At 39.2% G+C, this 72,089-nt stretch overlaps 4 protein-coding genes across 4 annotated transcripts; 3 read left to right on the top strand and 1 right to left on the bottom strand.

Annotated features, from left to right (window-relative positions):
• Positions 1-13,617: 13,617 nt before the first annotated feature.
• On the bottom strand, positions 13,618-15,457 carry LOC104219289 (peroxidase 3). The gene is made up of 4 exons (XM_009769945.2): positions 15,191-15,457; positions 14,872-15,069; positions 14,338-14,500; positions 13,618-14,242 (listed from the first exon to the last, which is right to left on the bottom strand). The coding sequence occupies exons 1-4, from the start codon at positions 15,398-15,400 to the stop codon at positions 13,824-13,826; spliced, it is 990 nt and encodes a 329-aa protein (XP_009768247.1). The 5' UTR covers positions 15,401-15,457; the 3' UTR covers positions 13,618-13,823.
• A 15,577-nt stretch (positions 15,458-31,034) lies between these two features.
• Positions 31,035-31,805, top strand: LOC104219294 (polyubiquitin). Its single transcript, XM_009769953.1, has one exon. It carries the CDS (start codon positions 31,035-31,037, stop codon positions 31,803-31,805), a length of 771 nt encoding a protein of 256 aa, XP_009768255.1.
• A 1,139-nt stretch (positions 31,806-32,944) lies between these two features.
• LOC104219288 (transcription factor CPC-like) lies at positions 32,945-34,465 on the top strand. Its single transcript, XM_009769944.2, has 3 exons — positions 32,945-33,111; positions 33,706-33,793; positions 33,894-34,465. Exons 1-3 carry the CDS (start codon positions 33,060-33,062, stop codon positions 34,030-34,032), a joined length of 279 nt encoding a protein of 92 aa, XP_009768246.1. The 5' UTR covers positions 32,945-33,059; the 3' UTR covers positions 34,033-34,465.
• A 1,560-nt stretch (positions 34,466-36,025) lies between these two features.
• LOC138872915 (uncharacterized) lies at positions 36,026-36,784 on the top strand. The gene has a single exon (XM_070151335.1). It carries the CDS (start codon positions 36,026-36,028, stop codon positions 36,782-36,784), a length of 759 nt encoding a protein of 252 aa, XP_070007436.1.
• Positions 36,785-72,089: the final 35,305 nt, after the last annotated feature.

The raw sequence follows: 72,089 nt of genomic DNA, 5'->3' as shown, positions 1-72,089 counted from the left end.
GTGTTGAGTTTGATACGGCTGTAAATCATGATGTTGAGTTTGATAATTTGATACGGCGTAAAGCCAAGGTGTTTAGTTTCATACGACTGTGAGTTATGATGTTGAATTTGATAGTTCGATACGTCTGTGAGCTATGATATTGAGTTTGATATGGCTGTGAGCCATGATGTTGGGGCATTGTGTATTCCTTTGTACATCACCTGAGCATTGTATATGCTTCTTGATATATTTGGGGCATTGTGTATGCTTCAGCTAGCATTGTGTATACTCTATTACATATTTGAGGCATTGTGGTGTCGTTGTGGACTCGTAGATATGTTGGTTAGTTTCTTTCATTGCAATTATAACAAGTCCTTAGTGTGTACTCTTGTTGGTTAATTCTTATTAACTCTGTTGATACATATATATTGAGTTATTGTATAATTATCGTATTTATTATATCGTTCTTGTTGTAGTGTGTTTGTATTTTCTAAATTCTAATATTGATTCCAGAGGCATTTAAAGTGGTGGTTCGAGGATCTTAATGAGTTATATTTAAGTATAACTCACTCCTTATCTGCATCTCTATGCAAATACCATTGCTGGAGATAGAGCTAGTGCGTGACGAGTTTGCTCGAGTGGATCCTAGTGCTGAGTTGAGCCACCGCATTGTTCGTGGAGGCTTTCGTTTCAACTTTATCCAGTTCATGTTAGTCAATATTTTTTTTTTGGGGGGGGGGTTTCATACCCGTAAGTTAAACTCATATTACTTTGTTAGATGTTTCATGGTCTTAGTGTGGGATTTGGGCTAGAGTTTTATTGTTTGAGTGACTGTTGGTTTTTCTGTCAATTGACTAAGGTATTGGGTGATAATTATTTTTCTTTAAATATCAATAATATTTTTAGCCTGCACTTAATTTTTCTTCCAGTGTTTATGAAATGGTTAAATATTTGAGAAAGAGGTTCGCCTAAAAGATGATGTTAGCTGGGTGTCAATCATGTTTAGGGATAGTTTGGGACGTGGCATTATCTACATGACAGTTCTATAGAAATTATGTGCATGGCCAAATTAGTCATGAATCCGGAGTGAAGGATCTAATCACCTAACACATTGATACATCAACATTTGAAGAAAATAATTCTTTGCATTGTCAAACTTTATCATTTATTAGCACTAAGAGCTAGTCTTCTCGTTTTTTTTTCTTTTTTTCTCTTCCATGGTCAGTGTACTTTAGTATGGACATAATGATCATTTGTGTATGCTTCTCACTACAAAATGTAACTCTTAATTTTCTCACGTTTTCTGATTTAGGTAAATGGTATACGTACTATAATCACAACCCTGATTATGTGAATTTGCTTGTCAATTGTCAAGTTATTAAGTTCAATGTACTTCTTGTTTTTGGCATTTGTCATTTAATTTGCCAAAGTTATATATATCCTGCAACTTTTATACTTCCCTCGTAAAGAAAAATGGGGTTGTCAGGTTTATGATCTCAAAGACTTGTCTCTTGAAACTTTCCAAAGTTAATGAGAACATTATGTGTATCATACCATTTACTTCCTAAAATTGTAAATGTAGCTATTCAAGTTAATAAAAATAATTTTTCCAATACATTGAAATATTCTAGAACTTTGATATTTAACTTTATAGAGTAAGTAAACTATTAGTACATACACCTACTATTAGTAAGTAAATAAACTTTATAAAGTAAGGGTATAAAACTCATATTGCTACTTACTTTCAGGTCTCCTGTTGCTCTCATCTTCTCAAAATTAATCCAGATTCCTAGTCATAGCTTCTCTATTAAAAAGAGAGAAAAATCATCAAGCATTGTTGGTTGTCTAGTTGTTGAGCATGTTTAATTTGATTGTTTTGTACACGTTACAACATTGTCATATAAGAACAAGGTTTTTATTGAGAAATTGTACCTTGCTAATTTTAAATAACATCTTACGTTACGTACGTTAAAAGGACACCAGACGTGTTTTGATAAGAATATTAACTCTTCGTACTATGTTTTGTTATAAGCATGGTTTAAAGCCTTACATAAGCCAATAGAAGAAAGTTGGTAGTACTTATGTATAACACTCTAGGTGAATCTTACATGACAAAATACGAAAGAGATGCTGGATATATAAGTAAACATATCTTAGACCCTAGTGACATGTTTTAAAGCCGTGCAGATCTAGGCCCAAAGCGGATAATATCACTAGTGGGTTGGGCTGTTACATATGGTATCAGAGCTACTCCGCATGCAACCTTGAACTGCTAAGGGAGGTATATTTGGCATCCTAGATGAATCCTACATTGACAAGATACGGGAGAGATGGTGGATATATAAGTAAATATACCTTAGACCCTAGTGACGCGTTTTAAAGACGTGCGGACCTAGGTCCAAAGCAAAAATATCACTACCGGGTCAAGAATATTAGAATATCACGGACTACTTAATAATAGAGTAAACAGGCTGTTAGTTCCGGTATTTTATTAAGTACTAGTTTTTACCATACACTATGGGCTCAACTTTCTGTGGTGACCCGAAAGTTCATCTTATATTTTAGAATACGATTTTGCATTTTTAAGCCTTAACTCTCATATTTACCCTCCTCAATTTGCGTGCATAGTCCGTACGTGTTTCCGGAAAGCTTTTATGTTAAAAATTGATGAAAATAAATTTTTTTGCCTAAAACTTTATTTGAGTTGACTTCGATCAATATTTTTGGTAAACGGATCCGGATTTTAACGGTTCCAGTGGGTCTGTATCGTGATTTGGGACTTGGGCGTATGCCCGAAATCGTAATCGGAAGTCCCTAGCTTGAGATATCGGATTTTGTCGAAATTTGAAAGTTAAAGGCTTAATAAAATGGAAATGTTTGACCAAGGTTTGACTTTTGGGATATCGGGTCCATATTTTAATTTCGAAATCCAATATAGGTCCAGTACCATATTTATGACTTGTCTATGAAATTTGGTGAGAAACGGAGTTGGTTTGACGTGATTCGGACGTCCGATTGAGAAATTAGAAGTTTCATAGTTTTTCTTGAAAATTTCATTTGATTTGGTGCTAAATTCGTAGTTTTAGGTGTTATTTTGGTGTTTTGATCGAGCAAACAAGTTCGTATGATATTTTATGACTTGTGTGCATGTTTGGTTGGGACCTCCGAGGGCTCGTGTGAGTTTCAGATAAGCTACATAGTTAAAATTGACTTGGGAAAAATTGCTGGTGTATCTGATCTTGTTGCAGGCCTCTGATCTTGCGAGATCAGGTATCACATTTGCGACCTCTGAGGGGTTCGCCTTTACGAAATATCCTTTGCATTTGCGAAGCAAGTGTGGGCAGGGATTCTTCACATTTGCGACGACATGGGTCGCATTTGCGATCCTCAGGTTCCGCATTTGCGAACACTTTGTTTTAATTTGTGAAAGCAGCAGAAGTGTGGGAGTTTTGCATTTGCGAAGCTTTTCTCTCATTTGCGGGCTTCGCATTTGCGAAGTCCAGGTTGCATTTGCGACATCTGCAGCTGGATAAATATGATCTAGATGAGATTTTTCTCCCATTCTTTTTTTCAAAAGCTAAAACCTTAGAGGCGATTTTCCAAAGAACTTTTCTTCCCCAAATTATTGGTAAGTAATTCTAAACTAGTTTCTTTTATTCTTTCACTATATTTTATAAGATTTCAACCTAAAATCTAAGCTTTTCATGGTTGAATTGGGGTGTTTTGGGTAAAAACTATGGATTTGATAAATTGGGGATTTAGACATCAAATTGAGGTCGGATTCCAAAATAAATTACATAACTGGTCCCGGGGGTGAATAGGTAATCGGGTTTTAGTCTGAATTTCAGGTTTGGATCAAGCGGGCTCGGGTGTTGACTTTTGTTGACTTTTTCAATAATGGCCTAAATTGAATTCTTTGTAATTGTGCGTAGTTCCTAAGGCTTAATTTGAATCTTAGTCTGTAATATGCTAGATTCTACTGGTTCAGAGGCTTGTTTGAGAGGAAAGACTGTGGTTAAGCATTGAGTTTGGCCGTTGAAGCGAGGTAATTGTCGCGGTTAACTTTGTCTTGAGGGATTATGTCTTATTTGCCTATTTGCTACGCGTTTGAATGTTGGGTACAACGTATATTTGAGGTAACGAGTACCTACGCATTGTTGTCGGGTCATAGCATGTGAGTGGGTCTTATTCTTGCAATTGTTGTTTTGCGTGATCATATCATCCATGCTTAGACTAGTTAATCATTATGTTGATCGTTCTTATTATGTTTACGGACTTTGGTATTGATTGAGTATTGATTCAAAGTTGAGGTTGGTATTGTGGAACCAAACATTGAAGTAAGACTTGTTCTTGTTATTTCCATCTCTCTGTTTTTATTGCTCATTGTTTTGGTGATGGAGAGTGTTAATGCACGTCATGTGATGTCGTGCCATGTTTCATGAGTGTTAATGCATGAAGGGTGATGTCGTGCCACGTTATGAGAGAATTAATGCACGAAGGGTGATGCTGTGCCATTTTTATTGAATCATATGGTGAGGTTGAGAGTAAAAGCACGAAGGATGATGTCATGCATTTTCCTTTACTGTGTTTACTTGTTCCCATCTGTTCAAGGTATATTGGTTGATTAAGTTCTTATTACTATTGTGATTCTTTATCTTGTGGTCCCCTCAGCATGTCCCTCCCTCAATATTTCTTGTCTAGCTTTTACTTGTCGTTATCTTTGTACATATACTGTTAAATTGCACAGGTTAATTATAGGTGTCTTGTCTTAGCCTCGTCACTACTTCACCTGAGGTTAGACTCGACACTTACGAGTACATGGGGTCGGTTGTACTGATACTGCACTCTGTACTTTATGTGCAGATTTTGGTATTGTTCTCAGTTGATTGAGAGGTATAACAGCTCGGATCGGACCGCCGGAGACTCAAGATAGATCTGTCGGTGTTCACAGACCTTAAAGTCCCCGTCTATCTCTTTTGTTTTACTGTTTCTTTCGTTCAAATAGTTGTATTTCTTTCAGACTTTTAATTGTAGTAAATCCTGGAATGTTCGTAAATTGTGACTCTAGATCCGTGTAGTAGTACATATATTGAGACTGTTATAAATTTCCGTATTCATCTTAACTCGTTATAGCTTATCTGTTGTTAATTATTAAAATGTAAGAATTGACTTAATGATTCTCTAACGTTGGCTTACCTAGCAAGTGAAAGGTTAGGCACCATCATGGTCCCGACGGTAAGAATTTCGAGTCGTGACAAGTTGGTATCAGAGCAGTAGGTTGCCTAGGTCTCACAATTCACGAGCATGCTCAGTAGATCTAGAGGATCGGTACATAGATGTCTGTACTTATCTTCCAGAGGCTATGAAGTTTAGGAACAAATATCACTTTTATTCTTCTCTATCGTGCGATTTTGTTCTCTTATTGCTAATTGAACTCTTCTATTCTTAATCTCTCAAAGATGGCGAGAAAACGTACCGCATCTTCAGCCGAGCAATATCCAGAGCCCTAGTGGCAGCTCTTACAAGGGACAAAGGTCAAGGCCGAGGCCATAGCAGAGGCCGAGTCAGGGCTCAGCCCAGAGGCCGAGTAGCAGCACCAGTGGCGGAGCCTCAGGTGGAGTTTGATGAGGAGGCTCTAGCCCAGACTGTTCCAGCAGGACCAGCTCAGGTCCTAGAGGGGTTCATCGCCATCCTAGTGCTTCAGGATGCTTTGGTCCATTTGGTGGACCTCATGGAGAGTGTGGCACAGGCCGACATATTCCCTATGGCACTAGCTGTCTCTCAGGCTGGGGGAGGAGCACAGACTCCCACTACTCACACTCTGAAGCAGGTGGCTCCCCAGTTTTAAACTTCAGCAGCTTAGCCTGTTGGGGTAGTTCAGCCGGGTGTTGCGGCATAGATCAGTGATGGATCATCTATGTCCTCCGAGGCTTAAGGAGATTGGATAGGTTTACTAAGCTTTTCCAGTTCACTTCAGCGGTGCATCTTCAGAGGACCCCCAAGACTATTTGGACAGCTTTCACGAGGTGTTACAAAACATGGGCATAGTGGAGACCCATGGGGTCGACTTTGCTACATTTCAGTTGTCGAGTTCTACCAAGAAATGGTGGAGAGATTATGTATTGATCAGGTCAGCTGGATCGCATGCTCTCACTTGGGAACAGTTCTCTCAGCTATTTCTCGAGAAGTTCCTTCATGTCATGTTGAGAGAGGACTATCGGAGGCAGTTCAAGTGTCTTCAGCAGGGCTCTATACCTGTCACTCAGTATGAGACCCGATTTGTGGATTTGGCCCGTCATCTATTCTTATGCTTCCTATCTAGAGAGAGAGGGAGAGAGAGAGAGTATGGAGGTTTTATTGAGGTACTTGCTTATCCTATCAGATTGTAGATGGCTAAGGAGACTGGGAGTAAGATTTCTTTTCAGACGGCTGCCAATCTTGCCAAGCGAGTTGAGATGGTTCTAACTCAGGGGAGTGGTCAGGGATCTGACAAGAGACCTCATCATTCTGGTGAATTCACTGGTGACTCATCTGGAGGCAGGGGTGCTTTTGGTAGAGGCCATCCTCCTAGGCCATTTTATTCTGCACTCCAAGAATCCCACGGTTCTTCAGGTGGCAGTGGCCCTCATATGCATTATTCTGATCAGTTAGCCTACAATAACTCCTATTAGTGCACTTTCGCTCCAGAGTTTTCAGGGTGGTTACTCAGGTCGATAGGGTCAGTTCAGGGTCAGCAGCCACAACAACCAAGGTCTTGTTATACTTGTGATGATCTGAGGCACATTGCCAGATTATGCCCTCCAGCATCGAGCAGTTCTCAGCATCAGGGTTCTTGTTCCATGGTTCCGGCACCATATGCTTCACCGCCCGCTCAACCAGCTAGAGGTATAGGTCAGCTAGAGGTAGAGGTCGGGGCATTAGAAGTGGAGGTCAGGCTGCTAGAGGTTGAGACCAGCTAGCAAGGGCCCGTCCTTGAGATATAGTTCAGAGTGGTGGGGCCCAGCCCCGATGCTATGCCTTTCCAGCCAGGCCTGAGGCTGAGTCATCTGACGCGGTTATCACAAGTATGGTTTCAGTTTGCAGTAGAGATGCCTCAGTACTATTTGATCCGGGTTCTACTTATTCCTACATGTCATCCTATTTTGCTTCATATTTGGTTATGCCTCGTGATTCTTTGAGTTCCCCTGTGTATGTGTCCACCTTTGTGGGAGATTTTATTATTGTAGATCATGTTTATCGTTCGTGTGTGGTTACTATTGGGAGTCTTGAGACTCGTGTAGATCTCCTACTTCTCGATATGGTCAATTCTGATGTCATTTTGGGGATGGTGTTGTCAGCTTATCATACTATATTGGATTGTCGTGCCAAGAGAGTAGTGACCTTAGCCTTGTCGGGGTTGCCTCGATTGGAGTGGAGAGGGACTCTTGGCCATTCTACCAGCAGGGTTATCTCTTATGTGAAGGCTCGACATATGGTCGAGAAGTGGTGTCTAGCTTATTTGGCTTATGTTCGCAATTCCAATGCATAGGTCCCTTCTATGGATTCGGTACCGGTTGTTCGTAAGTTCCTAAAGGTATTTCCTGCAAACTTGTCGGGAATACCACCCGATAGAGATATCGACTTCTGTATCGATTTGGCTCCAGGCACTCAACCCATTTCAATTCCGCCATGCCGTATGGCCCCGCCAGAGTTGAAGGAGCAGTTGCAAGATTTGCTTGATAAAGGCTTTATTAGACCTAGTGTCTTGCCCTAGGGCGCGCCCGTGTTGTTTGTTAAGAAGAAGGATGGATCGATGAGGTTATGCATAGATTATCGGCAGTTGAACAAAGTCACCATCTTGTATCATCCCGGGAAGGCCAACATGGTGGTCGATGCTTTGAATAGAAAGTCAGTGAGTATGGGCAGACTTGCGTACATTCCAATTGGTAAGAGACCGCTTGCATTAGATGTTCAGGCCTTGGCCAATCAGTTCGTGAGGTTGGATGTTTCTGAGCCCAGTCGTGTTCTAGCTTGTACAGTTGCTCAGTCTTTATTGTTTGAGCGCATCAAGGAGCGGCAGTATAATGACCCTTATTTGCTTGTCCTTAGGGACACAGTGTGGCACGGTGATGCCAAACATGTTACGGTTGGAGATGATGGAGTTTTGAAGATGCAGGGTCGTGTTTGTGTACCTAATATGGATGGACTTAGTGAGTTTATTCTAGAGGAGGCCTACAGTTTCCGGTATTCTATTCATCCCGGCGCCGCCAAGATGTATCAAGATTTGCGACAACATTATTGGTGGAGGAGAATGAAGAAGGATATAGTGGCATATGTGGCTCAGTGTCTAAATTGTCAGCAAGTAAAGTACGAGCATCAGAGACCTGGTGGTTTGCTTCAGAAGAGTGGAAGTGGGAGCGTATCACTATAGATTTCGTTACTGGACTCCCACGGACTTAGAGGAAGTTTGATGCAGTTTGGGTCATTGTGGACAGACTGACCAAGTCAACGCATTTCATTCCTGTGGCAGTTACCTATTCTTCAGAGCAATTGGTAGAGATTTATATCCGCGAGATCGTCCGTCTTCATGGTGTGCCCGTGTCTATCATTTCTGATCGAGGTACGCAGTTCACCTCGTATTTCTATAGGGTAGTACAACGTGAGTTAGGCACATAGGTTGAGCTGAGCACAACATTTCATCCTCAGATGGACGAACAGTCCGATCGTACTATTCAGATATTGGAGGATATGTTTCACGCTTGTGTTATAAACTTCGGGGGTTCGTGGGATCTGGAGTTTGCCTACAACAACAACTATCAATAGATCATCCAGATGTCTCCCTATGAGGAATTATATGGTAGATGGTGTGGATCGCCGGTTGGATGGTTCGAGTCGTGGGAGGCTCGGTTATTGGGTACAAATTCGGTACATGATGCTTTGGATAAGGTTAAAATAATTCAGGATAGACTTTGCACATCTCAGTCCAGGAAGAAGAGTTATGCCTACTGTAAGCTTCGAGATGTTGTATTCATGGTCGAAGAGAGAGTGTTGCTCCGTATGTCACCCATGAGGGGTGTAATGAGGTTTGGAAAGATGCGCAAGTTGAGCCCTAAATACATCAGACCTTTCGAGATTCTTCAGAAAGTGGGTGAAGTGGCTTACATGCTCGTATTGCCACCTAGTTTTTCAGTAGTTCATCCGATATTCCACGTGTCTATGCTCCGAAAGTATCACGACGATCCGTGCCACGTGTTAGATTTCAGCTCTTTCCAATTGGATAAGGATTTGACCTATGAGGAGGAGCCGGTGGCTATTCTAGCTCGACAGGTTCGTCAGTTGAGATAGAAGAGTTATCCTTTCGTTCGAGTGTAGTGGAGGGGTCAGCCCGTCGAGGCAGCTACTTGGGAGTCTGAGTCGGACATGCGAAGTAGATATCCCCACCTTTTCACTAGCCCTGCCCAGGTAGGGATGTTCATAAAAATTCGAAAAACCGAACCAAACCAAAACCAAAACCAAACCAGCCAACCAAAAAAAGCCGATACTTTTTAGGTTTTGTTTGATTTTGGTTTTGAATTTTAAAAACCGATCAAATTTGGTTTGGTTTTGGTTTTAATAAAAAAATAACCAAAAAAACCAAACCAAACCGACTATAAAAGTAGCTATTTAAATTTATTATTACACCTATATATATATATATATGTATTTTTATATAAAATTTCTAAAATTTTATGGTACATATTAGTCATTTGTATTTTTAATCTAGTTCTTTGCTATAATAATCTACTTCTTTGCCTTTACATTCTAGCTTTATTGGTAGTTTTCTTTTGCTAAGTACAAGAATTTCTTTCATGCTAAAAATAATCGATTTTTAATTGAGTACTTAAATTCTTTATCACTATTTGATTCAATTATAATCAATATATCTTGGTAAATAATAGATTTCTCAAAGAACAATTGATTTGATAGTATTACGTTGAAAATATAGTGGCCGGAATGTATGTTTGGTAGTGTATGTCTCATATTTAAGAAAAAAAATATGATAAATAACCGAAAAAATCGAAAAACCAACAAAAACCGAATCGATAAAAAATTGATTTAATTGGTTTGGTTTGGTTCCAATATTTGAAAAACTGACTTACTTGGTTTGGTTTATTTTTAGGGAAAAACCGACCCAAACCGAACCATGAACACCCTTAAGACCAGGTACTTTTCCATGTCCGTTCGAGGACAAATGGTTGTTTTAGAGGTGGAGAATGTGAGGATCCGAAAGGTCATTTTATGTTTTAGAACTTAATTCTACGCTTTTAAGCCTTATAAATCTCATTTTATCCTCCTCGATTTGCATGCACAATCCGGGCGTATTTTCGAAAAGCTTTTATGTTAAAAGTTGATGAAAATAAGAATTTTTGCCTAAAACTTCATTTGAGTTGACTCTGGTCAATATTTTTGATAAACAGATCCGGATTCGTATTTTGACAGTCCTGGTGGATCCGTATCATAATTTGGGACTTGGGCGTATACCCGGAATCGAAATCAAAAGTCCCTAGCCCGAGATATCAGACTTTGTCAAAATTCGAAAGTTAAAGGCTTAGTGAAATAGAAATATTTGACCAAGGTTTGACTTTTGGGATATCGGGTCCGTATTTTAGTTCCGAAACTCGGTATAGTTCCAATACCATATTTATGACTTTTCTGTGAAATTTGGTGAGAAACAGAGTTGGTTTGACGTGATTCGGACGTCCGGTTGAGAAATTAGAGGTTTCAAAGTTTTTCTTGAAAATTTCATTTGATTTAGTGCTAAATTCGTAGTTTTAGGTGTTATTTTGGTGTTTTGATCGAGCGAGCATATTCGTATGATATTTTAGGACTTGTGTGCATGTTTGGTTGGGAGCCCCGAGGGCTCAGGTGAGTTTTAGATAGGCTACAAAGTGAAAATTGACTTGGAAAAATTGCTGGTGTATCTGATCTTATTGCAGGTCTTTGATCTCGCATTTGTGAGATCAGGCATCACATTTGCGACCTTTGAGGGGTTCGCATTTGCGATCTTCTCATCGCAAATGCGAAGAGAAGCTAGTCCACACAGGTTTCGCATTTGCGAAATATCCTTCGCATTTGCAAAGTAAGTGTGGGCAGGGATTCTTCACATTTGCGACGACATGGGTCGTATTTGCGATCCTCAGGTTTCGCATTTGCGAACACTTTATTCACTTTGCGAAGGAAACAAAAGTGTTGGAGTTTCGCATTTGCGACATCTGCAACCGGGTAAATATGACCTAGACGTGATTTTTCTCCTATTCTTCAAATTTTCAAAACCTAAAACCTTAGAGACGATTTTCCAAAGAACTTCTCTTCCCCAAATCATTAGTAAGTGATTCTAAACTAGTTTCTTTCATTCTTTAACTATATTTTACAAGATTTCAACCTAAAATCTAATATTTTCATGGTAGAATTGAGGGTTGTTGGGTAGAAACTAGGGATTTGATAAATTGGGGATTTAGACCTCAAATTGAGGTCGGATTCAAAAATAAATTACATAATCGAGGGTAAATGGGTAATCGGGTTTTGGTCCGAATTTTGGGTTTGGACCAAGCTGGCTCGGATATTGACTTTTGTTGACTTTTTCAATAATGGCCTAAATTAAATTCTTTGCAATCGTGGGCAGTTCCTAAGGCTTAATTTGAATTGTTTGGTTGGTAATAAGCTAGATTCTACTGGTTCGGAGGCTCGTTTGAGAGGAAAAGCTGTGATTGAGCATTGAGTTTGACCGTTGGAGCGAGGTAAGTGTCGTGGTTGACCTTGGCTTGAGGGATTAGGTCTTATTTGCATATTTGCTACGTGTTTGAATGTTGGGTACAACGTATAGGTGATGTGACGAGTACCTATGCATTGTTGTTGGGTTATAGCATGCAAGTGGGTCTTATTCTTGCAATTGTTGCTTTCTGTGATCATATCATCCATGCTTATGCTAGTTAATCATTATGTTGACGTTCTTATCATGTTTACGGATTTTGGTATTAATTGAGTATTGATTCAAAGTTGAGGTTGGTATTGTGGAACCAAATGTTAAAGTAAGACTTGTTCTTGTTATTTCAATCTCTCTGTTGTTATTGTTCATTGTTTTGGTGAGGAAGAGTGTTAATGCACGAAGGGTGATGCCGTGCCATATTTCGTGAGTGTTAATGCACGAAGGGTGGTGGCGTGTCATGTTATGAGAGAATTAATGCACGAAGGATGATGCCGTGCCATTTTTATTGAATCATATGGTGAGGTTGAGAGTAAAAACACGAAGGATGATGTCATGCATTTTCCTTTACTGTGTTTACTTGTTCCCATCTGTTCAAGGTATATTGGTTGATTAAGTTCTTATTACTGCTGTGATTCTTTTTCTTGTGGTCCCCTCAGCATGTTCCCCTCTCGATATTTCTTGTTTGGCTTTTACTTCCGTTATCTTTGCACATATACTGTTAAATTGCACAGGTTAATTGTTGGTGTCTTATCTTAGCCTCGTCACTACTTCGCCGAGGTTAGACTCGACACTTACCAGTACATGGAATGGGTTATACTGATACTGCACTTTGCACTTCCTATGCAGATTTTGGTATTGGTCCCAGTTGATCGAGAGGGGCGTAGCAGCTCGGATCGGACCACCGAAGACTCAAGGTAGATCTGTCGGCGTTCACTGACCTTGAAGTCCCCGTCTATCTCTTCTGTTTTACTATTTCTTTCATTCAAACAGTTGTATTTCTTTCAGACTTTTACTTGTAGTAAATCCTAGAATGTTCGTGAATTGTAACTTCAAATCCGGGTAGTGGTACATATATTGAGACTGTTATAAATTTCCGCATTCACTTTAACTCGTTATAGCTTATCTGCTGTTAATTACTGAAATGTATAAGAATTGGCTTAATGATTCTCTAACGTTGGCTTGCCTAGCAAGTGAAATGTTAGGCGCCATCGCTGTCCCGACAGTGGAAATTCCGGGTTGTGACACTATATCATTATTCTTGTTATTGTCATTAATTTTTCTTTTTAAGAATTAACATTAGTGAAAACTTTATCATGATACTGGAATTAATTAAGAATAAATCTGCAAAGTTGCTAAACATTAGAGTCATTCAGGAGATATGAGTTACTGCTGTTTACTTTCTGGATCCATTAATTTAAAGGTTTTGGTAATGAGCTCGGTTTTGTTTTTTTGGTCGTAATTCATAGGCGAGGAAATATAATTAGTGACCATTTTATCTCCAGACCACTTTGTGTTTCAGTCTTTTTCAGATTAGGTCAGTTCTGCTGGATTAATTTTAGGAGTCTGTGTTTCGAAAGAACAATAACTTAGTAGATAATGTTGCCAGGTATTTTAATTTTTCCGTTTTCATATATATACAAATTACAAGCATCTTCAGTGTTTCCAGGACAAGTCTAAGCAAGGAAAAGAACACGTAGCCATTGCTTATTTTGATATTTTCTTACTTAATTTGCAAAAAAAAACAGTATATATACATGAATATTTTGGCAACTTGTGAGAATCTTAAGAAGAACAAATTAAAATACTGTACTGGAGTACTAATTCACAGGAATTTTAACTTTTGGTTCCTTTATTTTAATGTTAACAATTTGAAGGTTAAAGAGATATATACATGTTATAAAGACAATACCCCAGCCAGGAAAGATTCCCACTTTTTCAATTTCATTACTATTTTTATTGCTAGAACACCAGCAAGTTGCAAAATTAGGATAAAGTAAATATAGAAGTACATGAATAATGATACATATTACACCAAACTATTCACTCAGAGGAAATTAACAAACAAATACATTCACAAAATCATTAATTTAAACTTGAAATAATAAAGAAAAGTGAACTTTTAACTATTCACAAATGCACATTGCTTCCTGATTTCACCAGCACTGCCTGTTTTAACTTCAACTCTCCCCATTTTCTCCATTGCCTTAGCAAATTCAGCGTAGAATTCTTTGAGTGATCCCTCGACAAGCTGTTCGATAAATGACTTCGTTGTGGTACGTTTTGTTAAAGCTGCATCAGATTGGAATAAACCTCTCCTTTTGAGCAGAAGCTTATAGTAGCTAAGATCAAATGTCTTGAAACTACCTGGATCCATCTCAACGATAGTGGTATTATCGTTGATTGATTTGCATTTTCTGGACTTGAGATTATCCGCGTATTCGCTGTCTAGAGATGGATCTTGTGTACCAAGAATCCCTGTGAAATTGTATAGACGCTCCGAAAATGAGGAGCAGTGAGAAACTCCAATGGTGTGTGCACCTATAAATAAAAACAAGTTATACATGTTATTGCGGGTAATTTAACCTGATAATGATGTAAGAATATTATATAGTGCACAGAACTTAAACTCATACTAGATAGTAAGACCAAGTCGTTCAAATCAAGACCCTTTTTCCCAAAAGATTGTTGTAGCCTAGTGAAGTTACTAGTTGGAGCTGGGATATCAGCATTGGCTTCTGAAACATTTGATATTCTTCCATCTCTTCTACCAGTTGGCACATTCCAAGAAGGACCTCCCTATTATGCCAAGTGACAATAACAACAACAACAAGAAAAGAAGATAGTTAATACGTATAGAAAATGGTTCAAGAAGAGAGTACAACCAAAGGTGGATCCAGGATTTAAAGTATATGGGTTCCTGTCGTAATCTTGAATTAATATACAATACTAACTGGGTTCACAATTAGATATTTATAAATATTTAATGGATTTTTTAATAGAAATACAGGGTCTACGCAAAAGTTATTGGGTTGCCGGAACTCAGTAACTGCACTCTAGATCCGCCACGGAGTACAACGACAACAACAGACCCCAGTATGTTTTCACAGGTGAGGTCTGTGGGTTCAAGAAGAGAGTATTTTGTTAATTTCTTCAAGTTTTGGACTTACTGTGACTACAACTGCATCTCTAGCAACCAAGGCAATAATATCAGCACAAGAGACAATTCCAGGGCATTCAGCTTCAACTAATCTTTTAACAGCATCAATGAAGGAGAAGCCTCTCAATGTTAGATTAGGATTAGCTTGTTTTTCAGTTTGGTTTCCTGTACTTGAAGTGAAATTAAGAAGTACAGATCCATCACAACCCTGCAAAGAACAAAACAGAGAAGAAACAAGAATCAGAGCAAAGCACATTAATTAAGTATATAAAGAAATTCTATATGTGAAACATGGGCACATGGCAAATAAATCATAGTACTATACTTACCCTAACAAAGCAATCATGGAAATGCATTCTAAGTATGGCAGCTGCAGTATTTGGAGCTTTTGGAACTTGTTTTTGGACAAAGTCTTTAATGATTTTCTCAGCTTTTGGACAGCTCTTGGCATAGAAATTAAGCTGCAATTGAGCATGTCCAGAGCTTACTATTCCAAGAATACATAAAACCAGAATACTCAAATAGCTAAATGAAGCCATTTTTTCCTCTGTCTCAAAAGAAACCTTTCTTTTCTTTAATGTGTTTCTCTACACACATTAACTCATATAGTACGCTAGCAATTTTATAGGCAATTTCCCGACTTGGCTATCAAGCTAATAACTAGCATTTAATTATTTTATTAAACTCTCAACTCTTTATAACAATAGAAAATGGTTTAGTTATAGACTGTTTCGTATTGGACTCATTCTGTGTGATTTAATTATGTATCCTATTCACGTTGACTGATCATTTTTTGATACAAAAACAACTCCCTCTTCGTCTTATTTTAAAGTTTTGCCAGCAGTGAGAGCACACTTTAAAATTAAACAAAAAATATTTCGTTCTTTATTTTCTGCTTTTAATTTTAATGTTGTTATTCGGTCACCTGCTCTCCTACAAAGATATGGATGTTTTAATTATGAGGATGAATGCATGCGAGGTACAAGTTATTTCAATAATTAAAAAGCTGAATACCTGCTACCATAGCAATCTTGACAGCTCATATAAATGCTTTTGACATATCCCTTTGTTAAGCCAAAATATTATTGGTGGAGCTGTTTTGCTATTTGTTTCATTTCTAATGTATTCAGTTTGTATCAAGTATTTGGTATAAACATCACAATGTAATGTAGGGACAACGCCAGCAGTAATTAAAAACTTAGCCAGGAACTGAAAATTATTATTACATGCTTAATTAGTGAGATTAATTTTTATACTTAGACTGTGCAAAAGAACTATATATACTGTCAAATCATCCCCAAGATAATTACAACCACCCGTAACTGCTGAAATTAAAACTAGAACATAAGGCATGTTACATACTACAATAGATTAAAATACACCAATAATGTAAAATTCTTTATAATGTTTTTAATATTATTATTATTATTATTATTATCATTATTATTATTATTATTATTATTATTATTATTATTATTATTATTATTATTATGTTTTAAATCGTACATTAAAACCTTTGTTTTTCCCTTTCTCTAGAGACGCATCTTAATGTCTGTCTTTATGCTCAAGAAAATAAGTTTGTTCTTTGTATATTTGAGACGCCAAGGCCCTCAATAATTTCCTCATCTGTACTTAAAGCTAAGATGAAGATTCCTGCTACTTTAACTTTGCGGTAAAACAAGCCATTCCCCTTACTAGATCCTCCAAAATAGTTCTTCGATTTTTTTTTTAATTTTTTTAGTTTTAGTTGATAACGTACTCCGTCGAAGGTATCACGCTTTACTTTTTCTAGCCATATACATAGATTATATATATTTATACATATATAATACATAAATTATGCATATATTATACCTTCACTGACTATTTTTAATTTATGCGATTGAGTAGACGACTATTTGGATTAACACTTCTTGAATTTTATACAGATGTAACCCTTATTTCTTTAAGTATATGCCGCTTAGGTAATAAGTATGAATTTGCATCGTGGCTGCATATGAGTACATTACGAAAAAATACTCCTAACACACTTGGCTGGGAAGAAAATTGAAACTTAGGATTACATTAGTACTTCGTACTGCTACCAAGAAATTGTTAAACGAAAGACTTATAATAATTGGATATTGATATGCCTCGTGGTTAAAGAATAGAAAGCTATGTAGTTCAAACTCTTAAAAGATGCACTAAGTATATATTGGATCCTTCAAAAAATAATAAATTTTAAAGAATCTGATACGAGTGTGACAATAATTTTAAAAAGTCCAAACAACATAGATCAAAATCGCTATTTCCTTGTGTATTTATTTGGATGAAGTCCATAGTTGAGCTAGCTAGTTGTAGACGCATGTGCCCCTCAAAGGGGTCTAAACCTATAGGCAATTTAAACAATTCCTTTTGTCACCTTTTAATCCTCTGTATTCTTCTTTCTATTTCTTTAATTTAGTTTTATTCCTTCAAATTGGAAAAATATCAGTTGATCGTGGCTCAATGGGAAAAATTAAAAGATCTTTTTTTCTCTCTCTTCAAATTTCAACTGCTTCTAACCTCAGAAACGCAGCTGTAAAAGAAAATTCTTTTGAGATATGAAGACATAAAGAAAACTCTTAATGATAAATTTTATAGGCGAAATGACTTCCTGGCCACTTAAACTTGTCGGATTTTTTAAAGCCGATACATAAACTTATAACTTTCCCATTTGAACACTCGAACTCGTTTTTTCCATAACTAATACACATTTGACCATTGACCATGCCCATGTGGCGTCAGTTGGTCCTAATCAGCAGCCCGCGTGAGGAACACGACGCACAGGAGCGTGAAAAACCCCTTCCCAACACCCAACAGTACAAAATACCCCCTTCCTCCATTTTTAAAAATCTGAAGCTCCATTTTCAATTTTTTTTTTCATTTTTCAGACCGTGAAAATGGTGGAAAGTAGGGAAATTAAGAGGGCCTAATTCTGCAATGTTTTCTTCCATGTTTTCATTATGCATAGAAGAAGAGATTCTGGGGGATTTCAAGTTTCAATAAGGAGGGTCTTCGGATTCTCTCTGAAATTCCAAGCTAGAAAGACGACACACAACGGCATGCCGACAATGATCTTCAAAACAAGAGACTACTATGTCATCATGGCGGCTCAATGTAAGAGGATAATTGTTGGTCGATTTCTGAAGACCCGACCCCGAATTATAGGTCAAGATTCTCTAAAAAATTCCCTTTGAAGGGATCTGCAAAAATTGGAGTTTATGATAAATTAAATGTGTTTCTCAGCTTCACTAATGATGAAGATTACAATTTTGTTCTATATAAGCGGGTGATTGAAATTGAAGGTCTGCAAACATACCCAAATTTTGCAAACATTGTAGGAAATTAGGGCACTATCTTGTTAACTGTTGAATCCTTGAAATAAAAAAGTTGGAAGAAAAGAAGGAAGAAGAACGAAAGAGTAACATGGAAAAGGATCAAGCTGAGCCACCTGTGAAACAAAATAATGAAAAGCAGATAACCATTGTTGATGAAGAAGAACGCTAAAGCAGTCAAAGAGAAGAAGTTGCTGCTTGACTTTTCACGCCCTTACGTGTAAGACATCCATTGGTCATTTGCTGACTGGATGGACACGTATGTGTATGTGTAATACACGAGCACATGGTCAATGGTCAGATGTGTTTATTAGTTATGGAAAAAACGAGTTCGAGTGTTCAAATGGAAAAGTTATAAGTTTATGTATCGGCTTTAAAAAACCCGACAAATTTAAGTGGCTAGGAAGCCATTTCGCCAATTTTATAATTTGTTTTCCATTTCCTATTTAACTTTCGAGCGAGCAATTAGTAATTAATATAGTACTTAACTAATAGGATTCTTTTGATTAAAGCGATAGATCAATAATCTACAATTTGGCTTTATCTTTTGCATCTTTATGCTATAGCTATAGGACTATTCTCTTGGGCATATAACAATGTGCATGGCTAATAAAAGACGTCTACGAGATCTTTAAGTTATTTATGTGATTAAAACAAAGAATAAAGTGCTAAGAAGTATTTCACCTTTTCTTTCTCCCCTGTTGTCCCAGTCCTTTTGCCAACTGTTGTGGCGTTTTAATTTCCAGGTTGTGTCTGATTAGTTTTTTAATTAGGGAACTCTCACTACGAATTATTTCTTTTTCATTCTTTTTTCAGTTGTTGTCATTCTAGATTTAGTTATTACTAAATCAAGGTTTCATGCCCCTTTAATTTGCTTAATAAAATCATGTTGCATCATACAGTCGTTAAAAATGAATGATTGAATTTCTTTCTATATTTCTATTTCTGTGTTGATGGGCGAAATCCGCTGACAAAAAAAAAAAAAAACCTTTTGTATTCCGATGCCTAGCGTTCCCTGATAACTAGGATTAGTGGTGATTATTGTTCGCACCGAAAAATCAGGTGTTATGCGGAAGCTAGCAAAGCAAACCTTGAACGACGATAAATCATACAATAAAGAAAAAAATACCAAAAGAGACACAAACATATAACGTGGTTCGGTCAACTGACCTACATCCACGACGGAGATGAGCAATCCACTATATAAAAAGAGAGTACAAAATATCGAGAGAACAACCTCACGAAGAGGCAAACACAAGTGACACACTAACACTTGTCCTGTAAAGTTCTCCCCCCCCCAAACAAGACTCCCAAACCTCATATGGCTACATTGTGGATGCTGCTAAACGAGAAGAAAAGATCCTTAAGTTATAGAAGTCCAAACCTTTTCTTACAAGAAAAAGACTAGCCAAATATGGGAGATTTATAATTTCCTTCTACAAGAAGAAAATCCACTTATAGTAAACATGTTACCCTTTCGGCCTTTCCTTTAAGAGATAGAAAAATCAAATATGGTAAGAAAATTAGGATAACATCTAACAACTATCCCCATTAGCCTAAATTTTCTGACAAAATAAACTTGATCTACCTTCTTCACATAATTTTCAACAAGTCGCATCTCCAAATCTCCACCACAAAGTTTGTATCAACGTGAGTAACACTCCGGCCAAATTTCTCGGACAAAAATCTCGATTACCGTCAAATAGGTTGCGGCTAGAACTAAATCCGCCAAGATGAACCTGTCATGAACCTTGCTTTGATACCACATGTTAGGACCGAATAATCAGGTGTCATGCGGAAGCTAGCAAAGAAAACCTTCAACGACGATAAATCATACAACAAAGAGAAATGTACCAAAAGAGACACAAACATATAACGTGGTTCGGTCAACTGGCCTACATCCACAACGGAGATGAGCAATCCGCTATATAAAAAGAGAATACAAAAAATCGAGAGAACAACCTCACGAAGAGGCAAATACAAGTGACACACTAACACTTGTCTCGCAAAGTTCTCCCCCTAAACAAGACTCCCAAACCCCATATGTTATATTGTGGATGCTGTTGAATGAGAAGAAAGGATCTTCCATTTATAGAAGCCCAAACCTTTTCCTACAGGAAAAAGACTAGCCAAATATGAGAGATTTATAATTTCCTTCTACAAAAAAAAAAAAAATCAATTATGATAAACATGTTGCCCTTTCGTTCAAGAGATAGAAAAATTAATATATGATAAGAAAATTAGGACAATACGTGACAATTATAGGGTTGATATAGTATCTCGGATCGAAACTTGGATTTGATGGCATCTGTATCGCGAATTCCATAGACTTCTCAGGTGAAGGTTGGTAGAAGATGATGTAATGAAAGTTAAAGTCTATGAAAAAGCTGTTGCAAAAATCTCATTCTTCATTCCGTCATCGATTAATCTATCACTCCATTATATGCCGCTCTGTTGTCTGATTTTTGGTTTTCATTTTCTATTTTAAAGAACCCCAAATCATCTTTGATGAACACCAGCCTCCTGACATGCACAGGGTTTATCTTTTAGTTTATTAGTTTTAGGATGTGATTACTTTTCTATTGTACTTGATAATATTTTAGAAAAAACAAGATGAAATGCCTTGTTACCACAGTGTCTTAAGATCAACAAATTAAAAAAAAAATATTCTTTTGGTTTCATAACAAATATTCATTTTGATTTGGCACGATTATGAAGAGAATACTCGATAATATTGACTGTTTAAAGTATTTGTCTAGAGAAATATAACGCGGGGCCTATATTTTGACTTTTATGTCATACAATAATCGGATAAAGGATAGAATTATTGCGAAAAAGTCCCAAAAATAGAGAAAAGCACAAACTTTCCGAACTTTTTTTTATCCGTTGTGCTATTTGGACGTATGCCCGAATTTGTATTTGGATGTTTCTTGAAGGTTCTAGTGTTAATTGGCGAAAGTTGGCAATTTGGAGTTTTGGAATATTCATAAGTTTGACCGAAAGTTGACTTTGGTAATATCGGGTTCGAATTTTGGTTTCGGAAGTTGGAATAGATTCATTATTTTATTGAAACTTGTGTACAAAATTTGAGGTCATTCCGGTTGATTTGATATGGTTCGGCACGAGTTTTGGAAGTTGAAAGTTCAAAAGTTCATTAAGTTTGATTTGAGGTGTGATTCATGGTTTTTATGTTGTTTGATTTGATTTGAAGCTTCAGATAATTTCGTATCGTGTTTTAAGACTTGTTGGTATGAATGAATAGGGTCCCGAGGGGCTCGGGTGTGTTTTGGATCATTGGTTGAGAAACTAGTTAAGTTAAAGATTTGGAGTTTGATCATGGTCAATATGACCTATTTTCGGTGTTTTGAGTGCGCAAGCAGATTCGTAGCATGTTTTATGATTGAAATGCATATATGGTTTGTGTCCGGGAGGTTCCGAATGAGTTTTGAGTGCTAAAACGAAAATTTTTTCGTTGCTGATTTTCTGGTGTAAAATAATTATGAAAATGTCATTTTTATCCCTTAAATTTTCCTTCATTTAAAACTTCAAAATATCATATCTACTTCATTATAAGGTCAAATTGAGTGATTCAAAAGCCTTACTCGACTTAAATTTCACAAGGAATCTATTGGAGGCATCAAAAGCGAGTTTCGGGATCGTTTGGCATACGAAACAAAGCAGAACAACTGAGTAAACATATTTAATATCGAGGGTTTGTTCATTTGGTCATATTTTGAGTTGAGGAGCTCAAATTTGGGTAATTTTTAGGCGATTTTCTATAGATTGGTGCAAGTGGTCCCTACTCAATTTTGGTTATATTTTATGAATCCATCTTTATTTTTAGAAATTAGATTGTGAATTTTAAAAAGAAAATCGGGCGGTTTTGTACAAAGTTTCATAGAGTAATTTTTTGAGTTTTGAATATTGATTCGGAGTCGGATTTGGGTAAAACTAGTATGGTTGGACTCGTATCGGAATGAGTGTTTGGGTTTTGGGAAGTTTATCGGGTTCCAAGGTGCGGGCTCGGGGGTTGACTTTTGGGTTGACTTTTAAATTTTTGTTAAAGATTGAAACTTTATTATCCGAAATTATTTATTATGAGTTTTATGTATGATTTGGAGTTATTTTGGCTAGATTTGAACCGTCCGGAGGTTATTTCACTCGAGAAGTCCATTTTAGAGTAACAATCTATCTTCTTTGAGGTAGGTATCTTGCCAACTTTGTGTGGGAGAACTACCCCTAAGGATTTGAGTCTTTGGTGCTAATTGTGTCATGTGAAGTCCGTGCACGCGAGGTGACGAGTATGCGCTCGGGCTTATTTATGAAAATTTGACTGCCTAGGGCTCTTAGGTTCTTATGTTCATTAGATATGAAGTTGTTATGTTATGATAAATCCCCATTACTAGTTTTACCTCTACATGTCTTTGTTTTGAATTAATTGCCTCATGTTCTACCTTTATTGCCGATTTAACTCTTATTTGCCTTAACTGAAGTTGTTGCTTCTTTTATTTGTATGCTACATTTTTCGTAATTGCCTATTATTAGTTGAACTTATTATTGTCTTCCTCATGATCTGCTTATCCTTAAATTGAGTTTATTGAATCTCTTCCGTAATTGCTCGACTCTAATTGAAGTTTGGTTATTCCTTATTATTATTGACTTACCCTTAATTGGAGTCCTTGATTTATCTTATCCCTCTTATCATTAAATTGTACTTATGTGGGATCATTGCTGCACAGTATCTCTTCCTTGTTGAGCTATTGCTATATTTTACCATTATCTCTCATTGTGTCTTTCCTTGTGAGTTTTTTCTTCCGTCTTTTTGTGTTCTGGAGTTCCCGAGTTGATTTACTTGTTGTATTCTTGTGTTATTGTCATTGTTGTTATGGTATTCAATGTTGTGTTGGCACGAGGTTTATGCCGTGCATATTTTTATTGTTGCACGAGGTTTCTCTCGTGCGGTCGTTATAGTAACACGAGGTTTTTGCCGTGCGGATGTTATTGTGGCACGAGGTTTCTGTAACGCAATCATTATTGTTGCACGAGGTTTCTGCTGTGCAGTTGTTATTGTTTGCACAAGGTTTCTATCGTGCATTTATGATTCATTTTACGATTTGAAACTACGATGCGGTACCTCGGGAGGGTTCTGTTGTCATTTTCCCTTTTTTGTGCACTTGTCTTTGACTGTTGTTTTTCTTAGCATATTATTAATTGTTTTTCTCCGTGTTGCTCTATTCGCTCAGTTCTATGTAGCTAATGTTGTTGTGCTTGTCGTAATGCCCACTTCATTGTTGTCTTAATTACACAGTATATTTCGTGATGACGGTTTCTTATGAGTCATTCATTATCTTTACTCTTCTTTGTTGACTTGAATTGTGGTAGTACACTTGCACAAGCATACACGTAGATTAATCACCCATATCAGTTAGGGGGGACGAATCATGATGTTATTGGCCATTACATGTATCCTTGTCTACTTGTTTTTTGTGTGAGAGTTGTTCTCTCGGCACGTGATTCGTCCGTGCGATTACGAGTTGAAATGTGGACACACGATGCCAAATGATTTGGGGTTTAATAATTGGGACCCATGAGCTGTGATTATGAGGTTCGGCACCTCGTGGAAAGGCTTGAACAGATCTGGTATGAAAGTGGTTGTTCTTATTGAGTTGTTGGTGGCTTTCCCTTTTATTTGATTTTCCCCCTGATTTAGACTGTGATCAGTTACTCTATAGCATTATTACTTTACTGCTTCTTGTTACCTATTGTTGTTACTAGTGCATCATTGCAAGTATTGTGTTGCATTCCTTATCTTGTCTAGCTTTAGATTACTATTGTTCTCTGTTAGTTCATCTACATACTTGTTTAGGTTGTTTAGTCCAGTAGATGTCTTTACTGTCCCTCGTCACTACTCTACCGAAGTTAGTCTTGATACTTACTGCGTATCATTGTGGTGTACTCATACTACGCTTCAACACATTTTTGTGCAGATTCAGGTGCTACGATTGTTGTTGATTATTAACTGGCTGGTCGAGCTGTGGAAATTCAAGATAAACCTGACGTCACGTTCGTAGGCCTCAGAGTCACATTCTGATTTCGTTTTTTTACCGTTTGATTTTCTTTCCGAACAGTTGTACTTAATGATTTTCTTAGCGAACTCAATAGAGCTTATAATTTGTACTACCAGTTTTGGGATTGTAAGTTTGTATAAATATTTCTATTTCGTATTTGTCAGTCGTTGGTTAACTATTGTTATTATTTCAGTAAAGGTTAGGCTTACCTAGTCCATAAGATTAGGTGTCATCACAACATGCTACACAGGAAAATTTGGATCGTGGCATCAATCTTCATATGCTGCATACTATTAGCTAAATGCTGTATGGGGTGTCAATGAATATTCGAAAACCGACTAAACCGACCGAATCGTACCGCATCGAACCGATTTTTAGGTTTCTTTTTAAGAAACCGTAGGTTTTTATATAAATTTATAACCGCACCAATAATTAGGGTAGATTTTTTATTTTAAAAAAGTAAACCGAAAAATACCGAACCGTACCGAATAAATTTTACATGTGAATAATATATTTATCTAGTAAGTATAAAAATAATAATGCATTAAATTTTTCTTTGGGCCTTGGAATTATGAAAACTTTTATAAGCCAACAAGTAATTAAATTCAAAATACTAATTCCTAAAACCTATTATGCTACTTCTATTTAAACTAAGTTATTTCAAGTATCTTTATTAGTAAGACACAAAGTATTATAGCGATTACGAATAGGAATCTACAATGTATTGAATATGTTTCCTTTCATATAATTTAGATTTATCTTTTTGAATATTTAATCTTCTATAGACTTTATTCTTGAGTCCTAACTTGGTTAATATCTTTCTACTTGTGTGATTTATATTTTCTCTGCCTTTGCTTGATTTCTTTTATGTTGTTGTAGAATAGTTAATGGATCTATACTCTAGTCATTTTTTATTTTTTTTAATTCATCACCCTTTAAATAGTAAAAATATCTAAAGAGTTGTGCTAAGTCCTATAAAAGAATGTATGTTATTGCATTTTACTTTTACTGGTGAATTTTACACGATATTTAAAAAAATACCGAAAATTAACCGAATCGTATTGATACCAAAGAGAAACCGACATGATTGGTATGGTTTCGAAAAGTCTAACTTTGATTATACATAATAAAATAACCAAAAATTAACATAGTACAAATTTTATAAAATAACCGGCCGAACCGAACCATTGACACCCCTACTATATGGACACACGTTATAGGAAGTGGTAATACAGAGAAACGATACATACAGTGGCAGACAGTCGCACACAAAATAAAAGACTAGTCAATTGGTTTAATTTTTAGGCAAATTAGGTAAAGAAATCAAATCTTTCGATTACAACCGTCCACATCAAAATCTTGATGTGTTAGCCCGTTTTGGCTGTTACTGCATGGCATTTGCTTAATAAGTAAGAGAAATATTTCTGATCAACTTTTACTTTTACTTGTTCTCCTTTATTCTTTTCCTTGTTAACCGTGAAAAAAAAGCAAAAATAGTCCGATTATAACCGATAACTGAAAAATAGTCATAGTTTCAAAAGTAATTTAAATTTAATCACTTTTTCATGTAAAGATAAAATATGAACAAAAACATCCTTAAAAATCTGGAAAATTTCCAGTATAATATGTTGGAATTCGAATTTTTTACATATGAGATTCCAGCATAATATATTGGAATTTTATAATGTATTGGAGCTCCAACATAATATGCTGAAAGTTTATAGGCAGGAGCTCCATAATCCAGCATATTATGCTAGAACTTTCCACGTGCTAGAATTCCAACATACTATGCTGGAAATTTATATGCACGAGCTCCATAATCCAGCATATTATGCTGAACTTTCTGTGTTTCAGCAAAATGATTTCTATTTTTCAATGATTTTGAAAACGCTAGTAACGCGTGCTATTTTTAGAGCCGTCAAAATGGGCTTGCCCAGGCCAAGCCCAACCTAGCCCACTACTTGGGTAGGGTTGGGCTAGAATTTTTTGAGCACATTTAAAACTGAGGCTTATAAGCCCGGCCCAAGTCAGCCCGTTGGCCCTTGAGGCTTGACCGAGACTGGGCTTGGGCCGACCCATAGGCCAAAAATTAATTAATTATTAAATAATTAATATTTAAAAAATAACAACTAAAAAAACCATTAACTATAATCCCCATTCTCTAACTCTACATTGCTCATTTACCCTTCCATATCAACTAGAATTTAGATTTTTGACATGCATGTAACACGACAAAATTACTTTTTCTTTTGCTTAATTAATAATGAACTCACAAAGCTTTAAGTGGCCAATAATAATCTTTTTTCAAAAGAAAATATTACTTTATGTGGCCAATGATCAGTTTGGATTACTTTAAAATATTATTAATATTTAAACTGCCCTTCAATATAGAAAAAGATCAATTTTAAATATAAAAAAAGAAAAGAATTGACCAGTAGCAAATTTAAGGAATTTTTAAATTTTTATGGATTATAATAATGAAATCAGCAAATGACATTAATCCTAAATTAAAAAACGTCAGCATATAAACTGATTGAAGTAATCCCTGAATCTGAGAAAAATGAAAGAAAAATATTAAGTAAATATTCATTTAACCTTTAAAAAGAAAAGCTAGAGATATAGAGAATTTGCATTTCAATTACGAGATTCCTCTTCAAATATCAAGTTTTTTGTACGCTCTAAGCAAACAGAAGTTTTTACATGATTAATCGACTATGTCACAAAAATATTTAAGTATTTAAAAAAAATTCTAAAAAAAATTGAAGGGCTGGCCTAGGGCTGCTCGGTGGGCCGGGCCTGAACCGGACCGGACCGGGCCTGCGGTCCTAACGGGCCTGGTGGGCCGGTCCTGGGTGGGCCGGTCCTGGTGGTTCTCCTAAGCCCGTCACGGGCCGGTCTTCAAGTTTGAGCCCGCGAGCTCGGGACCGTTTAGCCCGGGACCGTCAGGCGGGCCTGGGCCGGTCCTGGCGGGCCCAACAGCTATTTTTTTTTTTAAAAAAAATTAAAATTCTCCAACGGCCATATTTAAAATCTAGCCGTTTGGGCTGAAAATATGACCGTTTTTAAGTTTTAAAAATGGCCATTTGGCCCCAAACTTTATTTTAACCCCAAACTTTATATAATTACACTTTTCCCCATTTCTCAACTATAAATACCCCCTCATTCTTTCATTTTTATTCACCAATTCATCAATATCTCTCAATCTCTCTCAATCTCTCTACTACAATTACTTAATTTATTGTTGAAATTTCGTGAAAAATTGTGAAGTTGTTGAATTGAAGTTTTCAAGTGTTCAACGATTTTCAATTTTCAAGAAGTTGTTCGGCAATCCGGTAAACTCGTTTCAACTCTTACGTTTTTAGAATATATTTTTGTGTGGTTTAGTTTGCATAATTATAATTAATATGGCATTTACTTTGAAAAAAATGTTTGGTAAAGGAAAAGATAAAACCGGTGAAAGTAGTGGCCAACCAACTACCCTTCCCCCGGCTCCCCGACCTAGAAAAGATAAGCAAGTTGAAAGTAGTCGCCAACCTAGACGTCCTCCTCCTTCCGTAATTCTTGATAGTGATCACCCTTGTTTTCAATTTACCGATAGTGAATTTTATCATAATGTTGCACCAGGTGAAAGATTAGATGATGAAATTATGAATGCTCTTTATCCTAATGAAACCATCTTAGAAAATAATGAGGAAAATGAGGATGATGATGAAACCCAAGCACCGGATTTAGATGATACACCTACTAGTCCTCTTAATAACCCAACTGATGCACCGGTCGACCCACCTGTAGAAACTCCTACTTTTAATAGAGAACCTGCTAAACGCCTAGAAACATCATTAGTTTGGAATTTTTTTACTCAAGTAAGAGAACAAAATAAGGCTAAGTGTAAAACTTGTGGGAAATTAATGGTGCATAAATATACTGGAGACCGTAGCGGCACGGGTAGTTTGACTAGGCACATAAAAACACACCCTAGAGATAAGGCTAGATTTTTTCAAATGAAAGCGCAACTAGAGGGGACAAGTGTAGATTCTGCGGTTAACCCTAGTACAGGTTCAAATCTAGTTCAACCAGGAATTAACACTGTCACCGGAGGTATTTTATATTACGATCCAAATAGAGATCGTGAAGAATTAGCAAAGATGATTACTGTTATGTGCTTACCTTATACTTTTGCATCTAATCCTAATTGGGTTCATTATATTAGAAGAGTTTTTAATCCTACTTATAAAGGTTGGCCTCGCGCAACAGTTAAGAGTGATATTTATAAATTCAAACATGAATATGAACAATATTTGCGGTATTTATTTACTCATATACCTAATCGGATTTCTATTACTACTGATATTGGTAGAAGTGGTAATGATTGTGATTACCTAACTGTTACAAGTCATTGGATAGATGAAGAATGGATAATGCAAAAACGCATAATTGCATATAGAATAATTAATTCGCGTCACACAGGTAAATTTATAGCTAACACTGTTGCAGATATTTGTAGATATTTTTGCTTTAGCGATAAAATAATGGCAATTTCAATGGATAATGCTTCTAGTAACACCAGTGCTATAGGCATGCTTACAACAACACTAAATCCTGCATTTACTAATATTTTCCATGTTAGATGTATTTGTCATATTTATCATTTAATTGTCGGTGATGGTATGCGAATATTAAACATAGAAATTGAAAAGGTTAGAATGGCTCTTAATTGGCTTTTTTATTCAAACCGTAGAAGTAGACTTAGAGAGTATTTTAAAAAATGTGATGAATATGGCCTTAGAGAAAGAAAGGTTCCTAAACCTTGCCCGACTAGATGGAATTGTATGTACGAAAGTTTAGTAGTAGCATATGAATATAGAAACCCAATTAATGCAACGTTTAATTCTCGGGTAGGTGGTGAGGATGATGATGAAATGCTTACCACTCAAGATTGGACTAATGTTAAAATTCTTTTAGATTTTTTAGAACATTTTCAAATTGCTACAAATGCATTTTCTGGGCAATATTATCCTACTATTTCAAACTGTTTAGTTTATATTGCAGCACTATCTGATTTGTTTTTTGGCACATCTTCCTTAGTTTTTTTCCTTCTAATGGTGGTATTAGTACCTTGTTGTGCTCATTCCATTGGGGGAAGGATGACTAAGAAAGATATGTCATTTTTTGGTAATAAAATTTATTGCTTCTACCCATGAGCTTCTTTTCGCAATATTTCTTTGTCTATACTTAGAATTATTTATAAGCTACAATATATACATAATATACAATATATATACTACAAGAAAATATATAAGAGAATATATATACATAAGATACAATATAATATACTACAAGAAAATATATTATGCGAAAATATATACATAATATACAATATATATACTACAAGAAAATATATAAGAGAATATATATACATAAGATACAATATAATATACTACAAGAAAATATATTATGCGAAAATATATACATAATATACAATATATATACTACAAGAAAATATATAAGAGAATATATATACATAAGATACAATATAATTGCCTTAAAAAAAAAGAAGCCCGCTAGGCCCACGAAGCCCACGAGCCCGACCCGTTAAGCACAGGACCATGTGGGCTTAGGCCCGTTACTGGCCGGTTCCACCCATTGAGCCCACGAAGACCGGGACCGCCAGGCCCGGGACCGCCAGAGCCTAGGACCACGAAGCCCGGGACCGCGAGGCCCGGCCCGTTAGGCCCACTAAGGCCCGGGCCCGGGCCAGAATACAACATTAGGCTGGCCCGGCTTAGCCCGCGGTCCTCTTAGTGCTGGATTGGGCCGATCATTTTAAGGCCCATTCATATGGGGGGCCCGCCCATCCTAGCCCATCAAATTTAAAAGTCCACGAAGCTTGGGCTGAGCTGGGCTGAACTAGCCCGTTTCAACAACTCTAGCTATTTTCACTGTTAACGGTCCAATATGAGGACCGGGTTTTATCTACATGTCAATTTCTCCTCTCATCAAGTGGAATCCTCTGCAAGATTTTAGGATTTTCTTCACTCCTAAAATCCTTTGAAAATTAAAAGCAAGCATATTTATTTTTTAATCACTTACAAGTCCACTTGATTGAGTCAGTGGAACGAAAACGGATTGTGACATAGTGTTTTAATAAATTTCCTTCCATTACTTTAATTAATAGGAGTATCTATTGTGATATCTTATTTTCTCTGACCCCAAACAATTAATGATAGGATAATTAGTAATTACCTTAGGAAATTTCTCTAAATAGTGGTCAAAACCATTTTCTAACATGACTTCTGCAATTTGACAAGTCAGGAAATATTTGTGAACATACATGAAGGGCTGCATTTACCTGGCGTGTAGGTAAATTTTGCATGTCTATATTTACGCATGCTTGATGTCAATAAGTAATGCACTACAATTGAATAGAGTTTCGATAGGATTTAAGTTATAGACAACATATTATTATTCTATTTTTCAGGTTATCATTTCAAGCTTACCATCAAGATGTATATATTGCTGAAAAATCAAATTAATCTGATGGTATAAAATTTTTATACTCTGGCAATGCACATAATATAAACTCTCTTCGCGCGATAAGACATGCAAAAATAATTCTCATTCTTCTTAAGTGATCTTTCGTTATATATTTCATCCTTCAACAACTCAAATACACAACACATGCACTCTCATATATTTTGTATTTTTCTCCAATCACTTTAATTTATTTTCAAGAATCATCTCGTACAATGATGAATATCACCATTGTTATGGGTGAAAGTGAATTTTCTATGGAAGTTAGCCCACAAGAGTCAATTCTTGAAACCAAACAAAAAATAGAAAACCTCTTAGGTGTGCCAGTGGCTTCCCAAAATCTCTCAGTTTTTGGATTTGAATTATTGGATGGACTATACATCCAAGATTATCCTATAAGTACTCAAGGTACAAAAATCCGTCTAACCATATTCCAAAATAGTAATACTATTGCAGAAACATCCGTACAACAGATTGAAAATTTCCAAATTATTGTGAAAATTTCAGCTAGAAAAATCAACATAGACATTGACAGGACTGAAACTGTTCGAAGCCTAAAAGAAAAAATTCACATAGTTGATGGGACCCCAATAAGGAGAATGGCTCTTTACTTTTCTGGAAATGAATTAAACGATGATTATCGGAGTTTAATTGAATATGGGGTTCAAGAATTTTCAGAAATAATTGTGTTTTTAAAGACTGTGTCACGAATGGTTACTGATCCACCTTCAAGAGGACTGAACCTAGTGGTGCAAACTTCATCTAGTTTGCTAAATGCAGCAAAAATTCCAGTGGAAATGAGTGATTTGGGTACTGTTAATGATTTGAGACAACTATTATTAGATCGAACAATTCTGCCTATGGATGATTATATTTTCATTCACAAACAAAGGATTATGAGGGATAGTTGTAGTCTTCGTTGGCATGGTGTTGAAAATGGGGATTTCGTCTATGTTTTTAAAGGGTCTGTTAGTAGGGAAGCATGTTGAGAAAACAGCTTATGTTAGTTAGCAAAATAAAAAAAATCACTATTTCTTGACTTTATATTTATGCATATTAGTATATGGCTAATGGTCTATGTCATTATGTTGAAAGGTAACTTGTTGAAGTGTATTATTGGCATAATCTGTTCTTGTTAACAGATAGTAATATCATTTAGAATTAGTATTTGTCGTTTGTGTTTTTCCTTTATATTAGATAGATATTAGATTTATCTTATAGATTAGAGTTATCATTTAGTTAGTTTTGACTGTGTTTAGATTTAAATAAGTCTCCTGAAACAAGGAATACTCTTTGAAAGACTAGTATTTAAATACAAACCGGTATCTAATACAACATACAATATTTCATCATCTCTTTACATAGTCATAATCTCTAATGAGTACAATCCAATCTCTTTACGTGTTTATACATATGACCATTTTATCAAAAGTTTAAGCTATTAATAGAGAATGTTTGGATTGGCTTTTAAAAAATACTAGCTTTTAATCTAAAAGTCATAAGCTGTGATTTTGGCCTTATTAGCTTGATTTCATAAGTGAGCATAAAGTTGGAATTGAATAGATAGTGAGAAAAAGCGTCTTTCGCGATTCAAGTAGTAAGCTCGGATTCATGATTGAGAAAAAAATTAGGGTAATACTCAACTTTTGGTTTTTGACTTTGGGATAATACATAATTAGCCATTGAGGTTGTCGCACTTTACGAGATGCACTCTTCTGCTTTGCGGGAGTTTTATGACCCCCTTGTATAACTTTTAAATAATATTATTACACGCTTTTTAGGCCATGTTCACTTTCAACATAGGAAGTGATGGCACGCACCAATATTTGCTTGACACGTCAAAATGCTAAGGGGTATTAAGTTGTGTTTTAGCTCGTCTTGTAAATCAAAAAGTTAAGTCAAACCAAAAATAATTCTAACAATGAGAACTAGCTAGTAGCTAGTAGTAACGCTTTTTGTTTGGTGAAAATCTACACAACGAATTTCCAACTAACCCTTCGATTTTATGTATCCACCTACCCAAATTTTTTGGACCACCACACATTTTTCTGTAACTACCATTCTTATTTTTGTCTTTTTTTAATTCACTGAACTCTCAGTCTATTGCAAAATCAGAACCACCCACGAGGACCCCTACTTTTAGATTCTTTTTGCTCTTCTATTTATACATAATATACCTATTCAAGCTTGTTATTTCTACTCTTCTTTACTCCTCCATTGTAAATCAACTTCTAGCTATTCTAATGGCAGATGAACAATCCAGCACATCAGATAATACCTTCGTCGTCTCAGCTGGTAACTTATTATTCATAGTATAATTGTTTTTCTAGCAAATTAAAATGCGATGTTTCTCTTTCTGCTTGTCACTTTATTTTAAGGAATTTAGAGCACTACCCACTATTATACTACTTACGTATTTTCATTATCGTTTGAGAGGAGAGAGGGCGCTAGCTCGATCGAGTATATAAGTATTAGGTTCATATTCTCTGTTACAATCTTAATACAACTTTTATTTTTATTGGATCTCTCATGACGCTTCATTATGTAGTGATTAGGAGATATATAAATCTGAGCGAAACGTCGTCTGTGTACACATTATCACCTTATTTGTGAAATTACATTGAGTTTGTTGTTGTAATAAATCTGAGCAAAAATACAACAAGAACAGAGGGAAAAAAAGAAGAGAAAAAAAAGCTGTTCAGCTTAATTAGAGGTTTAGAGCAACCTTATGATATGATCCGTTCACCGATGGGTAACTATACTCTAATGCCACAAATAACAAATATTCAGCCTTTGCTATACTTTTGGATTAAAAAAATACTACATATTCCTCTTGTGAATATGACAGATGAAAATGATACTTATGAATTCATGCTCTTTTGCATGTAGAGACAACCACCGAAGAAACCTCTAAACTTGAATTTTCAGAAGAGGAGGAAATGCTCATTGCTAAAATGTTTAACTTGGTTGGGAAAAGGTACGTACGTAATCTCTCTCTGTGTGTTTTCTTATTTTCTTCTTTTCTATAACTTGTAATTTTTCCAGTTCTTCAATTAAAAATTATTATGGTCCCTTAGGTGGTCATTAATAGCTGGAAGAATCCCAGGAAGAACTCCTGAAGAAATTGAGAAGTACTGCAACACGAGATACGTAATCCACAAGCCAGCATCCTCCATTAATGAAGAAACACGAAAGCTTGAAAACAACTTACAATGATTGTATTGGGAAAAATTAAGTTCATATATGGAAGTTATTATAAGATGACACGTCATGACACGTGGATCAGTCAAAGAAGGATAGGTGACAAAGAATAATCAAAGAGACACGAGCTTCAACAGGCACATGCAGATATTCAAAGAGACGCTCGAATCTCTTTATGATTAAAGAGAATGAATTTGATAGTAAATGAGGTTTAGATACGTATCATTGGGCATTAAATATGGAAAACGTTAAGGAATCTGTAATGAATCAAATATGATTACTAATTGTAACGTTACATTAAAGGCCATTAAATGCCATTAATTGTCAATAATGGCTCTGTTATGGTAGAAACAAAACGTATTACCTAGAGATAGCTATAAAAGGAGAAGACTGATCATTTGTAAGAACACGAAATACTATTGAAATATATTGTTTACTTTGCATTATATTCATCTACTATTTATCAATTATTCTTATTTCTATTTGATTATCAGTAACCCGAGTTCTTCTAAAATAAGCTTTGATCGAAATCTCAATTTTTGGTTAAACAAATTGGTTCCGTTACCGGGAATCTAATAATCGTTTGCTTTCTTAGTCAATTCTTTCATCAAAAAACTTACCATGTCAAATAACAACGACAACAACCAACAAGATCCTCAAAATCAGGAGAATGATATGGGTGACAGGACCCCACTTTCCTTACCACGTGATTCACAACGTCAGTCACGAGAAGGAACTCCAGATGGCTCTGAAACAAACAACGGGATTGCGAACCAAAACGGATTTGAGGCAAATCAAAATACTGGAGTTGCGAACGAACAAGCACTCGATGATGCTCTGAAGAATCTAATTGCTCAACAAGTCAGTAATGCTCTTCGAGCTTTTACTAGCCAGTTACTAGTTGCTCCACCAACACCAACTCCGAATCAGAATACTTTGGAAAATCCACGTTCTGGGCTCGTTAATTCAAGCATTGGTGGAACTCCCAACGAGTCTCGTGATGGCGAACCAGGTAACATAGTTAATTCTGATTTACAAAATTTAGTTCTAACCTTGCAGAAGCAGCTCAAGGAGCAAAGCGATCGCATAGAGCAAATACCGGGAGTACCACCTGTAATCAAAGGAATAAACATGGATAAATACTCACAACAACCATGGAAGCCTAGTGCTGCTTCGTTGTTGATCCCGAAGAAGTTTAAGATGCCTGATATTCCAAAGTATGATAGCACAACTGATCCACGAGACCACGTGACTGCATTCACAACTGGTGTGAAAGGCAACAATTTAATCAAATAGGAAATTGAGTCAGTATTGGCCAAGAAATTCGGTAAAATACTCACCAAGGGAGCATTAACTTGGTATTCCCTCTTATCCGAAAATCCTATAAATTCTTTTACTGAGCTTGCATATTCATTTATCAAAGCACATTCGGGGGCTCAAAAAGTTGAAAAAAAGAATGGAAGATATTTTCAAAATCAAGAAAGGATATTCAGAGTTGCTTAGGGAGTTCGTGGATAGGTTCCAGCGTGAAAGGATGATGTTACCGCGCGTACCTGATAACTGGGCAGCTATGGCTTTTGCCAGTAATTTGAATGAGAAAAGCTCGGAAGCCACGAGATGACTCAAGGAAAGTCTGCGGGAATTTCCAGCAACAACCTGGAATGATGTTTACAACAGATACAACACGAAGCTAAGGATAGAAGAAGATACTATCTCCCGATCACAGACAGAGGAGAAGGTGAATTCGAGACGAGCAGAAATCGAAAAAGGTCAGGTAAAAAATAGATACGAACCATACATGGGCCCAGCAGGAAAAGCCTCACGATCAAAGCAGGATAATTCAAGGTTTGATCATAGATCAAGGAATAGAGAGTCGGGTTCATCATCGATATTTGGAAATGATCTAAACACGTGAGAGACGCGAGATGATGATAGGAACTTGAAGGAAAGATTTGGAGGTTATAATTTTAATGTAAGCACTTCTGAGCTAGTAGCTGTATTAAGAAGCATGGGTGATAAGGTGCGGTGGCCAAAAGAAATGAGATCAAATCCAAACAGGCGCAATCCTGATCACTGGTGTGAATTTCACAATGAACATAGTCATAAAACGGTAGATTGTAGATTGTTACAAGGTCAAGTTGACCATCTATTAAAGCAAGGGTATCTTACTGAATTATTTAGTGAAAAAGGTAAGCAAGCATACATGAAGAACATGCAAGAGCCCCCTAAACCTCCTTCTCCGAAAAGGACCGTTAATGTTATAAGTGGGGGCGAGGAAATCAACGGCGTGACATATATGGTGGCCAATAAAGTTTCTAAAGTTACAATTACCCACGGGAAGAGGGTTCGACATGTTTTGGAGGAAGAAAGTATTACATTTGATGATGCAGATGCGGACGACGTATTAACTCCTCACAACAATGCACTGGTAATCTCTCTACTTGTACATGATACTAATGTGAAACGAGTTTTGATTGATCTAGGTAGTTCCGTGAACATTATTTTGCTAAGAGTACTAAACGAGATGCAAGCTGAAGATAAGCTAGTATCTAAGGCACATACTTTGTCTGGATTCGACAATTCAAGCGTTGTGACAAAAGGTGAGGTAACACTTACAACCTTCGCAGAAAGGGTTGTCAAAGATACGAAACTTCAGGTTGTGGAGATGGAAATGACTTACAATATGATTCTCGGGAGACCCTGGATTCACGAGATGGATGTTGTTCCATCTACCTTACATCAAGTTGTTAAATTCCCATCACCATAGGGAATACGTCAAATCCGTGGGGATCAACAAACTTCCAGGAGCATCAATTCTATATCAGATTCAAGTACGAAAAACGAAAAAAGTAGCAATTACAGAATCCAGTTGAGGATACCACGACACAAGCCTCAATTGAACAAAGACGAACAGATGTAGACTCAAGGCCCGATTCCATTCAAGAACCAGAAGAAAATGAAAATATCAAAACAACAATTGAAGAACTGGAGGCTGTAGTGTTATTTGCATAATGGCCTGAAAGGAAAGTCTACATTGGGGCCAACTTAAGCCAGGACATGAAAGGTAAGTTGATTGAATTTTTAAAAACTAACGTGGATTATTTTACCTGGTCCCTTTCTGATATGACAGGAATACCCCCGGAAGAAATGACTCACAAGTTAAATGAAGATCCATCGTATCCGCCTGTCAAGCAAAAGAAGAGAAAGCATGTGACTTTCAAAAATCAGGTGATTCAAGATGAGGTTCAAAAACTATTAAAAATTGGGTCTTTTCGAGAGGTAAAGTATCCTAATTGGTTAGCCAATACTGTAGTGGTACCGAAAAAAATGGCAAATGGCGAGTTTGTGTAGATTACACCAACCTTAACAAAGCATGTCCTAAAGATTCTTTTCCATTACTACATATAGATCAACTAATTGATGCTACTGCAAGACATGAGTTGTTAAGATTTTTAGATGCGTATTCAAGGTATAATCAGATCAAAATGGATCCCCTAGATGAAGAAAAGACTTCATTTATAACATACAAGGGGACTTATTGTTATAAAGTGTTGCCCTTTGGTCTCAGAATCGCTGGTGCCACGTATCAAAGATTGGTGACTAAAATGTTCCAAGAACATTTAGGAAAAACTCTGGAAGTCTACATAGATGATATGCTTGTCAAATCTCAACAATCAGGAGATCATATATCACATTTGTCTGATACATTTCAGATCTTATGAAAATTCAATATGAAGCTAAATCCCGAGAAATGTGCATTCGGCGTTTCATCAGGTAAGTTTTTGGGTTTTCTTGTTTCTAACCGTGGTATTGAAGTAAATCCCGCACAGATTAAAGCCATTGAAGAAATTCCTGACATGCTTACAAATAAGAAAGAGGTGCAGAGACTAACGGGAAGAATTGCAGCCTTGAGAAGATTTATTTCCAAGTCATCAGAAAAATGTTTTAAATACTTTTTGGCTCTTAAAAAGCAAGACCAGTTTGAATGGTACGAAGAATGTCAACAAGCGCTCAAAAACCTGAAGGCATACCTGTCAAATCCACCGTTGCTCGTAAAATTGAAGGTCGGGGACCCTAAATGGGTGTTATGTTAATGAGTGTTTAACGTTGACTATATATATAATGGTTGGTTGATATATATTTATTTCTCATTCATCATTTATTGTTGGTGGTTGCAAACATTAACAAGTGCCATTAAACTCTTTCATTACTTGGAAAAGTGAGTTGGGGTTTGGTAGAAGTAAATATCAAAGACTCAAGGTTTTAAACCTTGTTTAATAGAATCGCTTAGGAATAAGTGGTTTTATTTGGCATAAATTGATTGCTCTTAATAGCAACTCTTTTATATTTGGAAAAATCATAAAGAGGAAATACTAGCCAACTATTGAAAAATATTGGGTAGTCATTTAGAAATCATTTGCATATCTAAAGAACCTTCCATTAGAAATATGTTATATTAACACCGATAGCATTACATTTTATTGAAGGGGACACACCCTTGGTTTCCTTAATCAAATTATTTACATTCTCAACGTTACAATTAGTTATTTCTTCAAATCAGTATCATATCATTATCTTGTTACTATTAACGAAATAGAATTACAACCTAAGTCAAGTAGCACACTACTCGAGTAACCTTTTTACGCCTATTCCTTGTGGGATTCGACCTCAACCTTTTTGGATTATTATATTTGACATCGACCGCCTTACACTATTTAATTAAAGTGTAATTTGAGTGTATCAACGTGAAATCCCTTACAAACCATCTTTCTAAATGTAGGCATCATTGTATTATGAATAAGATAGGGTTTAGGAAATTGTGTTCTTACAACTGAGCTCTACCACACGATCTAGAGTGAGAAGAAAGAGTGACAGTCCTAAATGCCCTGTAGCCTCTTGCTTATAAGTGTAGTGCACAACACACCTATAAACAAGATCTACTAGACGCAGATTGTAGACTCCCTAGGACAGAACTGCTCTGATACCACTTTTGTTACGACTCAAACCGATGGGCCGCCACGATCACCCGATGCCATACTCGGCCCGAGCGTACCATTCTGTAACTATGAACTCTGGAGGGGTAACCCTTAACTTATGCCGATGAGGCCATACTCTGAATCATCTTAAAATATCATCAATCTCATCAATCTTATCTGAGGGGTAAACATACCCAAAGGCTCATATATATGTATAACTGTGCAGGTTGATGAGGCCTCCATGAACGTCTACTGATAGACCAAAATATATAGGAGTTGTCTACAAGCCTCTAGAGATAACTGAACAATATCATGATCGGGACAGGGCCTCGACCTGCCCATCAAACCTATATATATAAAATATTCTCCAAGGTATAGACCTGGTAACTCCGGGAAAGTGGAACGTACCAACCAAGCTGATGTTTGACTCTGTCTACTGGGAAGATCTATCCAGCTGTCTATTATGACCTGCAAGCATGAAATGCAACATCCTCAGCAAAAGGGACACTAGTATGAAATAATGTACCGAGTATGTAAGGCAAAAGAATAACTGAAAGCTGAAACTGAATTGATAATATAATAACCGAAAGTAACTAAGAGTTAAAGATAATCTGAAGATATGCTTACCTGTTGATACTGATTCAACTCTCTCAATATAGTAAGTAGAATAGTTGTCCGACCCTATAAGGCTTGGTATATATATATATATATATATATATATATATATATAACTGCTCTACCATAGTAGGCTCGCTTATAGGCGCTCGACCATACTAGGCTCTGATACTACTTTTATCACGACCCAAACCGATGGGCCGCAACGGGTACCCGGTACCTTACTCAACAGAGTACCTACGTAACGTTTCTTTTGTATTATACTATTATAGGTAAATGTGCCATAGAGGATGTCGTGAGATAAATAGAATAAAACATGAGGAAATACTTGACATTGGACACCCCAACATGTAATCCAAACTTATACATATGACATATTGGCCTACAAGACCAAAATGATCAATCATACACTAAACATAGGCCGGCATGGGCATACAAATATCTGTATACGTGACATATGTCTACAAGCCTCTAAGAGTATATAATTGTCATAAAGGTCGGGACTGGACCCCGCCATACCAAACATTACACATCTAAATTATACTGACCAAACAAGCAACTTCGAAGAAAATGGAGCACACCAACATATTCCGCTGAGCTAATAGCCTACTTGGAGGACTCTCAACTTGTCTATCGGGACCTGCGGGCATGAAACGCAACGTCCCCACGTAAAGGTATGTCAGTACAAATAATGTACCGAGAAAGTAAGGAATGAAAATCAGTAAATAATAGACATGAGCGAAATATGGAGTAAAAAACTCGACAAGTAAGTCTGAATAACTCTGTGAATCATATGTATAATGACATGCATGTGCGTATAAATGTTGTGTCGTGCATAGTTACATGTGTTCATAACATCATCAAGCCTCTGAAGGCATCCCATCATATCATCTCGGCCACTGCGGGCAAAATAATCAACGTATACTAGATGATCAGGTGGTGGTGCGTATATAACACGATAACCTTTCTTATATATATATATATATATATATATATATATATATATATATACACGTGTATATAACTCCATGTGATCTTGGGTCAATGTGCATGTATAAATGCATGAAATGCATATGAAATACGTTAATAAAATCTCTCGGTATGTCATAAGACCATTATGCCTCTGATTAATATCATAAAATAAACTTTACCAACTTACGTATTTTTGAGATCAATCAACAGATGATATAATAATATGACACATGGGGAATCAAGAACATAAGCATCTCTAATATTTCAATGAATAGAGTCATTTATGGAAATTGTGCAGTTGCTCGTTTCATTTGTGTCGTATAGATCATGCCAAAAGAAAGAAGGGATAGCCTTACCATACCTGAACCGATTCTCTTGGCAATCCTTTTAACACACACCAATTGCGACGAAACACGTAACAATGGATCGAAGTAGGGAAGAATCCGTATGATATTCTTGAGAAAGATTTCACCGTACTCCCTTAGAATCACAAAATTCCGTTGCTATTGTATTAAATAGCCTTCGTATGAAATGTTGAAGCAATTACAGTAACTCATGTTACCATGTAGATTAGATGTAAGCATTTTTCCATTTGAAACTTAAGGAAATATTCATGTAAAAATCCAACTAATGTTGAAAGCAATTCATGCATGTCATGGCAGATCTATACGATCTCTTTTCTCAAATGAATTAAGGAGTTTAAAAGGTTCCTTATTATAGTGGTGTGGGCCCCACTTGATAATAGTTACTTGGCCAAAGACTTTCCCAACTATTGACACCTTTTATGTGAACTTAGTAGTCACCATTTCCCTAATGCAAGGGCTGCCATGTTAAAGTGTCCTTAATCTTTATCCCAAGAACTTTAATTTCTTAGCTAATATTCCTACCAAAATTATTAAGTAACCCAATTGTCCACATAATTATGAATTATCTAAAATTACTTAAAATACTACTCACTTTAGCATACCTTATATACCTCATTATCATGGTCATGTGGTACCTTGTATGACATTAGTCCATAAAAATCGGGTATTATAGATCGGACCATATTTTATCCCAAATTGACAAACTTCGACGAAACTCGTTTTCTTCGATTCGCTTACCCTTTCACCTTCACGAATTTACCTATTACTTGTTTGAAATAGCATAATACTTATTATCCCAAAATAATCTGATTCCCGAACTTACGTCGATTAATCTTACGATGAAGCTTTATTGTACGAAAATGTGGGATATAACATCGGCCATACTGGGCTCGCTCATAGGCGCTCGACCACAGTAGGCTCGATATATAACTTACCATCTGATCAGAGTTGTCCAATAGGGGCCTGTCCATCGATTATACCTCGATGGTAATGAAAATACTGTAATTTTTGTATATATAGGCTCTCTGCTCTCTTGACTGGAAGAAGACAATACTCAATTGAATATGATAAGGGAGAATACTTTAAATTATGGGACTAGAAAAATGTACATAAATTCAGAAATATAAATTTCTCTTTATGCCTCATTATCAAACTTGTGTAATTACGAGATCAGGCCAAAATGTAGGAAGGGCTTAGCCTTAACATACATATATGATCTCTTCCTTATTACTAAACCAAGCTCAACACAATTTCTTGCATCTACAATAAGTGAAATGATATTGTCGTTAACATATAATGTCGTACCATCGTATTTGGCTAGTTGCTGGATTTAAGGAAGATCAGGGAACAACTCCCCTATTTTTATTACATCCCAAATACCACTAAGGGTTATCAACAATCCAATAAAATAACAACTATAACCAACACTAGCAACAACAACAATATAATCCAATATGAGTTTCTCAGATTATCTTAACAATCATATTGAAAGGCAAGCTTGTTTCTTTTACTCATAACAAGATATAAATTGAATCCAACTCTTATTCCATAAATTAGTTTACAACCTTCAGAGCATCATACTTATATGTACCATATTATTTCTAGTTTAAAACCTCCACAAAATGCCCTCCAAAACAGCCCCGTACGTCTAACACCTTAATTTTTATCGTCAATCACTTGTTTTTCATATTTTCTTCTTCAATCAACTTAATTAACACCTAGGAAATCTTAAAAACAGAAGCCACAACATTATCAAATTATTTTTCACAATTTTTAGCCACCACAAACCATATTTGTAACCACAAAACAGTACAACCAAAAAGACAATCATATCCCATGTTCCTTCAAATGCATCTTATGGGTTTTCACTCAAAAAACACAACCAACACAGGATTAACCTTAGGAACAATCAATAAGATGTTATACATACCTTGGACAACATCTACAACTAAAAACCCCATCTCAACTTAGCTCACAATAGCCCTCAATCATACCACAACATTATAGAAGTATTCTCTTGTAGTCTTTAACACCTTTGATGAGGATTTGTATTAATGTCTCTTGAATTTAGTTCTTGGAACCTTGAACAAGTCCTTGGAGAGTTTGAGAGTGTTGCAGTAATTAATATCTGGATATTGACGAAATATAATGGATAAAGACAACTTATAAGCCCACCCCCTCAATTCTCCAAGTAGGTGGGTAAGCTGCCTGCTTGGCCGCTTGAGCAGCGCCATTTCAGATACTTGTATCTCTCTGCTCCAATATCGTATTGACAAACGGTTGCAGAGTTAGAAACTAGACACATAGGACTTTAATTCTATATAAATATCTCCATGTAAATTGTAATATATTGGGAGAAATCTGCGTCATAACTTGGCCTATAAACCTGCCAGTTTCTTCGAAGTGCGGCAACGTGACTTGGTTACCCTAGTTTCAAAATCCATATTTCTCTAGCCCGATGTCGTATGAATAAATTGTTTAGACCATTGGAAACTAGGTTCCAAGAAATTTATTTTTCGTAAGATATATGTCCCAAAATGACACCATAAAGCGTACGAATTTAATTTCTCAAAACATCTCGTTACAAGGCAAACCTTAACTCGATTTTTCCTTAAGTTAAATCCAATTTTTCCCAAACTTTATATTTTATATCCAAACATCATATATAGTAATATTATGAATTTACACTCATTAAATCATGATTAACAAGTGTCATATTCATTATACGTCACCTTAGGACGCACAGGGTGTAACACCAAACTTGTCGACTTTCGAACAAAACTTATCTTCTTCAACTCGTTTAGCTTCTAAGCCTTCCAACCATCTTGGTACTTGTTATTCATGATCTTAAATATTATTAACTTCCACAATAACATGATTAACTTACTTTATAAATTTTTCAAAGATGATTTCATTTCTAAGCTTACATCAATTGACTTACGATGTACTCTTAAGTACGAAAACATGGGTTGTAACAGTCCCCCGTCCCAATGAAGCATCTGTAAGTGAAAACACAATGTGCCTTCTGAAATGCACACCCTTCTCAGGCAATATCAAGTAGTAATATCATTCATCTAGACATCCGAAATCGTCCATGTTGTTTAAGAATTCAGGACCTTCCCTTCAAAATTGAACCAGGACCTTGCACATGCAAATCTCAATCCTACACAACACACCGCATCTATTATTCCATCATATGAAAAGCACAAGAATCTCGCGATCAACTCTGAGTCACCAGTAGAATACATTTCCGACCAGTCAGAAACTTTCCATTTGATCTCATCCAGGAGAAAATCCTAATTCACAACATGTTTCCTCATGCCAATAGGAAATATCCACCCCGAACTATGATAGAAATCATCGAGAACTCTTTGGAATCCATTTGCACATAACCAAGCTATCAGAACCGAACCCCTCTAACTCAACCAAGCCATGCAGGTCGCCAAAATCCAAGAGCATTGCCACGAAACACATATAGAGACTCACCACATCATGAGTACCCAAAGAACCAATCATACCCATTACCATGCATATCCAACCTACTATCAAATTGCGCTATTTCTCTGAATTTTTCTGAATTACCCTCAAGTTGATACCCCTCCTTGTGAGAAAACCACAATCCTTACCCCAAAGCTCATCATAAGAGATCCTAGCATAAAATCACACCACCCGAAGACCCATAGGCCATTGTATTCCGTCTTAGCACCCCAAAGTACCACAATCGAGACATCTACTCCAAAGAAACCTTATGTGAACCCAAAACTGTTAACCTCACCTTTTTGATACTAAAATGTAGAATCCATAGTGATACAGAAACACTGCGAGTCCTGACACAATCCGAAGCAAATCCCAGATCTTAGCCATATACAAATTTGAATAAATTCTCAATTGTTACATAATAATGTTGAATCAATTAGAACCTTCTCGAGAGTCATCTACTCTACTCAAATCTCAATTGCACCACCCAAACGGGCCGAACGACCTGTGCCCCGTTAGTACAATAACACCCAATGAAGTAATCCACACCTCTAAGGAACCAAGTGAATCCCTACTCCATGCACACTACGTCCCTTATGAATAAACACTCAATCATTCCTTCTTTCACATACCCATAATTGTAATACAACATGCATCAAAAAATTTCCTTACTTAAGTCATCCTCAAAACCAGCATCTACAAGTCACATATGATTCATAAGTATGCCTTAAACCGAAACTAGTACCACATAACCACACAATCAAATCATTGATAGCAGACTCCCCACTTGGCTCAAAGCCATAAATCAAAACACTTGATAACTAACAATGCCCATACTCTATCACAACTATAATACCGTAATGAGATGCAACTAAATCCTTCATAAACCTAGGTAATACAGACAACATAATGCCTCAAATCATCTTCTAAGCTCGCATTCATTCTCTTGATGGCCAAGTCAACTATTACGACCGATCCAAACTCAAATCGCACAAATATAACCCACTAGAAGAAAAGAAAGCATCCACATAGCATCACAAGGATCACACATCTGTAGATTATCCCGCATGCGATAACCCACATGCTTAGCCTCAAACTGACATCTCTCTATACCCTTTCAAAGCCACACTACTACGCAATCACCTAATCTCCCTAAGTTTGAACTCATCAACAAGACATGAGAATCTAATTCGTTCCACAATTAAACAATCATGAAAAATCTTCCAATACACTCATAACTTGAGACTGTACATCACATCAAGATAGAAATCAAGCACCCAATAGTCCTTTCTACATCTCAAAAAAACTCTTCTCGTCACGTTCAAACCGTCTGAACACACCTCGTAGTCATATCATACTCATCTCGTAGCCATCCATCCACTCATCGAGCCAGGAATTCCAATCATAGGGAGACTACCGGACATATAAGTTCAAAAGCACATGCTCACACAATCGAAATCCCTATACTTAAGCTATAATCATAACCTGGCCGTAAGTCCTCCAGACTAGCCCATCATCAACACACTTAAATCACATCTCGCACCTCATCTGTGGAACTACAATCCGTCGATGCACAACTGATACCGAGCGCTCGCATGTACATACAAGTGCATGGAAGGAATTCAAAGAGTTACGCTTTAAGATGAATCAATATCGTATGATAAGGAAAGAAAGATGGGAAGTTTATCTTAAATTCCCTTTAGCCTCTCGAAGATAGGTATGGACGTCATCATACCGATCTGCAAGACTCTACTAGACATTTGCTCATGACTCGTAGAACCTATGAACCTAGAGCTCTGATACCAACTTGTCACGACCTAAAATCCAACTAGCCGTGATGGTACCTAACCCAACCCGCTAGGTAAGACAATTAACAACTATCCAAATTCATGAGATTTATCAAGAAAGAAATGATAATACAACTGCTTTTATGCAAGAATTTTCCAATGACTGGTAGTACAAATCATGAGTTTCTAAGATTTAGAGTTTACAAAGCTAGTGTGAAACAAATACATCATCTGTCTAAATTATACATAAAAAGATTTTTCATAAGTCTAGAGCTACCATGAACAAGAAGCAACTATAACCGGAATGCAGGTATGTCTTCAATGCTAGCTCCCGTCATACACAACAACGTCAATATCCAAATCTACATGCAAGGTGTAGAAGTGTGAGTACAACCAACCCTATGTACTCAATAAGTAACAAACCTAACCTTAGGTTGAAAGTAGTGACGAGCTGGGACAAAGTTCAGAGTCCAACTCCAATAACCAGCAACAGTTCATAACAATATAATAAAATGGTACAAGAAATAACTCAGAGATATGATGCTCAACTCATTCACAATTACAAGAAAATAGGCATGCTTTTCAAGTATAATAGTAAAACCCAAATCTTACACCAAAATACGAGTAAGTTTGAAAACTGTGATATTTTCAAAAAAAGCTTCCAACAACAGGTAAGATGTTCCATTATCAAGTGGCATGAAGAAAGTACATCTCTATATACATGTCAATGTATGCATGCAAACTGTATTACAATGCAATGATATAACCATATGCATACTCTTGGTGTATCAATGCACTCAGTCCTCCCAATCACTCAATCCTCACCGTCACTCAATCCTCACAGTCATTCAATCCTCCCAATCACTCGGCACTCGCACTCAGCACTCGCACTTTGCACTCGTGCTCGACACTCGCACTTAGTAGGTACCTGCGCTCACTATGGGTGTGTAGACTCCGGAGTGGCTATTTAAGCCCAAGCGATGTAAGAAGCCAATCATGGAATAAATCAATAACATCTATTGTGGCGTGCAGCCCGCTCCCATCATAAATCAATAATACTTGCTGTGGTGTGCAACCCGATCCAATCAATATCCTCACAATCGGGCCCTTGGCCTCACTTAGTCATCAATCTCTCCAGTCTCCCGGGCTCACAATGTCATGAAAACCAGCCCAAAATAATGATATGATGTATCAATAAATGGTAATAGAGATTCAGATATAATATGCAAATGAATGCGTATGACTGAGTATGTAATTTCAATGACAGAAAATAACTCAACAACCGAAATGATCTCAGTGGGTCCTAACAGGATAAGATGTAGCCTAGACATGGTTTCTAATATGGATCACTTCTCAATAGCTCTAGTACGTAAAGATTTCATGGTTACAGATAAGATCAGGAAAATACACAGTACCAAAGAAATAACTGAGTCACAATTCACACGGTGCACACCCACATGTCCGTCACCACAACACTAAACATATAACACATATATTCGGGGTTCATACCCTCAGCACCTAGTTTAGAAATATTACTTACCTCGAACAAGCCAAATCCAATACTGAGCAAGCCAAATGATGCTCCAAAAATGCTATCTCACAGGTACTGACCTCCGAACAGCTCGACACTAGCCAAAAGTAATACAAATACATCAAATAATGCCTAAGGAAACAATTCCAAATAATAAAAGTCGAATTCTTAATAAAAAACCCAAAATTGGCCAAACGTAAAACCTAGACCCGCACCTCGTAACATGACAAAACTTATAAAATCTGACAATCATTCGATTATGAGTCCAACGATACTAGTGTCACTCAAATCCGACTCCAAATCGATGTTCAAAACTCGAAAATTCACTCTATGAAACTTTAGACAAAAACCTCCAATTCCTCTCTCCAATTCATAATTCAAATTCCAAAATCGAAGATAGATTCATGAAATATAATCAAAATCAAATAGAATACACTTACCCCAAACCACATAGTGAAAATCACTTCAAAAATAGCCTCAATCCGAGCCCCAAATCTCAAAATATGATAAAAGAACCAAAACCTCGATTTATAGGTTTTTCCAACTGTTATCGTATTTGCGGACAAAATTTCCTTCTGCGTACATGCACATGCGGCCCAATCTTTGCTTCTACGAACAAATCAAACTCAGTATCCATCACTTCTGCGGAACATCACTTTGCACATGCGTGTCCGTAGGTGCGGTTCTGCCATTGCACCTGTGCTATACCTCTCCTTTGCAACCCAAGGCACCACTTTTGCACTTTCACCGGTGCGTCCCATTCCTCACATCTGTGGAGCACTGCTCCCAGTTCCACTTTCGCTCCTGCGACTCTTTTGCCCTTTTTGTGTGCTTAGTGTGTGATTATATCTGTGTATGTTCATTCTTATTCATTCGTTCTTTTGTTCGTGAGAGCATTGAAGAACCCTTTTTATAGTTCCATTTTAGGGCCCTAGGGTTTAAGTATTCAAACTACGGTAGTGGAAAGTGACGATGAGTTAAAGATGTGAGAAAATCAAAAGAAAATTAAGAGACAGAGAGTGAATTCAATATTTGAGTTTACCTGAGTGGAGAACAGTCAATTGCTGAAGGCAAATGACCGATAGACAAATCCCAAAACCCAAAGGTCACTATATTTGACCTCTGGGTATAGAATATTAATGATTAACTCTGAATCGTGCACATACATGCTTCGATTTGGCAGAATGGGTGAGGGAACCAGATGAAATCAAAACTCATCAGTTAGGTGTAGGGTTTCGAATGGGGGCTTTTGAATCTTAACAACGAGAATGAAAAACTGAGCTTACTGGCTTTATCTCTTAGGAATGAAGGAAGTAGATTTGCGAGTTTATTTGAAGGGACAATGTAATGGTGCTTCGATTTCGAAGAGTCAGGTCCTAGCATTTCTAATTTGGCAAACAAAATAAGGAAAGTCAGCAGGATTCGTGGATAATGAAGTTAAAGGGGATGATTTGATAGGGTTTCAAAATGTTGCACAGATTTGTGTAAAGTTTTGTTGGCTGATTTACCATGGCGATTAGAGAGAATAGAAGACAAAACAGGAAAGAAGGGTGGCTGGATAACAAAGAAATGATTTAGGGTTTTGAAGGGGGGGGGGTCGTCTCTAGGGTTAAAGTCAAGAGAATGAATCTGGGCCGTTGGATCGTCTGATCAACGACCCTGATATATTGAGGTGTTACACATTTAAGAAAATCAATTCCGAAAAAATACGGGGACCGTTTGATCTGTTTGATCCAATGGCTAAGATAATGCCTAATACTGGGTCAAGATTAAGCAAATAATAGGGATAATTTGTGGCTGTTGATGATTTGAATCATCGACTCAGATTGTGTAACGACCCGGCCGGTCGTTTCATGAGTTACCACTCTATTTCCCTCATTTCTACTTATTATTTCCTTGTTCAGTTGTATTATATTCTATCGGGTTGGTTAGCTCGGGTTCAGAGAAGTTTTGGTAAGGTTTGAGACACTTAGTCTCTTTTGAGTAAGCTTAAATTGGAAAAGTCAATCGAATGTTGACTTATGTGTTAAAGGACTCGGATGTGAGTTCCGATGGTTCAGATAGCTTGATAAGGTGATTTAGGACATAAGAGCATGATCAGAATGTGTTTTGGAGGTCCGGAGTAGATTTAGGCTTGAATTGGAGAAATTGAATTTTTGGCGTTTTCCGGTTGATAGGTGAGATTTTGATATAGGGGTCGGAATGGAATTCCGAAAGTTGCACTAGGTCCATTGCGTCATTTGGGATGTGTGTGCAAAATTTCAGGTCATTCGGACGTGGTTTTATAGATTTTTTGATTGAAAGCGGATTTAGAAGATTTTGGAATTCTTAGGCTTGAATCCGATGCAAATTTGGTATTTTGATGTTGTTTTGAGCATTCCAAAGGTTGAAACAAGTTTGAATGATGTTATGGGATATGTTGGCATGTTTTGTTGAGGTCCCGAGGGCGTCAGGTGAGTTTTAGGTTGTTAAACGGACCAAAATGCATAGGGAGAAGTTGCAGATTTTTGGCTTAAGCTATTGCAGGCGTTTTTCTTTTTCGCGATCGCATGAGGAGGCTCACGATCGTGTAGAGCTTTTGTAGGAGCAGTCCAGGTTGTTCTTCGCATTCGCAAAGTTAGCGATGCGATCACGTGAGGCTGCGAAATTAATGTTTGCGAACGCGTGTGGAAGGTCGTGTTCGCGTAGGGTTAAGTGGACCAGAGGTTGACCAGGAGTTTGTGCAACGCAAACGCGGTCTCTTGTCCGCGATCGCATAGGTGTAGGATTTCTGAGCATTGCGTTCACGTGGGAGATGACGCGTTCGCGTAGGGTAAATTTGGAGTCCGGGAAGCTTGTGCTTCACGATCGCGACGAGGGTCCCGCGATCGCGATTAAGGAAATTTAATAGCTAGGCAGAAAGTTTAAAAAGGCCATTTCCGCAATTTTGAATCTAAGTTCCTCCATTTTTGGGCGATTTTGAAGATTTTTGAAGGGCATTGAAGAGTGAATCAAGGGGGAACACTTGGAGGTAAGATTTATGGACTTTATACTCAATTCTAATATGATTTCTATCTAATTAATCATGGAATTTAAGCCTAAAATTGAAGAACTAGGTCTTGTAATTGGAGACCTAAAATTAGGGATTTGAGAGATCATTTTTGGTTGGATTTTGGTGATTCTTATATGAATGAACTCGGTTAGTGATTGGAGTCTATTGATGTAATTTTTATCGGAATCCGAGACGTGGGCCCAGGAGTCGAGTTTGGCTAATTTCAGGATTTGTGTTGTAATTTAATTACTTTCGAGTGGGCTTTGTTCCCTTAGCACATTTTGATGGTTTTGCACTGATTTTGGTTAGATTTGGAGAATTCGGAGGCCGATTCGAGAGGCAAGGGCATCACGGGCTAGAGTTCGGACCGGATAGAGGTGAGTATTGATTGTAAATGTTGTCTTGAGGGTATGAAACCCTGGATTCCACATTGTTGTTCTATATTGAGGTGACGCACGTGCTAGATGATAAGCGTGGGGTTGTGCACCGTTGGGGATTTTGACTTAGTCCATCCCGAGTGACTGTTTTACCGCGCATTTGATTGAAAACTATTTGCTATCACCATGTTTTGGGTTGAATGCCATATTTGGGCCTCGTGCTAACTATTTGGACCCTTAGCGGATTTTACTGCTATTTCCTCACTGTTTTGATTTCTATATCTATACTCAGTCATGCTAAATTATACTATTTTCATAACTCAGCTATGCTTACTTTGTTTTAGCACTTTAAATGATCCTTTGGGCTGAGCATTATATTTATACTGTGCCCGAGTGGCTTTTAGAGATTTTTGACTGAGTAGGGCCGAGGGCTTGTATTGTGAGGATTATTTTGGGATCGAGCTGCACGCCGCAGCATTGTTGTATTGATTATGATTATGAGGCCGAGAGCCTATTGATTATGCCACAAGATGGCTTGACTTGTTGTGCTTTACATGATTTTTTATTGCTCAGTCTTCATTTATTATTATTACTCACTGAGTTGGAGTACTCACTTTACTCCCTGCACTTTGTGTGCAGATTTAGGAGCTTCAGGTCCCACCAGTGAGAGTTGATTGCTCAGTAGGCTATTCGGAGTTCACTAGGTAGCTGCTCGACGTTCTCAGCCCAGTGTTTCTCCCTCATATTTTATTTCCCTTGTTCTAGTTATGTAATAGATTGTATACACTCCTCCATACACTTAGACTATGTTACATGCTCATGACTGGTGACACCCCGATGTCAGGCTATGTTCGGTTTTCCACAGTTGATATATTTCACTATATTATGGAATTTATCATTATTAATGACTTAATTATGAATTATTATATGTTAATTTAATTGGGAGTTTGTGTTGGTTGTCCTTGTCTTCACGAGAGGTGCCATCACGACCGGGTCTGGGTTTAGGGTCATGACAAGATGGTATCAGAGCCTAGGTTACATAGGTCTCACGAGTCATGAGGAGGTTTAGTAGAGTCTCGCGGATCAGTACAGAGACGTCTGTATTTATCCTCAAGAGGTTGCGGAACCATTAGGAAAAACTCCATATTTTTGAAATTCTTGTTGTGCAGAACCATTAGGATGGATGACCACTAGTACCACCAGTTGTGGCCACTGGAGGCTAAGGATGCGGTCGTAGTCGTGGTAGGGGTAGGGGTGTGGCCTGCACAACAACTAGGGCAGCAACTGCAGATCCACCAGCCGCCCTAGTTCATGATCAGGTCCTAGTTGTGGACGCTCTAGCAATACCATCTCAGGCACCAGCTGTGCCCATTGTGATTCCGGGTCTTCAGGAGGCCTTAGCTCAGATTCTATTAGTATGCACTAGCCTAGCTCAGGCGGTTTCAATTACTACAACCGCATCTACTTCTTAGGCCGGGGGAGGCACTCAGACTCCCGCCGCTCGCACACCTGAGCAGGTCGTGCCGGGACTTCAGACACTAGCGGCACATCTAGCCAAGCCGGTTGTAGTTGCTCAGGACTTTGTAGCTCATGCCATGCCAGAGGATGAGCAGCGCAGGTTGGAGAGGTTTGGTAGATTTCATCCTCCGACTTTCAGTGGTGCATAGGGCGAGGATGCCTAGGGATTATTTGATAATTATCAGAGGATTCTTCGAATAGTGGGTATTCTGGAGACCAACGGGGTCGCTTTCACTACTTTTTAGTTTCTTCACTTGGTGGGAGGCTTATGAGAGGCATAGGCCTGTTAGTGCAGCACCCTTTACCTGGCAGTAGTTCTCCGTTCTCTTCTTTGAAAAGTATGTGCCACAGTCTCGCAGAGAGGAACTACGCAGGCATTTCGAGTGGTTGCATCAGGGAGAGATGACTATGACGCAGTATGAGATGAGGTTCTCAGAGTTAGCTCATCATGCTCTTTGGTTGGTTTCGACAGAGAGAGAGAGGATTAGGAGGTTTGTTGATGGCCTCAATCATTAGCTTCGTATTCTCATGACCAGAGAGAGGGTGTCTGGTGCTACTTTTGAGGAGGTTGTAGACATTGTTCGTGAGATTGAGTCATTTTTTGCCAGGAGCGAGACGAGAGGGAGGCAAAGAGGCCTTGAGGATCTGGTAGTTATGGTGGTACTCCTTCAAGAGGTCAGTTTTACCATGACAAAGGTCATCCATTCAGGCATGCTCAGCCAGCTCGCCCAGGTTATCGTGGGGCATCATCGGGTCATGGTTCTCACAGTTCTCATCAAGGCTAGTCATCACTTATGGCCCTTCCAACTCAGAGTTTGTCCCGTGCTCCATCAGTTCAGGGCTCTTCTTTGCCGGGTGCATCTGCTAGTCATTCCGGTGCTACGGGTTACCTTCAGTCCCCGTCTCCAGCACCCGGGAGTTGCTATGAGTGTGGAGAGATGGGTTATATGTAGAGGTAGTGTCCTCATTGTCTTACAGGTTCATCTTAGCAGAGGAGTCAACCATCGGCTTCAACGCCGGTTACTTCACCACTACCCACCCAACCAGTTAAGGCTGGAGATCAGTCAGCTAGGGGTCACCCTAGAGAAGAAGGTCGATCAGGTGGCGGTCAGGCCCATTTCTATGCACTTCTAGCTAGACTCGATGCTATTGCTTCCGATGTTGTTATTACAAGTATTGTCTCAGTCTGCCACAGAGATGACTCTGTATTATTTGATCCCAGATCCACTTATTCTTATGTGTCATCATACTTTGCTCGTTATTTGGATATGCCCCGTAAGTCTCTTGTTTCACCTGTTCATATATCTACTCCGGTGGGTGATACCGTTGTTGTAGACCATGTGTACCGGTCGTGTGTGGTGACTATTGGGGGTTTGGAGACCCGAGTGGACCTTTTGTTGTTATGTATGGTGGATATTGATGTTATTTTGGGCATGGATTGACTATCTCCGTATCGTGCTATTTTAGACTGTCATGCTAAGACATTGACATTGGCTATACCGGGTGTGCCACAGATTGAGTGGCGAGGTTCGAGTGATTATGTTCCTAGTAGGGTAATTTCCTTCTTGAAGGCCCAATGTATGGTTTGGAAGGATTGTCTTTCGTATTTAGCCTTTGTGAGAGATGTCAGAGCAGAGACTCCTAGTGTTGATTCTGTTCCAATTGTGAGGGATTTTCCCGATGTGTTTCCAGCAGACCTGCCATGCATGCCACCAGATAGGGATATTGATTTTGGTATTAACATGGTGCTGGGCACTCAGCCCATTTTTATTCCATCATATCGTGTGGCACCAGCGGAGTTGAAAGAGTTAAAAGAGCAACTTCAGGAACTTCTTGATAAGGGGTTCATTCGGCCTTGTGTGTCGCCTTGGGGTGCGTCAGTTCTATTTGTGAAGAATAAGGATGGAACTATGAAGATGTGCATTGATTATAGGTAGTTGAACAAAGTAACAGTTAAGAACAAGTATCTTTTGCCTCACATTGATGATTTATTCGACCAACTTCAAGGAGCGAGGGTGTTCTCCAAGATTGATCTCTGTTCAGGATATCACCAATTGAAGATCAGGGATTTGGATATTCTTAAGACAACTTTTAGGACCCGGTATGGTCATTATGAGTTCTTTGTGATATCTTTTGGGCTAACCAATGCCCTAGAAGCGTTCATGCATTTGATGGACAGCGTGTTTCGGCTGTATCTCGACTCATTTGTCATAGTTTTCGTTGATGATATTTTGGTGTATTCGCGTAGTTAGGAGGAGCATGCAGAGCATTTGAGAGTTGTGTTGCAGATATTGAGGGAGGAGAAGCTTTATGAAAAGTTCTCCAAGTGTGAGTTTTGGCTTAGTTCAGTGGCTTTCTTGCGGCACGTAGTGTCTAGCGAGGGTATTCAGGTTGATCCGAAGAAGATAGAGGTGGTTCAGAGTTGGCCCAGACCGTCCTCAGCCATAGAGATTCGTAGCTTTCTTGGTCTGGCGGGTTACTTCCACCGGTTTGTTCAAGGTTTCTCATCTATCGCATCGCCTTTGACCAAGTTGACTCAATAGGGTGCTCTATTCAGGTGGTCGGATGAGTGTGAGGAGAGCTTTTAGAAGCTCAAGACTTCCTTGACCACAACTCTAGTGTTAGTTATGTCATCAGCTTCAAGCTCATATACCGTGTATTGTGATGCTTCAAGAGTTGGTATTGGGTGTGTGTTGATGTAGGAGGGTAGAGTTATTGCTTATGCTTCTCGCCAGTTGAAGCCCCATGAGAAGAACTACCCTGTTCATGATTTGGAGTTGGCTGCCATTATTCACGCGTTGAAGATATGGAGGCATTACTTGTATGGTGTGTCTTGTGAGGTTTTTACTGATCATCGTAGCCTCCAGCACTTGTTCAAGCAGAAGGATCTCAATTTGAGGCAGCGGAGATGGTTGGAGTTGCTAAAAGATTATGATATTACTATATTGTGCTATCCGGGGAAGGCCAATTTGGTGGCCGATGCCTTGAGTAGGAAGACAGTGAGTATGGGGAGTTTGGCATATATTCCAGTTGGGGAGATATCCCTTGCGGTTGATGTTCAGGCCTTGGCCAATTGGTTCGTGAGATTGGATATTTCGGAGCCCAGTCGAGTATTGACTGGTGTGATTTTTTGGTCATCCTTATATGATCGCATTAGAGAGCACCAATATGATGATCCTCATTTACTTGTCCTTAAGGACAGAGTTCAACACGATGATTCTAGAGATGTGACTATTGGTGATGATGGGGTGTTGAGGATGCAGGGCCAGATATGTGTGCCAAATATAGATAGGCTTCGGGGGTTGATTATGGAGGAGGACCATAGTTCGCGGTATTCCATTCATCCAGGTGCCGCGAAGATCTATCAGGATCTGAGACAACATTATTGGTGGAGGAGAATGAAGAAGGATGTTGTGGGATTTGTAGCTCGGTGTCTCAATTGTCAGCAGGTGAAATACGAGCATCAGAAACCAAGTGGCTTGCTTCAGCGAATGGATATTCCAGAGTGGAAGTGGGAGCGGATCACCATGGACTTTGTAGTTGGGCTCCCATGGACCATGAAGAAGTTCGATGCTAATTGGGTGATAGGGGATCGACTGACCAAGTCCGCGCACTTTATTCCTGTGTGTACTTCCTATTCTTTAGAGCGGTTGGCAGAGATTTATATTCGGGAGATTTTTCGTTTGCATGGTATTCCAGTTTCCATCATTTTAGATAGGGGCACTCAGTTTACTTTGCAGTTTTGGAGGTCTCTGTAGCGAGAGTTGGGTACTCAGGTTAAGTTGAGCACAACTTATTGTTCGTTTGCATGGTATTCCAGTTTCCATCATTTCAGATAGGGGCACTCAGTTTACTTTGTAGTTTTGGAGGTCTCTGTAGCGAGAGTTGGGTACTCAGGTTAAGTTGAGCACAGCTTTTCACCCTCAGATGGACGGGCAATCCGAGCGTACTATTCAGATATTGGAGGACATGTTGCATGCTTGTGTCATTGATTTCGGAGGGTCATGGGATTAGTTACTATCACTCGAAGAGTTTGCTTATAATAACAGCTACTAGTCGAGTATTCAGATGGCTCCATATGAGGCTTTGTATGGGAGGCGGTGTAGATCTCCAGTTGGTTGGTTCGAGCCGGGTGATGCTAGGCTATTGGGGACAAATTTGGTGCAGGATGCTTTAGAAAAGGTGAAGGTAATTCAGGAGAGGCTTCATACATCGCAGTCAAGGCAAAAGAGTTAAGCTGATAGCAAGGTTCGGGATGTGTCCTACATGGTTGGTGAGAAGGTTCTATTGAAGGTTTCACCCATGAAGGGTGTTATGAGATTTGGGAAAAAGGGTAAATTGAGTCCTCGGTTCATTGGGCCTTTTGTGGTGCTTCGAAGGGTTGGGTAAATGGATTATGAGCTTGATTTGCCACCCAGCTTGTCTAGTGTGCATCCAGTATTTCATGTTTCTATGCTCCGGAAGTATATTGGGAATCTGTCTCATGTTCTGGATTTCAACACGGTTCAGTTTGATGATAATTGACTTATGATGTGGAGCCAGTAGCTATTTTGGAGCGTCAGGTTCGAAAGTTAATGTCAAAGGATATAGCTTCAGTAAAAGTGCAGTGGAGAGGTCGAACCATGGAGGAGGTTACCTGGGAGACCGGGTGGGAGATGCGAAGCAGATATCCTCACCTCTTTGAGGCTTCAAATATGTTTCTTGACTCATTCGAGGAGAACGTTTGGTTAAGAGGGGGAGGATGTAACGACCCGACCGGTCGTTTCATGATTTACTGCTCTGTTTCCCTTATTTCTACTTATTATTTCCTTGTTCAGCTGTATTATGTGCTATCGGGTTGGTTGGCTCGGGTTCGGAGATGTTTTGGTAAGGTTTGAGACACTTAGTCTCTTTTGAGTAAGCTTAAGTTGGAAAAGTCAACCGGATGTTGACTTATATGTTAAAGGGCTCGGATGTGAGTTCCAATGGTTCGGCTAGCTTTGGGAGGTGATTTGGGACTTAGGAGCGTGATCGGAATGTGTTTTGGAGGTCCGGAGTAGATTTAGGCTTGAATTGGCAAAATTGAAATTTTGGCATTTTCTGGTTGATAGGTGAGATTTTGATATAGGGGTCAGAATGGAATTCCGAAAGTTGCAGTAGGTCCGTTGTGTCATTCGGGACGTGTGTGCAAATTATCAGGTCATTCGTACGTGGTATGATAGAGTTTTGATCGAAAGCGGAACTTAGAAGATTTTGGAATTCTTAGGCTTGAATCCGATGCTAATTTGGTGTTTTGAGCATTCCGAAGGTTGGAACAAGTTTGAATGATGTTATGGGATATGTTGTCATGTTTGGTTGAGGTCCCGAGGGCCTCGGGTGAGTTTTGGGTGGTTAGACGGACCAAAATGCATAGGGAGAAGTTGCAGATTTTTGGCTTCAACTGTTGCAGATTTTTTTCTTCTTTGTGATCGCGTAAGGAGGCTCGCTATCACGTTGAGCCTTTGTAGGAGCAATCCAGGTTGTTCTTCGCATTCGCGAAGTTGGCGATGCGATCACATGAGGCTGCGAGAATAATGTTCGCGAACGCGTGTGGAAGGTCGCATTCGCGTAGGGTTAAGTGGACCAGAGGTTGACCAAGAGTTTATGCATCGCGAACGCGGTCCCTAGTCCGCGATCGCATAGGTGTAGGATGTCTAAGCATCGCGTTCGCATGGGAGATGACGAATTCGCGTAGGGTAAATTTGGGGTCTGGGAAGCTTGTGCTTCGCGATCGTGATGAGGGTTCCGCGATCGCAATTAAGGAAATTTAATAGCTAGGCAGAATGTTTAAAAAGGCAATTTTCGCGATTTTGAACCTAAGTTCCTCAATTGTTTGGCGATTTTGAAGCTTTTTGAAGGGGATTGATGAGGGAGTCAAGGGGGAACACTTGGAGGTAAGATTTATGGACTTTATATTCAATCCTAATGTGATTTCTACCTAATTAATCATGGAATTTAAGCCTAATATTGAAGAACTAGGGCATGTAATTGGAGACCTAAAATTAGGGATTTGAAGGATCATTTATGGTTGGATTTTGGTGATTCTTATATGAATGAACTCGGGGAGTGATAAAGAGTCTATTAATGTAATTTTTATCGGAATCCGAGACATGGGCTCGGGGGTCGGGTTTGGCCAATTTCGGAATTTGTGTTGTAATTTGATTTCTTTCGAGTGGGCTTTGTTCCCTTAGCACATTTTGATAGTTTTGCAATGATTTTGGTTAGATTTGGAGCATCCGAAGGCCGATTCGAGAGGCAAGGGCATTGCGGGCTAGAGTTCGAACCGGATAGAGGTGAGTAATGATTGTAAATGTTGTTCTGAGGGTATGAAACCCCGGATTCCACATCGTTGTGCTATATTGAGGTGACACACACGCTAGATGATGAACGTGGGGTCGTGCACCATTGGGAATTGTGACTTAGTCCATTCCGAGTGACTATTTTACCGCGTATTTAAATGAATATTGTTTGCTATCACCATGTTTTGGGCTGAATGCCATATTTGGGCCTCGTGCCAACTATTTGGACCCTTAGGAGATTTTTACTACTATTTCCTCACTATTTTGATTTCTATATATGTACTCAGTCATGCTAAATTATACTATTTTCAGAACTCAGACATGTTTACTTTGTTTTAACACTTTAAATGATCCTTTGGCCTGAGCATTATATTTTTACTGTGCCCGAGTGGCTTCTAGAGATTTTTGACTGAGTAGGGGCGAAGGCCTGTGTTGTGAGGATTATTATGGGATCGGGATGCATGCCACAAAAGTGTTGTACTGACTATGATTATGAGGTCGAGGGCCTGAGTTGTACGCCACAAGGTGGCTTGATATGAGGCCGAGAGCCTATTGATTATGCCACGAGATGGCTTGATATTGCGCTTGGGCCATAAGGGGCCCCTCCCAGAGTTTGTACACCCCAGTGAGTGCGGGTACCCATTGTGATATGAGATATAGCCCGAGGGGATGGTATTGTTCCATGATATTGCCCGAGTGGCTGATTTTGTTAACATTGCGCCCAAGGGGCAGATTTTATGTGTTTATCTTTTCTAGCTGCTTTTCATTTACGTGTTTAACTGTCAAAAAGGTGTTTTAAAGAAGCTTATTCTGAACTAAGGTGTTTTTATAAGATTTCACTGTTTCATTGCCTTTTATTGGTTTTACACTGCTTCCTTATAGCATGTTGTTGTGCTTTACGTGATTTCTTATTGCTCAGTCTTCATTTATTATTATTACTCACAGAGTTGGAGTACTCACTTTACCCCCTGCACCCTGTGTGCAGATTCAGGAGCTTCAGGTCCCGCCACTGATAGTTGATTGCTCAGCAGGCTATTCGGAGTCCACTAGGTAGTTGCTCGGCGTTCGCAGCCCGGTGTTTCTCCCTCCTATTTTATTTCCCTTGTTCTAGTTATGTAATATATTGTATAAACTCCTCCATACACTTAGACTATGTTAGATGCTCATGACTGGTGACACCCCAATGTCGGGCTGTGTTCGATTTTCCGCAGTTGATATATTTCACTATATTATGGGATTTATCATTATTAATGACTTAATTATGAATTATTATCTGTTAATTTAATTGGGAGTTTGTGTCGGCTGGCCTTGTCTTCACGAGAGGCGCTATCACGACCGAGTCTGGATTTAGGGTCGTGACAGATTGCTTGTGTTTGTTTTGTGAATGGGATTAAAGTGATGCGGCATGATCTCATTGGTTCGCAAGGAGTTCCAATGAGATGGGGTAATTGGGCTAGGTCAATTCCGAATTGGGCTAAAAATAGTCTAACTAATAGCCATTTTGTATTTAGTTAAGAAATTGCAATTGTTGTCTTTTGATTTTTAACCCCTTTAAAATTAATTTAAATAAACTTAACAATTTCAATAAAAAAGTGGTAAAATTATATATGTTACTAATAATTTTAATTAGTTAGTTATAGATAATGCATATTTTGAATTATAGCATTAATTTAAAAATATTAACATATTAACCTAATTTACTAGAAATTAAAGAGTAAATTTGTCAATTAATTATAAAACCTATGTATATACAAAAATCATTTTAATAATCTTAAGATAGCAAATTCATTTGTAATTACATAATATTAAAACTACGTGATTAATTTAAGACTAGCACTTAATTAATTTGTAAAAATAGATATTCGTTAATAGAAAATACTTTAAAGTATTTATTGTAAATTATTAAGTATAAATAAATTAATTTTAAAAGGGAGGGTTAAAATTAGCTATCAATAGCTGGCCGTATTTGACAGAGGATGATGAAAGAGTTTTCGGGCAAAGAAATTGAACCACAACCAATTTTGTCCCGACTTTAGGCACACATTGCAAGAATGGCATCAAAACTATGAGTTGCGGAAGATCTAGGAAGGTTTGGGAATATTGGGCCGAATTCTGGCTTTGAATTGCTTACATACCTCAGACTTAACGAGGATTAGGTCTCATGTAGTTCTGGAGTAGGGAACTTTGGGGAAGCGACACTCGTAGGAATCGCCCCAGTATCGTATTATGACGATACGACGAGGCGGATGATTGGTCACTCATGATAGCTTGAATTTTGTGTCCTGATTTGAATGATTCTAAATTTTGAGCTTGTTGGTCATCTGGAGCTGGGATCTTGGGCCCGCTACTGGGTTGGCTGTTGCCATAACGTTGTATTTTGGTCTGCTGCTAAGAAATAGTTCCACACTACGATGTTTTTCCTTGCAAAACAAAATAAAATGCACGCATACCAATATATTGCAATACAGAATATATTAGTATGCGATGTAAATGATGAAGGAATGATGATGTCTGGCTACCGGCAAGCTATTATTCGGGATTGTGATGATGGGATACTTTATCCTGACTCGAGTTGTTAGCCGGGTTGAGTACCGTTGTCGGAGCTTTTGAAAATTGTCTCCGCTTGTTGGGAGAGCTTGATTAGTAAAGTGCGTCTTTGCTTGTTGGGAGAGGTTTGCACTAAAATGGAATGTATTCTCCGCTCGAGAGCAATCATAGTCATGCCTAAAGCTGCACGAACAAAAGGTTAAAACATTCAAAGTAATAGCGAAATGATATATAAGCATGCCAGGAGATACTCTTGATTTAGCTAAGTTGCAGCCATCGATTGGCAGAATGTTGGTGATGAGGTTTGCGATTGTCTATTTCGGCAGCCATTATTTACAGAGCGGTGCTGCGGATTGCTTTTTGTTGGAGAAGTTTACAGTTTGCTATATACAAGGCTCTAGTTGGTGAAGCCGACGCTTGATTTGTACAAGGCACTCCGATTGATTGAGCTGACAGTTTGCTATATACAGGACTTCGATTGGCGAAGCTGACATGTGATTTGTACAGGGTGCTCTGAGTGGTTGAGCCAACGGTTTGCTATTTATAGGACTGCGAAGCCAATGTGTGATTTGTACAGGGTGCTCCGATTGATTGAGCTAACGATTTGCTATATATAGGACTTCTATTGGTGAAGTCGACGTGCGATTTGTACAGGGTGTTATGATTAATTGAGCAAACAGTTTGCTATATACAGATTTCTATGTTAGCTATCTAATTCTGAAGCACCTGCAAAGGATCCAAGAGTTAACATTAGCTGCACTTGGAAATTTTAAGTAAAAGAAGGAGAGATAATCTTAGGCAAGTGGAGAGTCTGTCATTTGATCCAGTGTGGTCCCAATGATTCTTTACTCCCTATTGACCCTACACTCAAAGAAAACTTATTAGTAGGGGGGAAGTTGGTTTGCATCGACCATGATATTGATTTGCCCCAGCCTTTGACATGATTGCACTATGGAGTTCGGTAGATGAAACATATTAATATATATATATATATATATATTTTAAAAAAATACTTGTTTCTTTTAAGGAAAACACTGTCGTTCCGGATTATGACATGTTATGAAGGGTTCTCCTCATGCGAACGTACCCTTTTGAGCACTTCGTCCCATTGTTGTCGATCTTCCATGGTGTTTGACAATGCGACTACTTGCTGTTGCGACTGCATCCTAATTAGGGCAAATGCATTACGAAGTTTTCCTAAGGTTATGACTGAACCCTTTCAGGTTGTCTATGTATCCATAAAAGGAATCAGGTCTGAACATAGTTGGTGGGATGATAATGAAATGTGATGAAAAGATCGAGCCTGACTTAGGCAGCCTACATATCAAAAAGGAAATCAGGTCCGAACGTAGTTCAATTAAAACATATGCAAGATGATGAGATTAAAAAATGAAAATGGCCAAACTAGCCATCCTTCAAAAGCAACTGCCCCGGTGTGATGAGGAAAGATTTTCTTCAGAAGCAACTGCCCCGGTGTGAATTAGCGAGGCTTCACTCTTTTGTTAAATGAACTAGCCATCCTATTATGATATAGCTATCCATGACACACAATATCTATTTGTACGCGGCAAAATCAGAGGAGTTGATTTCTTGCTATCAAGTCATTTCGAAAGAATGCCTCGAGACCCCGAGGATGGGAGGCCACGACTGAGTTCCCAACCTCGAGGCTTATCGAGACAAGACTTAGAAAAAATGAAGATCGAAGCCAGGAAGAAGGGGAAAGCTCCCAAGGCACACGGCTAGGCCTGACAGGGTCGGCCTATATAGAGCCTATGTTGAGGCATCGCGTCAAACCATCCCATGTCCATACTTTGTAATTAATCTCCATGTACTGGTAGCCGAGCTCCCCTCCTATATAAAGGGGACTTACGCTACCTTTTAACGGACTGATGTTGCTCCATTTCTCCCCAAGTACAATAATATCTCTCTCTCTTTCTTTCTAACATGTTCGTTCTCACTGCCCCGAGGTCGCCTCGATATTTATCGCTTTCTTATTTGTTCTTCATCATATAACTTAGTATTGACCATAAAGATCCTTGTTTAATTATATCTTCAACTGTTATCCCATCCCCGACCATCCCCGATAGCTTGAACTCGACCCTAACATCGGATCCGAGGTTCCATATCGACCAGACACATGTCCGGGCAGCAGGCCCTATGGTTCGATCATCATCCCGTTTTAGCTTGTATTTAATCTTTAAAATCCTTATTATTAGCATCAACTTCTCTAACAACTAACTTGGGAATAGATCACGTATTTTTAGAATCCCATTTACAAATTTAATTATTGTTACCATTTTCACGATAAATAGTTTGGCGCCCACCGTGGGGCTAAAAATAATAGTGATTATTTTCTTGCTAGTTTCATTACGCAAACGCACATTATCTTTCACACTTTTTCTTGTCCAAGATCTCTTGATTTCAGGTCAAAATGTCTGGCTCGGTAAGCAAAGTCGAGAACGACCACCCCGAAAATCACGGCGGAAACGGCGAGGCTGTTCCAATGGCTGGCACGACACCGCGGAACCCCGATAACTTATCTGGGCCACTTTCAACGGACACAGATTCACAGGACGCACAACAAGTAGACGAAACTTCTCACACAGACAGGAGCATTCAACATATTGACCAATAGGAAGCCCGACAAACCCCGGCTCGGGAAACACAAAAAGTTAAACTTTAGGATATTTTTGAAATATTACAGGCACAGCAGTTGGCTATCGCTCAGCTACAAAGCCATCCAAAGACTCCCAACACAGCAACACCAAAAATAGCTCCTTACGCCGAACGTGTACCCGAAAGACTAAGCAACGATGGAACGATAATGGACCCCTCCATAGCGAAGATGCTCGGGGATCTCTCCAAAAGGATCGAGTCAGGTTTGTGGAGGCTTGTACAGTAGTTCTCCCTAGGGAAAGCAGTCCCGGAACCCGCTTCATAGAAATTCGGAACTCCAGAACTCCTAGGCGCGACCGGACCTCGGATCCCGATGAGCGCTACTCCTTACACTTGCACGGGGAAAGGCAGCGACCTTCAAGATGATAAGTTCGAGCCCGTTTCGTTGAAGAAGTTCAGAGAAACACTCTCGAAAGAAACCATGATGTGGCACCATAGCCTAGCGCCCGGTCTCACATACTCGTTTACCGTACCAGCAGATTCCTCTATAGAAGAATACGCCGATGCCATCGAAGTAGTAACGGAAGTGCCCGAGACATCAGAGGCCGAACAAAGAGAGAATGAAACACCTCAGGAAGTCACGCCTCATTCCCCGATAGGACGAGTGGGATCGTCCCTGGATTTGGATGACTAGTCAATACAGGTCTTTGTCCAAAGTTTAAGCAAGGCATGCCCGATGACCCCAGGTCTTTTCAAATGACGCTTAGTCAAATACCCAACCGAGATCTGGCCGTATGACCGTACCCGACACCTGTTACGAATTAGGGCCATGGACAATCGCCCGAGAGCCTCTACGGGATCGGTATACCCAAGCAGGCCCCTAGCGAAGAAACTAATGCCGAAGAGGTAGAGATAATTCATGCGCCGCAAATGGGAGGAATTCCACAAGATGCGACCTACATCACAACGGTAGGGAAATATTTCGAGGGCAATGTCGTCGAGGAACTTTCAATAGAACCAGATCTGACGAGACGCAACCAGCACAACACAATTTTAACATCGCTATACCAAATATCATGATCACCATAAGCGAAAACAGGGGCGCTGAGCGACTTAGGCCTATTCGACCAAGACCCTTTCAAAAGAACCACAACCCGATGCGGGAACCACAGGGCGTGCGTGGCCACGGGGTCAAAAATGACCCCCATATCGGAAAGCCAACAACTGTGTTACTCAATAAAAGTCACCGGCGAGTACCATCGAGCAGCCAGGTTCGAGTCCAGCCCCAAGGAAGAAAGGAAACCGGGAAGGATGAAGTGCACAAGCTACGACGTATTACCACGACAGTGAAGGAGCGGCGACACCCTCCGAGGACTCATAAAATGGAAAGTGAGAATGTTCGCCGTCAGGAAATGACGGGTCCAGGGAAGTATTTCGAAAGACACCCTTACATCTCGGGAAAAGGACATTGGTACTTTGCCTCGGCATCACACTGATGCATTGGTAACGCTCTCCCTCATTTGATCTATTTTCAAATAAAACATGTGTTCATGAATTCAGAGGGTTCAATCACGTACAAGAACGATGTCGAACCAAAATCAAAAGGGCGGTCCGGGCTAACGGACCAAATCACTCCCGCATCTCAAATTCCTGGCGAATTCCTAATGACGAATCACCACAAAGACCATCCTCTTAATACGGCCCGTATGATCTCGGGCCAAGACGTCGAGCTTTGTACCATCGGAGGAGGTGCAAAGCATGAACATATTGTTTAGACGACCATCGTCACACCACCCGGAGAGAGCGTCGGCCCTGTTTTGCCAAAATCGTAAAACCCCTCGCAAAGGGCAAAACTAAATAAAGTCGACAGAAAGCGATACACAACAAGAGGATGTTCTTCACCGTGTGACGCATCGCCGGTATCAATGCCCCACCCTCGGGAGGATCAAAGGGTAAGAAAACCACATCTTCAACCAAGCCTGATAAAACACGACGGAGGGCTGAACGGGCTCACACCCCAAAGGAATAGAAACATAACTAATCTCAAAACATCGCATATACATCTCACAGTAAGGAAGAACTGCTTTACTCCCTTGTTATTTTTTTGCTAACCTGTATGCAAATAACTGGCCAGGATATTCGGAGGTTCTAACTCTACCCGGAGACCCCTAGGCCTTAAAACGGGGGGTGCCGCACTCTTACTCCTTAGTCGGGATTCCACCCCAAAGAGGGCCTTGTCAGCAAGATTATTAGCGGAGCAACATACCCCTAGAGGATGATCCGATAAGGTCACAGGCCTTATTCTACAATCCAATGATGAAGCAATGATCTACTTCTAAGGGCACCGTCCCCTCGGGAGGACCGGGAAATGGCAGGCTAAACCCCAATTGGGAATTATGTACCGAATCAAATGATCCGAGAAGCCGCGCCCGCGGGGGCCGAGCTTACAACAATGAAACAATGTATGTCTACGCCAAGCAATAAAAGGATATATTTTCAACATCTTATTCTCCAAGCAAGAATATCTCAAGTATACCCCCGACGGGCGCCTCTCCACCAAACGTGTCCTGAGATACTCGGAGACTTAACATCAGCAATTCTGCACACGCACGACCCTGGGGCCAGAACTCTGGGCTCATAAAGCCCCTACGAGGCAACTCCGAGCTCACAAAAGTGGTCTTCACGCTTAAACAAATTCGATGACTCGGATATTGTCAATCATCGCCAATCGCCATCGCTGGAAAACCCGAAACTGAAAGACCCCTTGCGGGCAGACTCGGCGTAACCAGATCAATTCTACAAAAACTGTAAGACCTCAACAGGCATGACAAACTGTAAGACCTCAACAAGCATGAAAATTCCGAAGTTCAGACTATGCGTCGCATTTGTAAGAATCGCAAAAGGGCATACCCTCGGTGTACACGCCTGAACTATCACACGGAATCAAAAATGGCTACGACCAAACGCATATGACTATGGTCAAAACGGTTGATACAGCCAAACTAATACAACTCGGGGATGCCCGACCATCGCTAAACAAAAATCGCAGGCCACTACTTCGAATATACTTCAGAAAGAACCAGTTAAAACAGGCTTCCCTAAATAGGCAAAAATGAGCTTCGACCATGTCAACTCCAAATCACAAGGCTTTGACCTACTCAGCCTCCGAGCTATGAAACTTCCTAGGTTCTCGAAACATCGCCGATAACGACTTGAAATCGAGGTTCTCCGAAATCGACGACGAGTCAGGAAAAAATCTTTCAAAAGACCTTAACAAGCGGAAAACAAAGCCTACAAAAAGGCCACGGGCAAACACAGCGTTAGAGCTATTGTCACCAGCTAAGCAAGCTTTCGGGCCACATATTAAAAGGTCTCTACGACCAAACAGCGTAAGAGCCACTATCGCCAGCTAAAAAGTTTATAACTCGAGGATTAAAATGAGCTCGAATCGTAACCCTATTCGGAGACCAGATACAAAATAGTTAACCAAGAAAGCCTCCGGGCCACATATTAAAAGGTCTCTACGACCAAACAGTGTAAGAGCAATTGTCGCCAGCTAAAAAATTGACAACTTAAGGGTCAATTCAAGCTCGAATCGCAACGCGACTCAGAGACTGGACCCAAAATAGTTAAACAACAATATGCCTAAGGGCACGACATAAATGCCACTATCGCCAGCGAGTGAGCCTCCGGGCCACACACCTGTAAGGTCACTCCGACTCGAAGCATAAAAGGCCATCACCATCCGCCCATGCAGACAAGAAGGAACTTGAGGGCCAATCGAAGCTCGAATCGCAACGCGACTCGGAGACTGAACCCAAAATTGTTAAACCACAATATGCCTAAGGGCATGGCATAAATGCCACTATCGCCAGCCGAGTGAGCCTCTGGGCCACACACCTGTAAGGTCACTCTGACCCGAAGCACAAAAGGCCATCGCCATCCACCCATGCAGGCAGGAAAGAACTTGAGGGTCGACCTAAATTAGTCCAAATAGCAAAATGCCCAAGGGCAATAAATGGGAGCAATTACTACCTACCTACACAGGCATAAATGATTTAAGGGTAAAAAGGCTCAAGCCAAAGCCCGACTCGGAGACTAAGCCTAAACAGCCGAGCAAAGCACGGAGGCCCCAGCACCCGCTCACGTCAAGGATCACACTTAAGATCCCCCAGGCATATCCGATCAGTTTTAGACCTACAAGGATCCTGCCAAACACCGAAACCAGTCTGCCTGGTCGAAAGCAATAACAGAAAGAAGGTACAGGAGAAATAAAGCTTCAAGTCTCTTCTTATATTACATATGTAGAAAAAGGCGCATTCTCTATCCACAGACATGCTCTACATATATCAAAAACAAAAGAGACAAAGTGGCAAAGTCTACGCTCTGCTCCAAAGGGCTACAGCTTGCCGGGTTCGCTCTTCGCCTCGTCATCAAGAAGAGACCGCACGTCGCGCTCATCCGCCTTTGCTCGAGCCAATTCCTCTGATAGAAGGAAGCCCCTCGCACCAATCTCATCGAGTACTTCTCTTCGGGATTGGCAATGAACATATTCCTCCATCCTCTTCTCCCGGTCAAGGGATCGCTTTAACTCGGCTTGAGCGTCCGCAACGTCTTTCATATAAATCGCCATCTCCTGATCAGCCTTGGTTCGTCCTAGCACCGCCTCAGCCCGGACATTAATTATTTCAGCCCTGACCTTTGAGAGATCAGATTCAAGTTTCCCTATCATATTCGCTTGAACTTTTGCATTATCACGAGTCATGCGGAGTTGGGCTTCAAAGGCGGAGACCTTGGCCGAGGCTCCTGCCTCATCTAAAGCTTGAGCTTGCACCCGAGCCCTTAGCTCACCACATGCGATTCTGACGCGGTCGATGTCACCCTTGAGGTACTCTAGGGCCTCCGTCCTTTTTTGCAGCTAATATAACAAAAAGGGGGTTAAACTCAAGGTCTAAGAGGAGCAAAGCACGAGTTGCAGGAAGTTACCTGCTCCGTCAAATAATTCTCATAATTCAAGCTCCGGTACGCCTTATATCACCAATGCTGCAACTCAACTTCCTTCTCCTCGCTAAGGAGCCTCAGGGACTCGCCCTCGCCCAGAGTTTTCTAAAGCTTGGCCCATTGACGAAGCAACTCGGACATAAGTCTATCACAGGCCTGCACAAGGATAGTTCAATAAAGGGAGAAGGACACAGAATACAGGGGATCTGTGCCCAAACTCACCACAAAGTAAAGCCGACGAACTTCATCGAAGTCGGAACACACTCTTGTTGATCCTGCCTCTTCGGCCCCAGGAGAACCGACCACAGACATAGTATGCTCACTTAAAGGAACCGCCAATCAAAAATTAGGTACTCTAGGAGCAGCAAACTCGGATGATGCCCTCTCCTTAGAAACACAGGCCCGATCAGCACCACTAAAAGCTCTATCACACTGCGGACGCTGATCCCCCTTATTGCCATCGTCTCTCGGCTCGGAGGTCGACGACTCTTTCCCCTCTTCGGAAGAGCATCGCCTCATCCCAAGGAATCGCTCGATAGATGCAAGAGACAAATCCAGTAAAAATGGAAGGGGAAAATGTTACCTCAAATATACGAAGGCCAAGGCAAAGGTAGCGTGCGCACATACCTTGGTATTTTGCTCCCTATCTGTCATGGACTACAACTCACCACCGACGCTCATTGCAGGATGAATGGGTCACCAGCCTCCGGACCCAATCGGGTAGTTCAAGGACTTCGTCCGACGTCCATGAAGTTGCTGAAACAAAAGAGACAACGTTATTACTCAATTGATTTTCGCTATAGGCAAAATCTGAAAAAGCACCAGACGCTCCACTCACGTGCATAATCCCACCCTTAGGGGAATGGCAAAAGCTCCACAAGGATAATGTCGACCGTCCAGACCCGGATAAACCAACCAACACACTCTCGACCCCCCATTTTCTTCATCGTCAACTACAAAAGGCGTGGACGAATGGCACCTCAGGGTTAGCAGGCCCTAGTAATGAAAGGGACGGTATAGCCTGACGAGATGGTTAAGAATAAATTCAAGCCCAGCCTTCTCCGCAAAAAACCTCACCATCAGCACCACCCGCCAAAATGACGGATGTATCTACTCCAAAATCAAGCACAACCATATCAAGGGAACCAAACAGGAAAGGATATAGATACACGCTCAAGAATCCATCTGCAGAGTCAGTGATACTCTCGTTCGGGGGAAGCACCTACAGCGCTAAGCCCTCGCTTCATCCATAGTATTTCCTCACCATCTCCAGATGTTCCTCTCTTATCAAAGACGTCGTCTTTAGAGCGAACTCCCTCGGTTCCTGAGCGCCAGGAGTAACACTCCCCGTTCCCTGCCGGACCGACCCCGAAGTGGTTTCCATAACTATGGTAAAACTAACAGGTCAAGGCAAGGGCGTGCACCAACACTTTTTGTGCCTAAAAAGATGAAGTACCATATGCCAAAGTGGAAAAGTGGCTATCTAAAAATAGTAAGGTCTTGCAAAGAAGCCGAATCCTCCCTACATATATGCAAGAAGCAGCGATGACTTGCCTACCGAGAGCGAGCCCCGAGAAACCTACAGCCTCTATACAGATCGACGGGGTCATACCCGATCCTGAAAGCATCCTTTGATGATGAGTTAAAGTTTGAGAAATTGTCTGTATTATCTCCAATCTCGAGACAACGCTCTACCCCGAGGATCCCCGCCAAGGAAAAGTCGGACTTTAGGAAGCTTTCAATGCCATCACTCGACGCAAGGAAAATACCTAGTCTTGTGGTTCCCTATTTCTAAAAAGAGGAATAAACACAGAAAGCTCCAATCATGAAAGCTCCACGGAGAACCGAGACAGTGTCTGAGTACAAGATACTCCTCAGCAGAAGTTTATCCTATACGCTTTAAAAAAGGTCTATCTACATCAAGATCAAAAGGGACCCCCGGGTACCCGAAGCTAACCTTCATTCAGGATAACATTCCCGAAGGCCCAGAATTTGACGCATTATCTCTATACAACTCGGAAGGCCTCGGTAGCCCGGGCCTATCAGATCAATCCAAGATTGGTCCGAAGTATGACGATGGGTTAGAAAGAGAGCCATGTCGACCAGCAGAGAACGCTCACGCCCAAGTTAGATATCGACAACCAACAAATAAAAGAAGGCATTCAAAGGGCCTCAAGGGCATGAGAGCATACAGAAGTGAGGAAAGAAGAAGTCAGTAAAGTGTATTCTTATTCATAAAGATTTGTGTACAAGCAGCGCTCGAGGGGTCATTACATATAATTATAAAAGCCTACAGAAGTCTACACCTAAAGCGGAGGAATGGAAGGATGTACATGTGATGAATCCGAGGCGCCCGGTCTACCCTCAAAGATTCATCTCCGATATCAGCATCCTCGAGCACCGCCCCCTTGAGCAAGCGTCCTCGACGGTGATTACTTCAACCTCCAACTCCTATAGGTTCCTAGATCAATCCCCCGAGGGATTCCCACCGGAGAATATGAAGAAGAGGAAAATGAGGGGACGCAGAGAAGGCAGAGAAAAGAGACATGGCCTGCCGAAGCCAAAGGTTGAAGATTCGGCGGGCCCCTGCCTCAACGGCCGGTCGTGCCACTTTATCCTTTGGGAAATAACAAACCATAGGGATGAAGTGCAACACCAGGATTAGGTAGGAGAGTAAGCAGCGGTGCATAATTTGAACGACTATCTACATAAGGGGGAAAACAACTCCCTATCCATCATCAACTCGGACCAACAGCAGTAGCCACATTGAGCATGTTAACGACCACAACATTAGCGGCATAACATGGTTATGCTCGACAAAAGGAAGCCCCAGCAGAAGGCCACAACACAGTCTAAGGAAACTCTGCCAAACGGCCTTGAGGCCATGAGCCTCAAGCATAATGTTCAAAGGTAGAAGAAGATTGTAAGAGGGAATAGGCGAG

This window comes from Nicotiana sylvestris, chromosome 7 (genome assembly GCF_000393655.2).
Source record: "Nicotiana sylvestris chromosome 7, ASM39365v2, whole genome shotgun sequence".
NCBI classification, from domain to species: Eukaryota; Viridiplantae; Streptophyta; class Magnoliopsida; order Solanales; family Solanaceae; genus Nicotiana; species Nicotiana sylvestris.
Note: the sequence above shows the minus strand (reverse complement) of the source record. Positions and strands in the feature narration are given on the sequence as shown.

Bases quoted from the DNA above. Each gene is read 5' to 3' on its own strand.
- LOC138872915 (XM_070151335.1), top strand. From the start codon at position 36,026: ATGGGTGATAAGGTGCGGTGGCCAAAAGAAATGAGATCAAATCCAAAC.
- LOC104219294 (XM_009769953.1), top strand. From the start codon at position 31,035: ATGAATATCACCATTGTTATGGGTGAAAGTGAATTTTCTATGGAAGTT.
- LOC104219289 (XM_009769945.2), bottom strand. From the start codon at position 15,400: ATGGCTTCATTTAGCTATTTGAGTATTCTGGTTTTATGTATTCTTGGA. The intron at 15,070-15,190 runs GTAAGTATAGTA...TGTTCTTTGCAG, and splicing joins TCCATGATTGCTTTGTTAGG to GGTTGTGATGGATCTGTACT. The intron at 14,501-14,871 runs GTAAGTCCAAAA...TTGGCATAATAG, and splicing joins GAGATGCAGTTGTAGTCACA to GGAGGTCCTTCTTGGAATGT.
- LOC104219288 (XM_009769944.2), top strand. From the start codon at position 33,060: ATGGCAGATGAACAATCCAGCACATCAGATAATACCTTCGTCGTCTCA. The intron at 33,112-33,705 runs GTAACTTATTAT...TTTTGCATGTAG, and splicing joins TACCTTCGTCGTCTCAGCTG to AGACAACCACCGAAGAAACC. The intron at 33,794-33,893 runs GTACGTACGTAA...ATGGTCCCTTAG, and splicing joins TTTAACTTGGTTGGGAAAAG to GTGGTCATTAATAGCTGGAA.